General features: G+C 43.5%; 3 protein-coding genes and 1 non-coding gene across 5 annotated transcripts in view; 3 read left to right on the forward strand and 1 right to left on the reverse strand.

Annotated features, from left to right (window-relative positions):
* Positions 1–5,888, forward strand: part of scpp1 (secretory calcium-binding phosphoprotein 1) — a 7,658-nt gene extending 1,770 nt beyond the window's left edge. The window contains exons 6-9 of one of the 2 annotated variants that reach the window (XM_020496025.2): positions 1–34; positions 1,267–1,317; positions 1,455–1,523; positions 4,792–5,888. The exon at positions 1–34 is cut by the window's left edge and continues 8 nt beyond it. In XM_020496025.2, coding sequence (XP_020351614.1) covers positions 1–34; positions 1,267–1,317; positions 1,455–1,523; positions 4,792–5,412 — 775 coding nt within the window. In that variant the 3' untranslated portion in view covers positions 5,413–5,888. The remainder of the gene's footprint in view (positions 35–1,266; positions 1,318–1,454; positions 1,524–4,791) is intronic. The other variant, XM_020496026.2, reaches the window with a different exon arrangement.
* Positions 5,889–11,769: 5,881 nt separating this feature from the next.
* On the forward strand, positions 11,770–11,843 carry trnai-aau (transfer RNA isoleucine (anticodon AAU)). The gene has a single exon. It is a non-coding gene; the product is annotated as a tRNA-Ile (tRNA).
* A 409-nt stretch (positions 11,844–12,252) lies between these two features.
* LOC109901050 (TNFAIP3-interacting protein 2) lies at positions 12,253–20,152 on the forward strand. The gene is made up of 6 exons (XM_020497038.2): positions 12,253–13,048; positions 13,747–14,049; positions 15,758–15,847; positions 16,287–16,628; positions 16,866–16,988; positions 18,325–20,152. Exons 1-6 carry the CDS (start codon positions 12,686–12,688, stop codon positions 18,457–18,459), a joined length of 1,356 nt encoding a protein of 451 aa, XP_020352627.1. The 5' UTR covers positions 12,253–12,685; the 3' UTR covers positions 18,460–20,152.
* Positions 20,153–27,549: 7,397 nt separating this feature from the next.
* On the reverse strand, positions 27,550–57,739 carry fam193a (family with sequence similarity 193 member A). The gene is made up of 23 exons (XM_020497039.2): positions 57,319–57,739; positions 55,204–55,278; positions 54,564–54,818; positions 52,785–52,969; positions 49,343–49,510; positions 48,588–48,819; positions 46,570–46,694; positions 46,142–46,289; positions 45,847–45,921; positions 45,521–45,595; positions 45,292–45,404; positions 44,590–44,844; positions 43,639–43,792; positions 43,045–43,197; positions 42,485–42,769; positions 39,064–39,280; positions 37,579–37,911; positions 36,441–36,747; positions 31,067–31,253; positions 30,456–30,707; positions 29,242–30,124; positions 28,994–29,075; positions 27,550–28,557 (listed from the first exon to the last, which is right to left on the reverse strand). The coding sequence occupies exons 1-23, from the start codon at positions 57,544–57,546 to the stop codon at positions 28,464–28,466; spliced, it is 4,881 nt and encodes a 1,626-aa protein (XP_020352628.1). The 5' UTR covers positions 57,547–57,739; the 3' UTR covers positions 27,550–28,463.
* Between the last annotated feature and the right edge of the window lie 13,378 nt (positions 57,740–71,117).

The raw sequence follows: 71,117 nt of genomic DNA on the forward strand, positions 1-71,117 counted from the left end.
GTCTGAGTCCGAATCATTGGAATCCAATTCAGAGGTGAGTGACAACAACAGTATTCCTACTCCAGTATTATCCTTCCCACTTGAAAAAATACTATATTATTAACTGGGTGGTTCGAGCCCTGAATGCTGATTGGCTGACAGCCGTGGTATAGCAGAGTATGACAAAACATATATTTTTACTGCTCTAAATACATTGGTAACAAGTTTATAATAGGAATAAGACACCTCGGGGTTTATAGTACATGGCCATTATACCACGGCTAAGGGCTGTATCTAGCCACTCCGAGTCGCATCCTGCATAAGAACACCCCTTAGCCGTGTTATATTGGTCATAAACCACACCCCCCCGGGCCTTATTGCTTAAGTATACTATGGTATAAATACTATATTATTCACTGTAGTTTTTACTGTAGTATACTGTAGTATTCACAGTAAAATATATAGTACAAACACTGTAGTAAAAGAAAACTGTAGTATATACTATAGTAATTAATGTAGTGTTTTTGCAGATTGTAGTATACAGTACTGTAGTATTTACTATAGTGTTTTTGCGGACTGTAGTATACTGTAGTATTTACTGTTGTGTTTTTACGGATAGTAATATAGTATTTACTATAGTGTTTTAGTTTTATTATCTTTGACATAGAAGTGGAGGCTTTCTCCTTCAGGAAATCTACTGGAGAAATACTAAAAGAGCACATTTTCCATAACCTGTACGTAGGTAGGACTGGGGTCTGAACGGATAGTTCAGAGCTTCTGCTCTTTTCTATACCCTGTAGAGAACGCAATATATGTTCTAAACTTGGCATGTAGGTTTCTCACTTATGCGTGGCATAAATTGCTATATGGGGAGGGGAATGGGCAGACTAAATGCAAATGAAATACTGTAATATAAAAAGTGCAGTATTTTGCACACTGTGGTGTTTTTGTAGACATTACTGTAGTATTTACTACGGAGCTTTTTTTTGCAGATAATACTGTAGTATTTACTATAGTATTCTACAGTATACTACAATGTTGTATAGTAAGTACTAGAAATGATTGAGGGACACTATAGTGTGTAGTATAGTATTCTACAGTATCCTACAGTTTACTATAGAATTCTATAGTAAGTATTGTAGTATTCTACAGTAAACTGTAGTGTTGTATTTAATGTGAGTTGTTCTGGTTGTGCAAATACTAGGGCTGTTAGTCGATACAAAAAATAAATACATTGAAAAATACCTCCTTGGTCCATTTTGTTGCAATCTGTTCCCCTTCACACAGTCTTCCGAGAGCCATTCTTTGGAGAGTGCGAGCCAATCACTGGAGGACAGGGTAAAGATCCTCAGATTTACATCATTTCACAGAGTGCATATCAAGACAATAAAATGAGAAAGATGCAATCAATTTAGGAAAATGTCAGGAAAATGACGATGGTTGCATTTACTGTATCTTCTGTTGGTTTGTTTCAGCAGACTGACTCCAATGCTATTGGGGATACACGAGACAACAGCCAAGGCAGTGAAGAAAACGTTCGAAAGGTTCGTCTTGCACTTGTCATAGTATCCTGTGTCCTGTTATGTCATGTACTTATAATAAGAACGCATTTTTACACAATGCCTGTCAAAATCTTAGTTTGACATTTATATTTAGTCTGCACAGAGCACTTACTACATACAGTATGTGCTTACGAGTCATTCACAATCTACTAGCTCATCAGAGGAAGGCTCAAAAAATTGCCAAAGACTCCAGCCACTCAAGCCAGACTCTTCACCCTGCTACCGTCTGGCAAACGGTACCGGAGCATCGGTTCTGGGACCATCAGGCTTCAAGAAAGCTTCTACCCCCATGACATAAGACTGCTAAAATCACAGGAGGCTGCTTAGGGAAGTACAGCTCATAATAATGTATGGAACGAAGTGAACGGAATGGCATCAAACGCCTGGAATCCATGTGTTTGATGTATTTGATACCATTCCAATATTTCCACTCCAGCCATTGCCATGAGCCCGTGCTCCCCAATTAAGGAGCCACCAACCTCCTGTGTGTTAAATAGCCAGACTGCTAAAATAGCCAATGAATGGTACCCAAACAATCTGCACTGACTCTATCTTGCACTGACCCTACGCACACTCACTACACTATACATTGACACCATATACACACATTTAATCACACGCACTTCACTGTCACTCCTATACAAATCTCTCACACCTTCAAACATTAAAATGCATACACACGCACACACACACACACGCACACACACACACACACACACACACATAACACACACACGCATACCGACACAACACAAACATACATACACGCACGCACATTCACACGCACACTTTTACACTCATAATTTGCTGCTGCTACTCTGTTCTTTATTTTACTCTTATTATTATCTATCTGGATGCCTAGTCACTTTATCCTGCCTTCATGTACGTACAGTATCTACCTCAAGTACCTCGTAGCTGTGCACATTGATCTGGTACTAGTACTCCCAGTATATACCGTGCATTCTGAAAGTATTCAAACCCTTGACTTTTTCCACATTTTGTTACATTACAGCCTTACTCTAAAATGGATTAAATAAAACATTTTCCTCATCAATCTATACAAAATAACACAAGATGACAGAAATACCTTATTTACATAAATATTCAGACCCTTTGCTATGAGACTCGAAATTGAGCTCAGGTGCATCCTGTTTCCATTGGATCATCCTTGAGATGTGGTAAATTCAATTAATTGGACATGATTTTTTAAAGTCACACACCTGTCTATGTAAGGTCTCACAGTTGACAGTGCATGTCAGAGCAAAAACCAAGCCATGAGGTTGAAGGAATTGTCCGTAGAGCTCTGAGACAGGATTGTGTCGAGGCACAGATCTTGGGAAGGGTACCATAAAATTTCAGCAACAATGAAGGTTCCCAAGAACACAATGGCCTCCATCATTCTTAAATGAAAGAAGTTTGGAATCAACAAGATTCTTCCTAGAGCTGGCCGCCCGGCCAAACTGAGCAATCAGGGGAGAAGGGCCTTGGTCAGGGAGGTGTAAAAGAACCCGATGGTCACTCTGACAGAGCTCCAGAGTTCCTCTCTGGAGATGGGAGAACCTTCCAGGAGGACAACCATCTCTGCAGCACTCCACCAATCAGGCCATTATGGTAGAGTGGGCAGACGGAAGTCACACTTTTTATTTTCATTTTTTTAGTTGAACCTTTATTTAACTTGGCAAGTCAGATAAGAACAAATTCTTATTTACAACGATGGCCAAACCCTAACACGGGCGTCGCTGGGCCAATTGTGTGCTGCCCTATGGGACTCCCAATCACAGCCAGACGTGATACAGCTCAGGATCGAACCAGGGTCTGTAGTGACACCTCTAGCACTGAGAGGTAGTGCCTTAGACTGCTGCACCTTAGACAGCTGTGCCACTCCACAGTAAAAGGCACATGACAGCCCACTTGGAGTTTGCCAAAAGGCACCTGAAGGACTCTCAGACCATGAGAAATAATATTATCTGGTCTGATTAAACCAAGATTGAATTCTTTGGCCTGAATGCCAAGCGTCACACTAAGGATTGCCCGCTGGATACGAGATGCAGGCACAGGGAGTGAACATTTAAAAACCACAGACAGGAACAGAATACAGACAGCGTCTGGACAGTGGAAACGGAAACAACAATAATGCTGACATGGAGATGAAACAGAGAAAACCGACAGATATAGGGAATGCAATCAAAACGTGAAGGAGTTCAGGTGAGTCCAATGAGCGCTGATGCGCGTAATTATGGTGACAGGTGTACGTAATGAAAGGCAGCCTGGCACCCTCGAGCGCCAGAGAGGGTGAGCGGGAGCAGGCGTGACAGTCACATCTGGAGGAAACCTGGCACCATCCCTACAGTGAAGCATGGTGGTGGCAGCATCATGCTGTGGGGATGTTATTCAGCGGCAGGGACTGGGAGACTCGTCAGGATCGAGGGAAACATGAACAAAGCACAGTTCAGAGAAATCCTTGATGAAAACCTGCTTCAGGACCTCAGACTGGGGCGAAGGTTCACCTTCCAATAGGACAACAACCCTAAGTACACAGCCAAGACAACACAGGAGTGGCTTTGGGACAAGTCTCTGAATGTCCTTGAGTGACCCATCCAGAGCCCTGACTTTAATCAGATCTAGCATCTCTGGAGAGACCTGAAAATAGCTGTGCAGCAACGCTCCCATCCAACCTGACAGAGCTTGAGAGGATCTGCAGAGAAGAATGTGAGAAACTCCCCAAATACAGGTGTGCCAAGCTTGTAGCGTCATACTCAAAAAGACTCGAGGCTGTAATAGCTGCCAAAGATGCTTCAACAAAGTACTGAGTAAAGGGTCTGAAGACTTATGTAAATGTGATATTTCTGTTGTTGTTTTTTTAGAAATTTGCAAAAAAAATCGAAAAACCTGTATTTGCTTTGTCATTATGGGGTATTGTGTGTAGATTGATGAGAAAAAATTGGACTTAATAAATGTTATAATAACACTGTAATGTAACAAAATGTGGAAAAAGTCAAGGGGTCTGAATACTTTCCGAATGCACTGTAGCTCCATTCTTGTGTATTTTATTTTATTCCGCTTGTGTTAGTTGCTATTTTTGAAACTCTGCATCGTTGGGAAAGGTTTGGGAAGCAAGAATTTCACTGTACAGTCATATTCGGCACATGTTATCAGTTTGATTTGATTTAAAATGAAGGATTACCATTCTGTATGAACTGACGACAACCAACCTTTATTTCACCCATCTGTGTCTTGTCCACTTCTCTAGAATTGGATCCGAGTGTTTGCCGTCCGAGTCTTGAGTGCAGAGGACAACAGCAGCTCTGAGGTCAAAGGGCAGCTGGACCTACCCACTAATCAGGGAGCAGTGAAACAGAGCACACTCTCTCCCACCACTTTGACAACCAACCACAGCCAGCCTGGCGATACAGTTCAGAGCAATGCAGCCTTGGCATTGGTAGAGAGCTTCCTCAAAGCCTCTGGTTCTCTCAGTGAGACCAGTGTCAGCATTGATACCAGTGACGTCAGTGCTGTTACTGGTAATGTCAGTACTGTTACCAGTGACGTCAGTACTGTTAACTTTGACATAAGAGACACAAGTAACATCAAGGATACCAGCGATAGTAGCGAAAGCAGTGAAAGTAGCGAGAGCAGTGACACTAGTGAGACCAGTGATAGCAGCAATACCAGTGACAGTAAAGAGAGTGATACCAGTGAGAGTGAGGAGAGACACCAGAGCCAAGCTACAGACTGCCAGCAGGGTGTCCACAGCACTGCCTGTGACAGTGAGGAGTATTTCATCCAAGATATAGGTGACGATGGTCATTATCCAATGGATGATTTGCTCATGCCTGAAGAGGAGCATAGAGAGTTGAGTTTACGGAGATAATGCTAACATCCCCCATTTGACTGTATCAGGTTGGATGCATTTCAAATGAAGCAAGGGGAGGGAGTACAGTGTAGATCAAGTAATATAGTATGACATTGACTTCTATGATTTGTTTTGATGTTGGCATGAAATAAAAATGAAAATAACCTGTTCAGCCTACTGCTTAGAAATATAGGTTTAAGTGTTGTAGTAGATGGTTTGAAATCATCTAATATAAATATTCTTCCTATTCATTTGCTTTTTTCACTCATTTTCACAAAGAGTTTAATTCCAAAATGCTATATATCCATTTTCAGAAATGTTGGTAAATTATATTTTATTGTTTATAGAAACTATGATAGAGATGGATGTGTTTTTTCACTATCTAATTATGGCATGGGGTTGTTTGACTCTGATCTGGATTACTGACCTCTGCCTGCCCTTGACCTGTTGTTTTGCCTGCCCCCTGTTCTAGTAATAAAATTGTGTTACTTCGACACTGTCTGCATCTGGGTCTTCCCTAAAACATGATAAATGCTATATATTTGCCTCAATCTCAGATAAATAGGTAGTAGTGCTAGGTTTTACACAGTCAAATATAACACATATCTTTTTTTTTTATAAAGAACAGTACAAATATATATAAATATATACAGTACCAGTCAAAAAAAATGACACCTACTTATTCAAGGGTTTTTCTTTATTTGTACTATTTTCTACATTGTAGAATAATAGTGAAGACATCAAAACTATGAAATAACACATAAAATCATGTACAGTGCCTTGCGAAAGTATTCGGCCCCCTTGAACTTTGCGACCTTTTGCCACATTTCAGGCTTCAAACATAAAGATATAAAACTGTATTTTTTTGTGAAGAATCAACAACAAGTGGGACACAATCATGACATGGAATGACATTTATTGGATATTTCAAACTTTTTTAACAAATCAAAAACTGAAAAATTGGGCGTGCAAAATTATTCAGCCCCCTTAAGTTAATACTTTGTAGCGCCACCTTTTGCTGCGATTACAGCTGTAAGTCGCTTGGGGTATGTCTCTATCAGTTTTGCACATCGAGAGACTGACATTTTTTCCCATTCCTCCTTACAGCTCGAGCTCAGTGAGGTTGGATGGAGAGCATTTGTGAACAGCAGTTTTCAGTTCTTTCCACAGATTCTCGATTGGATTCAGGTCTGGACTTTGACTTGGCCATTCTAACACCTGGATATGTTTATTTTTGAACCATTCCATTGTAGATTTTGCTTTATGTTTTGGATCATTGTCTTGTTGGAAGACAAATCTCCGTCCCAGTCTCAGGTCTTTTGCAGACTCCATCAGGTTTTCTTCCAGAATGGTCCTGTATTTGGCTCCATCCATCTTCCCATCAATTTTAGCCATCTTCCCTGTCCCTGCTGAAGAAAAGCAGGCCCAAACCATGATGCTGCCACCACCATGTTTGACAGTGGGGATGGTGTGTTCAGGGTGATGAGCTGTGTTGCTTTTACGCCAAACATAATGTTTTGCATTGTTGCCAAAAAGTTCAATTTTGGTTTCATCTGACCAGAGCACCTTCTTCCACATGTTTGGTGTGTCTCCCAGGTGGCTTGTGGCAAACTTTAAACGACACTTTTTATGGATATCTTTAAGAAATGGCTTTCTTGCCACTCTTCCATAAAGGCCAGATTTGTGCAATATACGACTGATTGTTGTCCTATGGACAGAGTCTCCCACCTCAGCTGTAGATCTCTGCAGTTCATCCAGAGTGATCATGGGCCTCTTGGCTGCATCTCTGATCAGTCTTCTCCTTGTATGAGCTGAAAGTTTAGAGGGACGGCCAGGTCTTGGTAGATTTGCAGTGGTCTGATACTCCTTCCATTTCAATATTATCGCTTGTACAGTGCTCCTTGGGATGTTTAAAGCTTGGGGAATTTTTTTTTATCCAAATCCGGCTTTAAACTTCTTCACAACAGTATCTCGGACCTGCCTGGTGTGTTCCTTGTTCTTCATGATGCTCTCTGCGCTTTTAACAGACCTCTGAGACTATCACAGTGCAGGTGCATTTATACGGAGACTTGATTACACACAGGTGGATTGTATTTATCATCATTAGTCATTTAGGTCAACATTGGATCATTCAGAAATCCTCACTGAACTTCTGGAGAGAGTTTGCTGCACTGAAAGTAAAGGGGCTGAATAATTTTGCACGCCCAATTTTTCAGTTTTTGATTTGTTAAAAAAGTTTGAAATATCTAATAAATGTCGTTCCTCTTCATGATTGTGTCCCACTTGTTGTTGATTCTTCACAAAAAAATACAGTTTTATATCTTTATGTTTGAAGCCTGAAATGTGGCAAAAGGTCGCAAAGTTCAAGGGGGCCGAATACTTTCGCAAGGCACTGTAGTAACCAAAAAAGTGTTTAACAAATTAAATTATACTTTAGATTCTTCAAAGTACCCTACCTTGCCTTGATGACAGCGTTGCACACTCTTGGCATTCGCTCAACCAGCTGTGAGAACTCCTTCAAGACTGTTGCTTTTCTAGCAGTCTTGAAGGAGTTCCCACATATGCTGAGCACTTGTTGCTTTTCCTTCACTCCACTGTCAAACTCTTCCCAAACCATCTCAATTGGGTTGAGGTCGGGTGATTGTGGAGGCCAGGTCATCTGATGCAGCACTCCCTCACTCTCCTTCTTGGTGAAATAGCCCTTACACAGCCTGGAGGTGTGTTGGGTCATTGTCCTGTTGAAAAACAAATGATAGTCCCACTAAGTGAAAACCAGATTGGATGGTGTATTGCGGCAGAATGCTGTGGTAGCCATGCTGGTTAAGTATGCCTTGAATTCTAAATAAATCACAGACAGTGTCACCAGCAAAGCACCCCCACACCATCACACCTCCTCCTACATGTTTCACGGTGGGAACCACACATGGAGAGACCATCCATTCCCCTACTCTGCATCTCACAAAGACACAGCGGTTGGAACCAAATATCTCAAATTTGGACTCATCGGACCAAAGGACAGATTTTGACAGATCTAATGTCCATTGTTCGTGTTTCTTGGCCCAAGCAAGTCTCTTCTTATTATTGGTGTCCTTTGGTAGTGGTTTCTTTGCAGCAATTTGACCATGAAGGCCAGATTCACGCAGTCTCCTCCGAACAGTTGATGTTGAGATGTGTCTGTTACTTGAACTCTGTGAAGCATTTATTTCGTCTACAACTTCTGAGGCTGGTAACTCTTATGAATTTATCCTCTGCAGCAGAGGTAACTCTGGGTCTTCCTTTACTGTGGCGGTCCTAATGAGAGCCAGTTTCATCATAGTGCTTGATGGTTTTTGCAACTGCACTTGAAGAAACTTTCAAAGTTCTTGAAATGTTCTGTATTGACTGACATTCATGTCTTAAAGTAATGACGGACTGTCGTTTCTCTTTTCTTATTTGAGTTGTTTTTGCCATAATATGGACTTGGTCTTTTACCAATTAGGGCTATCTTCTGTATACCACCCCTACCTTGTTACAACATAACTGACTGGCACAAACGCATTAAGAAGGAAAACAATTCCACAAATGAACTTTTACCTAGGCACACCTGTTAATTTAAATGCATTCCAGGTGACTAACTCATGAAGCTGGTTGAGAGAATACCAAGAGTGTGCAAAGTTGTCATCAAGGCAAAGGGTGGTGTAACGTTTGTAGTTGGGAGAGAGAGAGGAGGACCAAGGTGCAGCGTGGTAAGTATTCATATTCTCTTAATGAAAACGAATACTCGAACAAAAACAACAAAACACGAGAACGAAACTAAAACAGTCCTGAACGGTGAATTACAAACACAGAACAGAAAATAAACACCCACGAAACACAAGTGGAAAAAGGCTACCTAAGTATGATTCTCAATCAGAGACAACTAACGAGACAACTAACGAAACCGCGGTGGCGGCTCTGGCGCGGGACGTGGACCCCACTCCACCATAGTCTTTGTCCGCCTCCTCAACCACCTCCGTGGCCTCTATCGAGCGGCGACCCTCGCCGCCGACCTCGGACTGGGACCCTAGCAATGGGTCCCGAATGGACAGGAGGTTCCGGCAGCACCAGAGTGACGGGCGATTCCGGCAGCTCCTGGCTGACGGATGGTTCTGGAAGCTCCTGGCTGACGGACGGCTCTGGCAGCTCCTGGCTGACGGACGGCTCTGGCAGCTCCGGACAGACGGGCGACTCTGGCAGCTCCGGACAGACGGGCGACTCTGGCAGCTCCAGACAGACGGGCGACTCTGGCAGCTCCGGACAGACGGGCGACTCTGGCAGCTCCGGACAGACGGGCGACTCTGGCAGCTCAGGACAGACGGGCGACTATGGCAGCTCAGGACAGACGGGAGACTCTGGCAGCACAGGACATATGGGAGACTCTGGCAGCTTAGGACAGACTGGGAGACTCTGCATAGCTCAGGACAGACGGGAGACTCTGGCAGCGCTGGGCATGAGGAAGACTCTGGCAGCACTGGACAGGCGGTAGCACCTGTAGGGAAGAGACAGCCTGGTGCGAGGGGCTGCCACCGGAGGGCTGGTGCGTGGAGGCGGCACCGGATAGACCGGACCGTGGAGGCACACTGCAGGTCTCGAGCACCGAGCCTGCCCAACCCTACCTGTCTGAATGCTCCCCGTAGCCAGGCGGCGACTATTATTATACAATGTAGAAAATATTTTTAAAAAGAAAGAAAGACGCTTGAATAAGTAGGTGTGTCCAAATTTGACTAGTACTGTATATATATATATATATATATATATATATATATATATAGTTGTATTTGTATTTTGTTGTATTTTCTGTATTTTACATGCAATTTTCGAATTGTTGTAACGGCTCTCTTCTATCTCCTCCTCTGACGAAGAGGTAGAACAAGGATCGGACCAAAATGCAGCGTGATGATGATTCATGATATATTTTAATGAAGGAAAACCTATACATACAGAAACTACAAAACTAACTAAATGAAATAATGAAAACCAAAACAGCCCTATCTGGTGCAAACACAAAGACAGGAACAATCACCCACAAAAACACTCACAGAATATGGCTGCCTAAATATGGTTCCCAATCAGAGACAACGATAATCACCTGACTCTGATTGAGAACCGCCTCAGGCAGCCATAGACTACGTAGACACCCCACAAAACCCCTAAGACAAAAACACACCATAATAACCCATGTCACACCCTGGCCTGACCAAATAATTAAAGAAAACACAAAATACTAAGACCAAGGCGTGACAATTGTATTGCACTGTAATGATATTATTGTGTAATTTATCTAATAATCACTGATTAAAAATACAAATAATTACCAATCCATCAGTTTTCTTGCATACATTTAACTGCATTAAAGAGCATTGGGATGCCATGATATCTCTCCACTTAGTGAGTTCTCAGTCATCTAACCTGATAAAATAATGGTCAATAAATAAATCTGTCTGTTGTCTGAACCAATGTTTTGACTCATTTTCGTGTTTATTTGAGTTCATGGCCTTGGGCAGTGGTGGAAAAAGTACTCAATTGTCATACTTAAAAGAAAAGGTAAAAATACCTTAATAGAAAATGACTCAAGTATAAGTGAAAGTCACCTAGTAAAATACTACTTAAGTAAAAGTCGAAAAGTATTTGGTTTTATGTATCAAAAGTAAATTGAATAGCTAAAATGTACTTAAGTATCAAAAGTTAAAGTCAAAGTATAAATCGTTTCAAATTCCTTTTATTAAGAAAACCAGACGGCACAATTTTTTTTATGTTTTATTGATGGATAGCCAGGGGCACACTTCAACACTCAGACATAATTTACAAACACAGCATTTGTGTTTGATGAGTCTGCCAGATCAGAAGCAGTAGATGACCAGGGATGTTCTCTTGATAAGTATTGGACAATTGGACCATTTTCCTGTCAAACTATAACGAGTACTTTTGGGTGTCAGGGAAAATGTATGGAGTAAAAAGTACATTGTTTTCTTTAGGAATGTAGTGAAGTACAAGTAAAAGTTGGCAAAAATAGAAATGGTAAAGTAAAGTACCCCAAAAAACTACTGAAGTAGTACTTTAAAGTCGTTTTACTTTAGTACTTTACAGCCACTGGCCTTCGGCAATAATTCTACCCATGGACCCCAGTGCCTAGAAAATTGTGATGAGCTGTTAACCACTCAGATCTTACTTTCTTTAGGGCAGTGGCCTACATCGACGCGGAAAATAAACGTGACATTGGTAACCGATTTTGTTACAATTGTATCATGATTTGTTACGCCTTGGTGCGACCTGCTGTTGTTACAATATATCATCACGAACTTGGCTTGAAGAGTGAACACATGTACTTTTTTATTTTCTCACTTTCTGGTTTCATCTGGCCGGTTAGCTCAGTTGGTTAGAGCGTCGTGCTAATAACGCGAAGGTCGCGGGTTCGATACCCGTACTGGCCATACATTTTGGGCTGAAATCCCAAAGTAGGCTCGATACATTTGAGGTTGAAAGTTCATTGCCTACGGGTAAACTCATTTATCACATCATGTTGAATACAACATCTGGTTTGTAAACAATTGAATTAAACACACTAGATTAGGGGTACATAAATTCATTTCATAAAATTTACCGGAATTGTCATTCATTCAGGAAAATAGAGCTACCGGCAACTCATTTACATTCCATCCGATAAAACAGAGTTGCTTCACGGATTTTTACCAAGGCGGATTACTCAAGCAAAGGCCGTTAGTTTAGAAACCGTCAAACCAGAATTGCATGATCTGTGGATTTACGCATGTCACAAGAGGGAGGTAACGTTAGCCTACTATGTTACCGGAAAAGTCGTACGCATGTGCAAATAGTTCAAGCAGCTGCGTTTTTTTATTTTGCTCCCGTCAAACTGTGTCAATTTAGTCCAGTGTCCTAAATGTTAGAACATTTATTAAGGAACGAAAGCATATCATTTAGATTGTTACTGGAATGGATGATTGATCAACTCGGAAAGGAGTTGTCAATTTACCCGACGTTGTTAAAAAGTAAAGTACAAGAAAAATCCACCTATTGTGTCGGGGAAGCCCCTCTTGGAAATCCCCTGTAATTGTCGGAATTATATATTTCCAAATTCAGATGAGGCACATCCTTTAGGCTACATAGTTGACATCCTCCTCAACCTAATCTTGAAGACATGTTGCATAACCTACGAACACAAACTCTGTCGAACTAATAAACAGAATCATTTCAGATGCTGATGGAATATTGAAGATTTTTCCCCATCCACATCTATCAGAAGCAACAGCGATAAATGACCTCTGGAATAAGGAACATGACTGGAATAAAGAACACGATGGATGTCGATTTGGATAATGATACGCTGAAATCAAAAATACGGAGCTGCCATACATTGACTACTTTCTACCACGAAACTCGGCTGGAGATTGACACATTAAGTAAGAAAATCAAGAAAAGGGACAATTTAATCGCAGATTTGAAGGCTAGGTTAGGCAAATACGAAAATACCTGTATCAATGTGGAAGGGTATGACCCTGTTGTCATAGCACCGGCCGAATCTTTGCTGGAAAGTTTATGCAAAGAAATCTGCAAGCTGAAGCTAAAATTGAAAGACACAGAAATGAATGCGGTTCAGCAAGCAGAGTTGAGACAACAAGTGAGTAGAATTTACTGTATGTTATGTGTGCTTAATGTGTATCATGTGCATTTAATGTTTAGGCTAACCCTGTGAAACATAGTTGTGCTCTTTAATATTAGGTTATAGTCCTACTTAATTTCAAGTCTGCTCTGCAAGTATTAAAACGATCATTGATGACATATATATATATATATATATATATATATATATATATATTATATATATATGTATTTTCTTTCTTTCATTTTCAATTTGCACATTATGAAAGCAGGGTAGTTTAGGCCTACTGTAAATGGTCTTCTCTGAAAATAGCCACTAGCCTACACCATTCCTATATGCACTGGGTCTATTGGGAAGACTATTAGTGTAGGCCTAACCTACCACCAAACTTACCAACCAGGCTTGATAAAAATGTCCCTGCTTCAAAACCACCTTGCAGTACAGAGAGGATGTTGCTATAGCAAAAACCTCTCTTTTTCCATTTCAATGTGTACAACTGCAGCGGTGCAGGTGTCAGTGTTGTTTCGCCCTAAACTTCATAAAACAAACACATCTGTGTCAGATACAAGTCATAATTCAATACAATAAAACATTCCAAAAAGCTATATTGTCCATCAATAATAATAATAATATATATTTTTTAAGTATCTTCTGCATTTGACACACATTTGACACTGAAGCCTATTCTATTATTTTCTATTCTTTTCTCCCTGAAGGAGATACAGAGGTTGCAACAGCTGCTGAGGGAGATGGAGCGAGAGCTGGAGAGTGTGATCCGTCAATCCGACCACGAGAAGGACCAGGATATCCAGAGGCTCCGCTCTGCCCTGGCCGAGAGGGACCGTGCCCAGGCCACCCGTGCCGTCCTGTGCACCTCGCTGGCTGGAGAGGCCGACCAGCTCCGGGGTCAACTGGGAGCCACAGTCAGAGTGTGTCAGGAGTTACTGGGCCGACTAGAGAGAGAGAAGGGAGGAGAGAGAGTGACGGAGGAGGTGAAAATGCAGCAGAAGGCAAAAGAGGTGTGTATGAAGGTTGTATAATTAAGCAATAAGGCCCGAGGAGATGTGGTATACGGCCAATATACCACGGCTAAGGGCAGTTCTGGACACAGCCCTTAGCCGTGGTATATTGGCCATATACCACAAACCCCCGAGGTGCCTTATTGCTATTGCTATCTGCATTCAGGGCTCGACTCACCCAGTTTATAATAAGTGTGTAATAGCATAGTTATCAAGCACTTTTATGCAAGGCAAATTATAGTTAACCCCTTACACTCGTGGGAATTGGCCTAAAGATAGGGCTAAGTTGAAATGTTTCTTACAGAAGAAATGTGGAAAGCACATGCATAAACAGGGTAGCAATCAAAGGGGGAACAGTTTGGAGATTATGGGAAAAATAAATATTAGACTAAAGGGTGAGGACAAAACAGTTAATCTGACACAAGACTGAATCCAAACATTACACTGTTGATTTTACGTGCGTTTTACATTTACTGTACTTTTTGCCGCCGTTGTTGAATACGAACTCTGAAAATGCTCTGGATACATTCAGTAACACGATAAGAACATTCACGGTAAATTTGGGGTAGGTGCAACATAAGACAAAGAAATGACAAGTGAGAGGTCTAGCTGGTGTCTCCATGTGGAAGCACACCTCTCCAAAGTGCGCACAGTTCCTACGTAATATCCTACGTAAAGCATTCAAAAATGGTCCATTCTAAATCGCAATCCGGTCAGGTGGGCATGATTTGAAAGCGTGTTCTATTGCTAGCTAACTTACGAAATACGACCTTACAGTGTTAGGCTTTCACAAGGCAATTCAGAGAAGCAAATACTAATTTTGGTGCGACAATAAAAGAATCACGAGTGCATTTAGATGCGTGTTCCCTGCCAAATTTCATCACAAAACGCCATGTCATCTTGTAACTAACTGTAATTCAAACATTGTGATCATAATCGTTGGCACTGTATATTACATGAGTTTTATGATATGGAATGGGGAAGTGCACATTTGAACTAAGGGGTGTTTGGCTTGCTTGTGTGACATCAAAGTGGTATTATAATCCTCAATGTCTCATCTTTCAAAATACATTGAGTCCTCTTTATTTATAGCATTTCCCTCACTCAGACAACATTTGCGGGAGAGATGGGGGTAACTTATTGTCACGCGTGGTGTTCAAGTTCAGTCAAAACCAGTACTGCGCTGGGAAGCAGAGACCTTGCATTTTGACTTCACATATAGCATATTACTGTACAGCCACTGTGTTCCAATTTAGGCATTTATCATCACCCATATCTGCTATTTTGAACCTGTAGACGGGTACGAGTGTAAATAGCTAACTCATATCCAAAAACTGTGTATATACTGAATGTTATATTCAGTATATGTGGCCTATGCGGGAATCGAACCCAAAAGCCCACAATCCTGGGGTTGCAAGCACTAAACTCCAACTGAGAGAGGAGAACAGCAGTAGCTACATCCGAGCTACAACCCCATCGGCAAATTACGTATTTTCAATGTCTTGTGCTCACTGGGAAGAGCTTATTCACTGTAACTATCTTTCAAACATAAAAATGAAAGCAATGAAAAAGAGGTGTGTGTACTAAAGCATTTAGTGCATTTATGTGCTTTTATGTGCTTTTCAGTCAAGTTATTTGTGTTTGTTTCTGTTGGATTTCTAAATGGATAGTATAATTTTGAGCTCTTGTTTCCCCTTTTCATGGTCAGATATTGGATTATACGGAAGCTGGTCGCGTTGACATTCGAGTCAGCAAACTCCAAGAAGAGAACCAAAAGCTAACTCAAAGAGTGGCATATGTAAGCAGGAACACACTGTAGAAACTCCATTCTACCCACATGAAAAAATACTATAGTATACTATGGTATTCACTGTTTTTGTAGACTTTACAGCACTATGCACAGCAGTGTTTTTGCAGACTTTAGTCTGCAAAAACACTACAGTGAATACTGTAGTATTGAATATACATGACTCTAGTATACTGTACTATTTACAGTTTATTAAAGTATAAATACTATAGTAAAGAAACTGTAGTACACATATACTGTAGTAATTACTGTTGTGTTTTTGCAGACTGTAGTTATCCAACATTGTCATAGCATATGGGCTATCAGAACCAAAGTTGAACAGCCTTCTGTGTGTGTGTTTGTGTGAAGCTGTGTGTGCGCAAGTGTGTGTACATGTTTTTGACTAATGTCTCCCTCTTCCCCTCCCTCCCTGCCTCCTTAATTTTCCCAGGTGGAAGGTCTAAACTCCAAATGGCAAAAGTATGACTCGAGCAGGGAACAGTATGTGAGGTACCTGTGTCAGAAGCTGAATGAGTCTAGTGCCCTGGCTGTTTCCTCCAGCCCTGCTCCAGGTATGGGGCATAAGTTAGGGCCCAGACCTACACAAGAGCCTGGGCCTGGCCTGGGCTTGTTCCCAGAGTTGTCCTCAGCCAAAGCTGGGTTGCTCCAGCAGGAGATAGCCAGGCTCAACGGCCTACTGGAGGAGAAGTTGGGGGACTGTGGGAGGTTGGGGAGAGAGCTGGATGAGAGCAGGAGACGATACAAGGACCGCATCCAGATGCTAGAGCAACAGGTTAGTGTGGTCTAGGATCGTCTGACTCCCCTCTCTTTCAATTTCTCTTTCTTTCTCTCTCTCACGTTCTCTATCTTTATTTTTCTCTTTCTATCTATCTGTTTGTTTGTCCCTCTGTCTCCCCACTCTTGCTCTCCCTCTTCCTTCTCTCTCTCTCTCTCTGACACGTACACATCAGAAACATATCCCTCTCTCTTTCTCACACACACCCTCACCCTTTCCCTCTCTTCTTCACAGGTTCTCATCTACACAGATGACTTTAAGTCAGAGCGGGCAGACAGGGAGAGAGCGCAGGGCAGGATCCAGGACCTGCAAGAGGAAGTATCTCGACTACAGGAGCAGCTACACACACATGCACAGGTAAGGCCACACACACACACAGTCATTACTAACATACATTACATTCAAACGTGTTACAGGAGTAAAATAAATAGCCATGAAAGGAAGCTTTTATGTCCCTCCCCTATTTGCCATGTATTGAGAATTGATGATACAATGACGTTTCGACAGAGATGTTCTTCATACAGTTCGCTAACGGCTAATAAGATACAGTATTTGTATTTATTAGGGATCCCCATTAGCTGTTGCCAAGGCAGCAGCTACTCTTCCTGGAGTCCAAACACATTAAGGCACTTACATTACATATAAAGCAAAGATAAAATAGTACATAATAAAACATTATTACACCACTACATATCTACAATACAAAATGTAGAATACAACAATATTACAATGTACGTGTGTGTAAAGTGGGTGTGCTAGCGCTTGTGTGCGTATGCGTGTGTCTGTACCTTCCGAGCTACTATGCCTGTTGTATCAATATATTTTGACAATAACAGTTTACAATCCTGGGTTACTCCAAGCAGTTTAGTCACCTCAACTTACTCAATTTCCACATTATTCATTACAAGATTTCGTTGAGGTTTAGGGTTTAGTGAATGACTTATCCCAATACAATGCTTTTAGTTGTAGAAATATTTAGGACTAACTTATTCCTTGCCACCCATTCTGAAACTCACTGCAGATTTTTGTTAAGTGTTGCAGTCATTTCAGTCGCTGTAGTAGCTAACGCGTATAGTGTTGAGTCATCCGCATACATATACACACTGGTTTTACATGTCATTAGTAAAGATTGTGAAAAGTAAGGGGCCTAGACAGCTGCCCTGGGGAATTCCTGATTCTACCTGGATTATGTTGGAGATCTGGATTATGTGTTCTGTTAGACAGGTACCTCTTTATCCACAATATAGCAGGGGTTGTAAAGCCATAACATATATGTTTTTCCAGCAGCAGACTATGATCGATAATGTCAAAAGCAGCACTGAAGTCTAACAAGACGGCCCTCACATTATTTTATCATCAATTTCTCTTAGACAATCATCAGTCATTTGTGTAAGTGCTGTGCTTGTTGAATGTCTATCCCTATAAGCGTGCTGAAAGTCTGTTGTCAATTTGTTTACTGTAAAATAGCATTGTATCGGGTCAAAAAAGTTTACTAAGGTTTGGTAACAGGCTGATTGGTCAGCTATCACATTAGGGAACAACAAAGAGCACTTCCCTAAAATAATAATAATGCTATAATGATCATTTTATTTATTTTGAGTGTTTCATACATTATCCTCAAAGTGCTACTATGCCTAGTTAGGCTATGGGAAGGAACACTTTTACTCATGATCATCATTAATTTATCTTCCAGAGCCCTACTAGAGATGCCAACTCCACGTGCCGAGTCCATAAAGGACACCGGATCTCCCCACGCATGAGCACGGACTCGGCCGAATCACTGCTGAGGAACAGCGCCAATCCACCTGTGACAAAAATCAAAAACTAAAAGTGGGCCTTCACCTGGGGCGGCGTCAGCGGTAATTAGCACCCAGTCCCACCTGGACAAAGTGCCAGAGTTCGTCAGAACTCCAATGCCCAAGATGACATATGATGACACACATGCGGTGGAGTACCTCAAACACTGCATTGAGTGTGTCAGGCGTGAAGTTTCCCCTAGGTACAGCTATAGGATAATTTTCCGTTCCCCAATCCAAACCATAAAGTGGGGAAAATGCAAAACTGACCCAACATCTAGGGGCAACTTTGCCCTACTCCCAAGCTATGAGAGTTACTGCCCCTCCCACCCCATGGGGGTGTTAAGACAAATATCGCTAATTGACGATAATTGAGCACTGAAAAAGAAGCACTACATGCACCCTAAGAAGGGTTGGGACCGGGGAGCTTAGAAAACTGACTAGTTCAACTGGGTTGTGTTCATTAGGCACTAAATGGAAGAAAATGGACTGAAACAGGGAGGTACTACCTGGACTTCAGACGCTACCATGCTTTTTGGTTGTTAAAAGACTGAATCGAATAGATTAGCAATGCAGAGTTGGAGTGTCAGTACTAGCTTGGTGGTCGTAGTGGGAGAAATAGTGCTAGCACTTTATTTTACAGTACATAAAAGACCAGGTATTTACCAGGATACTACATGGTAAAATGATAACACAGTAGTGACTTTGAATTATCTGTTTCTTTCGGATTCATAACAACAAACACCACTGGCCACCATTTGAATGGGTTGAGTTCCTTGAAGGAAATACCATAAAGTACCCATTGTTACCATATAATTTCAGAGTAAATACCTGATAAATACCAGTTAAAAAAGTAAGTAAGTGTAAAATATTTTTTTGTGAAATTCCTTTGGTTTGGCAAGATGAAGCGATTTCCAGTGCAAACCCACTCATGACTACATGATCCATATGAATTATCACATGATACTGCATGGTTGTGTTTCTGTGTGGAGATGGTTGATTGCGTGGTCTGTAGAAAATCTAGATGGGAAATTGGATGCTAATTACGATATTTGAATGTCACATACCTCAATTCAATATTCCGGCATCAAATTGTTAACCTGTTGCACTTTCCTAACCTGTTTACCAAAGTAGTCATTAATGCACATATTTATTTTTTTAGATTTATTGGATTTGAAATACATAAGCTTCTTTCCGGTTGAAGATACTGTAATAACGTTGTCTGTCGTTAGCATGGCGCTATTTGTTGTACTGTATATTTGGATGTTGTTCAGGTTTTGAGTAAGTCATCTATTTTCAATTTAACCTATAGATGTTGACCTATGATATTTGTGCCTGGAAATATGTATTCACAGTATTATATATGATTGAATATTTATTTTCTATTCGTGGGGCTTTTTCAAATGGGCAAATCTTTATAGTGCTGTGTCAAAATGAATATCACATAATATGTTTTGAGGTGTCGTCTGAATCCTGGTACACCTAAAGCAGAATGTTTCCCAAATCCTGGTAAGACAAGACAGTGTGGGAGACAAATTCTCCGCAACATGGCAACCTTAAAAAAAGTGAAATTTGAAACTACATTTGGAGAAATTACCTCCGAACTGACACAAGTTTTATTTTTCTAGAAGCCATTGATTTATAAACATCAAAATGTGATTATCTGTTTTAACCTGTTTAATTGAAAGGATATTTTTGTAATAAAAACATTTTTGTTTGACCAATCATGTGGAGTGTTTGTGATACAAACCAGACAACATCTCAGCTTCAGGAACTTTTGTTGGATTTTAGTTTGCTTGGTGGATAACTGCCAGTCAAGTTATAGTTTGGGATGCAGAGTCAGGAGGAGTGACAGTGTGAGACAGCGAGGGGCTCTGACCATAGAAACTCAAGTCCCACAGTATGTGTGTTTGTGTGTGTGCATTTGTGTGACTGTGTATGTTCCTTGTCTGACTGTGTGTGTTTGTACACACTTTGGAAAACCCCTTCCCAGAGTAGCCTGAATGGGCACTCTGTCCTGTGTGTCTGTTCCACATTCCCAGCTGTCCTGTGTGGCTGAAGTGAACACAGCAAGTGGACTAGAGACCAGTGAGACAGAGGCTCTAGTTACATCCTGGCCCTAACATCTGATTTGGGATCAGTTGTCTTCAGACTAGTTCTCAAATCATTTTTAGTTAAACAACACAACAAGTCCAGGACCAGTTGCTACAGGTATAATATGGCCTTAGGGAACTGGACATTCCCTGCCAGAGAGTAGTTATTTAAAGGGGAGGCAGATGAAGCACCAAACAAGGTGTGTGTGTGTGTGTGTGTGTGTGTGTGTGTGTGTGTGTGTGTGTGTGTGTGTGTGTGTGTGTGTGTGTGTGTGTGTGTGTGTGTGTGTGTGTGTGTGTGTGTGTGTGTGTGTGTGTGTGTGTGTGTGTGTGTGTGTGTGTGCGTGCGTCCGTGCGTGCGCGTGTGTGTGTGTTAGAGACACTAAAGTAGTAGATCGCTGGATCATTAAGCTCCATTGTTTTTAGTTTTTATTTAGTGGGTAGATCAGCTTTAATATTGCAGAGCTCCATTGTTATTGGAGTCCCAGTGTATAGCAATCTTGAAAGTGATCCATGTCACACTGTTCTGTGTTCTGGTATTATTTGAACACAATTGAATTATTTAGCAATTCAAAGAGGTATAGATGTTACTTTGTTTATTGTACCTTTGTTTTTTCTATATTTGTATTGACGATTTAGCCTAATGGCTGATATTGATATAGTGTATTATATTATGTTATTATGTATTATATCCTACAGAGGATTATAGTGTCACATACAGTATATACAATATGGTTTTAAGTCTGTAATAGGTATTATGTGGTGTGATATTGTACAATAACACAATAGAATTCTAAACTCTAAACTTCAAAACTCTAAAAAGTGTCCTGAACAGCCTTTAATGATTATATCCTATATCCTGCCTCCAGTATTTATGCTGCAGTAGTTTATGTCGGGGGGCTAGGGTCTGTCTGTTATATCTGGAGAATTTATCCTGTCTATCTGGTGTCCTGTGTGAATTGTAGTATGCTCTCTCTAATTCTCTCTCTCTTTTTCTCTCTCTCTTTCTCTCTCTTTCTTTTTTTCTCTCTCAGAGGACCTGCGCCCTAGGACCATGCATCAGGATTACCTGGCCTGATGACTCCTGGCTGTCCCCAGTCCACCTGGTCGTGCTGCTGCTCCAGTTTCAACTGTTCTGCCTGCGGCTATGGAACCCTGACCTGTTCACCGGACGTGCTACCCGTCCCGGACCTGCTGTTTTCAACTCTCAAGAGACAGCAGGAGCAGTAGAGATACTCTGAATGATAGGCTATGAAAAGCCAACTGACATTTACTCCTGAGGTGCTGACCTGTTGCACCCTCTACAACCACTGTGATCATTATTATTTGACCCTGCTGGTCATCTATGAACATTTGAATATCTTGGCCATGTTATAATCTCCACCCGGCACAGCCAGAAGAGGACTGGCTACCCCTCATAGCATGGTTCCTCTCTAGGTTTCTTCCTAGGTTCTGGCCTTTCTAGGGAGTTTTTCCTAGCCACCGTGCTTCTACACCTGCATTGCTTGCTGTTTGGGGTTTTAGGCTGGGTTTCTGTACAGCACTTTGTGACATCAGCTGATGTAAGAAGGGCTTTATAAATACATTTATAAACACTAGGTCACTGTTGCCGTACAGATGCAAATAGGGCCTCCTTTATAGGAATTGTGACCTCCGTCAAAAAAGGCCTCGCTAATTGTGTCAAGGGACTATAGCAGCCGAAAGAGTTAGAAACTCCATCAGAGGATTCAAAGTCCTCCGAAGAGCCAAGTCACAGACTGTGTTCCAAATGGCACTCTATTCCCTATATAGTGCACTATTCCCTCAAAAATAATACACTAAATAGGGAATAGGGTGTCATTTGAGACTTAGCCACAGTCTCGAGATGACATAGCACGCCGGATGCTCACCCACTCATATGCAGTCTGGGGAAGATGGATGCGATTGGGCCAGTTCTTATCATTCTCACACTTTTACATCTATTCAGTGAAAAGAGGGTGATTCTATGAGAAGTTTAATTCAATAATTAAATTAGTTGTGTTTCAGATTGTAGCTTTGTAAAGCAATCCTTATTTTACTGTTGCATAGAACACACACACACACACATAGTGTCACACACACAGCCCACAGATATAAGCCATGGTTGGGGTTGAGAGGAATTTCCTCCCCAAACACCTACACAACTGCACGGTTGGTCTATATGTGAACACACACACACAAAGCCCACCTTTATGGAGTGGAAAAATGTGGTGTCTCGGCGACCTTTTGATAGAAACTATGTCTGACTACATACATTTACAAATCCATTCATTTCAAGTCAGATGACGTGGCAAAACAGTTCCTGGCGCCACTAGGTTTCCATTAACCGGGTGTCTACGAGATCAGTCCCTGTCTAGCACTTTATCAGCAATGGGAATACTTAGCCTGACACTTATCTAGACAGACTACAGAATGGATAGATGTGGCCTTTAATCTCATGTGTATCCAAAAATAATGGGAAATTCCCATAAAGGGAATTCCCAACACACACTGTATGCAAGCGTGGCAGCTCTATACTTGGTAGCTGTCGATCACTGTTAGTTATAGGGGGGTGGAGGTAGTTGGTATTATTGTCAATTTCCTTTGTTTGTTTATTTTATAAGAAAGGCCAGTTCATTCGCTTAGAGTGGTTCTCCACTTGCTGGTACAAAAGACCATTGTGAAGTATAATATGTGGGAAAGACTGGGGTTCCCCCCCCCCCCTCCCAATGTAAGTAGATGGTGGGTGTGTTTCTTCAATGCTTCAGGCACTCCACAATGAAAAAATCCCCCCCCTACTGATTACAAGCTACAGGCCGCCATCTGAAAGTTCTGATCCCCTCTTATAACCCTATTGCCTCTCGCCCCTGTCATACTTAGAGCCCTGCCATGTGTACTGAAGACTCAGTGGCACAATGATATTTTTTAACCCCAGCCATCACTGGCTTGGGATAGAGGCCAAAGCAGAGGCCAAAGCCAAGGACTGTCAGATTTCTTCAAAGTAATAGTGATCCAGATAGGGTTTTAAAAATCATTTGCGGGTTTTTTATATAGAAAACGTAGAATCAGAGTAATATCATACATGTACCCAAACTTGTGGTCCAGTATGGCTCAGTTGTTAGAGCATGGCAATTGTACCGCCAGGGTTGTGGCTTCGATTCCTGGGGCCACCCATATGTAATGTATGCATGCATGACTGTAAGTTACTTTGGGATAAAAGCGTCTGCTAAGTGGCATATATGATGATTCAAACATGGTCATTTTCATGAGCTGAGGGATTCCTAAAAAAAAAGGAAATAAATAATACTTTCATCAATGTATTAATGCATAATTTACAGTCATTTAAATGATGTTTCACAAATACCAGAGCAAATGTTAATGTGCTTGTCTGGTTCAGGTAGTATTTTCTTGCACATCCTCACTTACTCAAAAGCAGATGTCCATTTGTACATCATTGATGGCTGATAGCGAACACACTGTACAGGCATTTCTTTTATTTAACCGTTATTTAACTAGGCAAGTCAGTTAAGAACAAATTGTTATTGATAATGACGGCCCACCAAAAGGCCTCCTGCGGTAGGCTGGGATTAAAAATCAAATTCAAATAAAATATATAAATATAGGACAAAACACACATCACGACAAGAGAGACAACACTACATAAAGAGAGACCTAAGACAACAGCATAGCATGGCAGCAACACGTGAGAACACAGCATGGTAGCAACACAACATGACAACAACATGGTAGCAACACAACATGGTAGCAGCACAAAACATAGTACAAACATTATTGGGCACAGACAACAGCACAAAGGGCAAGAAGGTAGAGACAACAACACATCACGCAAAGCAGCCAGAACTGTCAGTAAGGCAGACAGTCTGTCAGTAAAGCAGACAGTCAATTGGTCAGCTATTCATTACAGAAATAAACAATGACTCATTTCAGCTGGGCTGTCTCTTCAATCCATGCTGTTTTTACTTCTCTGTGTGATTAACATTTCCCGCATTTCTTTCATCCGATAAATGTGTATGAATAGTTACTATTCATTGTGAAACCCATCTGTGATAAGAACAGTTGATTCTTGAAAAATATGAGGAAGCAAGCAATAAGGGAGAATGTCCTACTGTGGATGTCATTGTTACTCAATTCCTCTTCAGCGTGAAATGTTTGATTAAGTCACTCCGACTTGTTTTCCATTTATATTTTAGTAATTTAGCAGACGCTCTTATACAGAGCGACTTTACATTAGTGCATTAATCTTAAGATAGCTAGGTGAGACAACAACATATGACAATTGTAGCAAGTACATTTTCCCTCAACAAAGTAGTTATCATCAATGTAGGAAAAGACAAGTGCTGTGGGATTTATTTAAGATACTCTTTAAAGAGGTAGGTAGTTTTAAGAGTTAAGTTTATGGGTTAAAATAACTGTATTTGATGAGTATATAATGTCATGAGAACACTTTACTTACAATGCATTATAATGCAGTCATAATGCATTGTAAGACTTGTCATAAGCATGTATGGTCCATTAGTTATTTAAGGCAGTTGAACATTTGCTACAAAGATTGACATAACATATTTTTTATCATTATAATACATCAAAAAGGCTCATACTATATTATAACAAGTTATAAAGCCTTATACCTGTCAGTTTTAAGTAGGTGCTACCAAACTGAACTGTAGCAGACACAAGTCTGCCTCACAGGAAGTACATTCTGGTTATTGTGTCACTGTGACCTCATTCCTGTTTGAACCCTTAGTGTAAATGTGCAGTCACTCATACAGTAAACAGTGAGCTTATCTACCTAATAAGTAGTTTGTCTATCTATTCATATGGAAATGAGCTCAGATGATCAAGCAAAGTTGAATTAGTCTCGCTTGGTGTCATGTGACATCGAGGTTGCTTGCTCAACCGCGCACTGTGGCGCTTGGCAGGATGCGTAACAAAAGACAAAGGAAGTTCAGAAGATGACAGATAGCCTCAAAAAGTTCCCTTTTTGTAGGTGTCATTTGAAAGGGAAAAGAAAATGAATGGGGGTTGCCATTGGGGGTTTAAAATCATGTGGTTTATCATTTAAAGAGCACATCCTCCTGAGCCCCCTATGAATGTGCACTACTTTTATTTTAGGTATGTTAACTGGACATATAGTGCCTTCAGAAAGTACTCATACCCATTGACTTATTCCCCATTTTGTTGTGTGACAGCTTTAATTGAAAATTGATTAAATTGTTTTTTCTTACCCATTTACACACAATACCCCATAATGACAAGGTGAAAACATGTTCTTATACATTACAGCTGTGAGTCTTTCTGGATAAATCTCCAAGAGCTTTGCACACCTGGATTGTACATTATTTTCCCATTATTTTTTTCAAAATTCTTCAAGCTCTGTCAAATTGGTTGTTGATCATTGCTAGGCAACCATTTTCAAGCAGATTTAACTCAGGAACATTCACTGTCTTCTTGGTAAGCAACTCCAGTGTAGATGTGGGTTTGTGTTTTAGGTTATTGTCCTCCTGAAAAGTGAATTCATCTCCCAGTGTCTGGTGGAAAGCAGACTGAACCAGGTTTTCCTCTAGGATTTAGCCTAGCACCATTCTGTTTCTTTTTTTATCCTGAAAAACTCCCCAGTCCTTAACAATTACAAGAATGCCCATAACATGATGCAGCCACCACTGTGCTTGAAAATATGGAGTGGTACTCAGTAATGTGTTTATGGTATCACCCCACACACTATTAACGAAAAGTGAATTGCTTTGCCACATTTTTTGCAGTATTACTTTAGTGCCTTTTTGAAAACTGGATGCATGTTTTGTAATATGTGCTATTCTGTACAGGCTTCCTTTTTTTCACTCTGTCAATTAGGTTAGTATTGTAGAGTAATTGCAATGTTGTTGATCCATCCTCAGTCTTCTTTTACAGCAATTAAACTCTCTGTTTAAGGGCATTTTTACTCCTGTACTTTAGGCTTTCTATAAAAAAGGGGTTGAATACCTAACTCAAGACATTTCAGCTTTTAATTTTTTATCCATTTGTAATAAAATTCTGAAAACTATTCCACTTTGTCATTATGGGATATTGTGTGTAGGCCAGTGACAAAAACAAATCTAAACTTAATCCATTTTAAATTCAGGATGAAACAACTAAATGTGGAAAAAGTCAGGGGTGTGAATACTTTAAGGCATGTTCCCACAGAAAACTACATTTAGAGTAAATATAGTAAGAGGCTCAGACAATGCCAACAGTCTCATACATTAGTTTGGTATGTAGGCATCTAGGACTTTCATTTCTACCAGACTACCACATTATTCCACAAACACACATCACCCATTATACCCTCCAAAGGAAAACCTTCATCAATCACATTTTCCCCAGGGTTCTGTGAGCATCGAGGAGTCAGAGCAACTTATGTAGAGGACTGAGGGCAAATAACCCGCACTCACATTTCACCACTGACTGACATGACAGTCAAGTCCCTTACCTTTTCAGCCACAGCTACGAGAACGTGGGGTCCCACAGGACTGTCATAGCTCCACTACCAATTGATCATGTGACTGACTGATTACAATCAGTGGTGGATAACTCGGAAAGCACCCGGTCCTCCAGGTGACTCACTGTCCCATCATCTAGTGTGGCTGCACACCCCAAATGGAGAAGCATGAGTGATGTTCTTTATAGGCCAAACATTCCCTGAAAGCACAACCAGTAAATATTACTCACCTTGGGGTAGAAGGTAATGGTGAACAGTTAAAAGTCACTTAGTATCGAGGGGATGATAGTGCTACAGCATCTTCTTACTTAACCAATAAGCCTACAAGTCTCTAGAATGTATTTCAGTGTATAATGAGCAGATGGATATGATTTACAATCCAGGTACAACGGGGAGAATGGACCTCTATAAATTTGGGGAAAATGTTAAATTACAAAAATACTCTAAATGGAACTATACTAAATACACCCCCCCCATCCACTGCATTAAAGATGCACCACCAATGAAATAAGCACAGACACAAGACACACACATCCTGCCATACTACTGTATTCCATCTTTCAAAAAAGAAAGATAAGATTTTAATATTACTTAACAATATGTTAAAAGGTAGCCAGTTTGGCTTCAATGTTAATACAATATACACTCTATAACAGTTTGATAGTGTGCATTGTTCTTTTCTTCAATTTCATTCTGAAAGTATTGTGATACAAGCTGGATACAAGTCAAAAATAGGAAAGAAAACAAAATAAAAACTAACTGGTACACTTACTTATCGGTTGTGTTAAATGAAATTGAAAAAATAAAAAAAGAAGGTTGTCAAGTATTAAGCCAAGTTCCTCTCAGTCAAGTGAGAGTTGTTGGGGCAGGGGAGAGTATGGCAGACCATGCCCATTCATTCCCTTGTCAGTTATCTGAATGAGATGCCGTGCTAGGAATCGTGGGTAACAAGGGGATAGTAAGCCACAGTAACTGAATGAAAGGCTTTAATTCATCAGATCTTTTTTTTTCCAGAATTTTTTCCATGTGTGTGTCTGTTTTCACAAGGCATACATAGTAAGGATCTTTTGACTACAAGTCAGGCAAAAAAAAAAGAGAAAATTAATTTCAGAACATGGCTTTTTAAGTCAAGAGAAATGCCCCTCAGACTAAAAACACACAAACGAGCAATAAAAACAAAACCAGGTAGAAAGTAGCATTTTGTGATTATTCTTGTGTGTCATTTAATGTCATTTTTTTTTCTCTCAGAGTTCTGCTTGAGGATCAGACCGGAGGATGGGTTCATGGTAGAACCGCACAGCAACAAAGAACAAGGCGAAGGCAGCGTGAGTGTGCGCCATTTGGGCACAGCAGGGCTACAGGATCGGTGGTAGCAGTTTGAGTGGGGGGTGGGGGTGTGCCGATTGCTTCCTGCCACAGTCTCTTTTTCTTTGTCTTACGCGAGGCCCCATCAGTGGGCGGCGAACGTTGCTTTCTTCAAGCTAAAGTTGGACCAGTTGATGGACAGCCGTTGTCGGGTCTGCCTGGCGGAATCCAGGCAGAACCTGGGGAGGGAGGGAGAGAAATGGGGAGTTAAAGATCCACTTCATGCAACGCTTTTCACTAGGGGCATCTGGAGGAGGGAAGTACGCTCAAGCTAAGTACCAATTATCTTTCCTTCCTCCCAAAGTTTGCATTTGTTCTCTTCCCTTCACGGATTTGAAAGGACTCCACCAATGCAGTAGTAGTGAACAAGTGCACACTTCAGGGGAAAATAGATATAATTGGAGGTACACCCGTAGTCCTCTTCACACCCATAATCATAAGCTTAAGAAAACAAGTAATTTTTTAAAATAATTTAATGACAAATTGATTCACATAATAGATTCTTCAAGCTAGATTCAATTTAAACACTTTGCAACTACGCTTCCAGGACAGATCTTTTAAGCAATTTTTTCTTTAAAAAAAATGAGTGTTATGTAGTCAATGCACTGCCAGTACCTTTTGAAATACTCCACCTCCCTCTCAGTCTCGTCCATGTCAGTACTGTCCAGATCAATGTCTTTGGGCAAGAAAACGTCATCTGCAATAAGAGAACACTCGGTCACAAAATGCCAACTTAACAAATGTAAATGTCCCAGTCTCAATATTATCTCTGTATGTGCCAGAAACACTTCTGCAGCCCTGAAACTAACCATCCTACAGGGATAAATGAAACTGCACAGCATAACCTAGCATAGCATGCTGACCTATTGAGTTGTTTGTCTTGTCGGCCTTCTTCTTCTTGTTCTTCTTGGCCTTGGCCTTGGGCTGGGGGGATTCTGCGCTGAGGGGTTTGCCGTTCTGCTGGGGCTGCTCCGTCTGCGAGGCAGGGGAGGGCTCCAACAAGGGTCCTCTCCTCTCATCTTTCACCTGGCTCACCGACTGCTGATGGTGCTGCCTTTTCCCGTTGTTCCTCTCCTCCTTCCTGGGTCCCGGTGCCAGAGCGATGACCGGGTCTTCAGCGGGAAGCCTGGGACGGGTCACTTTGACATCTGGTGGTAGTTGTTGTGTACTGTTAGTGGTGGTCACCTCTGGGGCTTTCTTGACCATCGTTGTCCCGCTGGCGGTTGGCCTGATTGGCTGCTGCTGTTTTGGCTTGGCTTTGCCATTGGCCTCCGTCGGTTGGGGTGCAACGGAGGTGCCGTTGAGAAGGAAGGGGGCTGGGGAGTTGGGGGCATTTGGGGTGAAGGGGGCCGGAGTAGGGGCTTTCTCCCTGCTGTTCTTTGGACTGTGCTGTGAGGGGGGAGGCCGGGGCTGGGGTCGGTGCTCCACTCTGGGATCCTTGTGGCCAGGGAGGCGCATGAGGCTGTGCAGGAGCTGGCTCTTGCCGTTGCGGAGGTTCTCTAGGACGTTCTGGGCCGTCTGTTTGAGGGGCTGGGGGTTGTTCTGAGGTACGGGGGCGGCGAGCTCCTTGGCTTTCTCCTTTTTCTTCTTGACGGAGCGGAGGTGCTGCAGCTCTTGCAGGCGGAGGAGTTCCCGTTGGAGGGCCTCCTCCTCCTCCCGCCGCCGTTGCTCCTCCTCCAGGAGCTGCTGCACCTGCTCTACCTCCCGCTCGCGAGCCTCCGCCTCCAGACGCACCTTCTCCTCCATCTGAGACACACACAGTTCACACACACAGTTCATATCCGGTAGGTCCTTTGCTTCATTTAGTAACAAAAAAATACAACTCTGGTTTGACCCAACTCCCTATTTGAAGTCCTTAGCACCAATGTTAACATTACACCTTGAAGGGTTATAGTTCAGCCCAAAATCAAATACTGAAACATATCATTTCTGGATTATCAGTGCAACTATCGACCACTTGAGGTCTGCTGGGGTGAACTATTACTTTCAAAGTGACATTTTAAATCACAACACTGTCGTCGAAACAAAAAGGGGTAACACTTCAAACAGAATGTTGTAAAACACTTTAAACCACTACCTTCTTCTGTTTGTGGCGGGCCCGCTTTGCAGCCTTGGAGCTGGAGGCAGGCTTGTTGTCACTGGCGCTGTTGATGAACTGCAGCAGGTCCTCCACCCGCCGGTGGTCCTCTATGCCATCGGCGCCACTGTCACGCTCCACCACGGCCGGCTGCTCCTCCCTCTTGGGCTGCTCCTCCTTCCGCTTGGTCAGCCTTAGGCGCAGCTTCTCGCGCATTTCCGCGTAGTTGCGGCTGGTGGGCGCCGCCGGGGGCTAGGGGAGGAAACAAGGAAATAGGGTTTAGATTATTCTGGTAGTTTGAGTTGAATTGTGTGTTGAAGATCATCAGAGCACCCAATACTATCTGGGGTGAGTTTCCGCTATACAATGTAAAATGTGTTGGGGACCTAATCAGAGGTGCTATTTAAAGTGCCATCTCTCCAGACTAGGCTCGTTCAGCTGCTGGCTAGATAGTGTCCAACAGGACGTTCTAGTAAAGATGTAGACTCTGTATTCCACAAAATGTCAGACTACATCATAAAACACTTTTACAGACTTATGTTGCTCACTTTTCCACAAGTTGATACATAGTAATATACTCATATTAGTATATGCATGTGTGCATGTCTTACCCCGCCGTGGCCGAAGAACTCGCAGTAGCAGCAGTCGCAGTATTTCCCTTCCTTCTGGTTGGTGGAGGTGGAGGTGGAAGAGCTGTGCTCCGAGCAGCTATCCTCGTCCTGGCTCTCCTCGCCGTCGTAGCCCTGGTGGTCGTACGCCCCGTTTCCCTCGCAACGGTGGCCCTCACACTCGGGGTCACTAGAAGGAGTCAAAAAGCCAAGGTCAAAATGTCAATGTCATGCCAATATGTAGTAGTTGAAATACCGGTAGGTGAAGTTCAACCAATAAATATTTGGAACTTTCTGTACTGACAAATAAACTGGTTCCAATTGTGGCAAGTCGGTAAGATAGATGTATAGTAAACATATAAACAACGTTCACACATGACTGATACAAATGCTTACAAGGCAAGATAAATGTAAGGCACAAACATCAATTTCATTAAAGAGCCGTGCTAAACAAGATAAACATACTGCAAGTCACACAAATACATTTTTCACTGAAAAGCAGTACTGATACAAAACTGTTAGTAGTGCTCTTGGCTTTAAGAGGTAAAGAGTCTGTTCCCTGATGGCAGTACTGCATATTGGCTGTCCAGTGGACGTGTAAGATCCAAAATTATTTCTTTACCCCGCTTACGTGTGCGCTCTTTGTAAACGCCGGAGAGCCTTTTACCTTCTTCCTACAATCTTACCACTGACCTGCACAACTCTCTAGGGTAATCTGACTTGCCTATGTGAGGGAGTCAAACCAGGCAACAACACTAAATGTTAAGACGGGCTCAATAAAACAAGAATCAGAAGTGCCAAGATTAGCCGTGTCATCTGAGTATTTTATGTACCGTATGTTCTCAGGGCAGGTGCTCCTACAGTCATCTGTATAGCGTAAACAGGACAGGAGAGCTGATTGAGCCCTGTCCTGCACTCACCAATGAATCCCACCCATGGTGGTCTATTTGACAGAAAATATAAAATCCACAGAATGAGTTTTGGACTTAGGTTCATAGTCAAAAGTTTGACCCATTAGATATGGCTGTATACTGCTAAAAGTAGAGGTTGACAGATTAATCGTAATGGCCGAATAATTTGGGCCGATTTCAAGTTTTCATAACAATCGGTAATCGGTATTTTTGGACACCGATTTGCCTATTTATTAAATTTTTTACACCTTTATTTAACTCAGCAAGTCAGTTAAGAACACATTCTTATTTTCAATGACGGCCTAGGAACGGTGGGTTAACTGCCTTGTTCAGGTGCAGAATGACAGATTTTTACCTTGTCAGCTCGGGGATTCGTTTTTGCAACCTTCCGGTTACTAGTTCAGTGCTCTAACCACCTGCCTTACATTGCACTCCATGAGGAGCCTGTGTGGCAGGCTGACTACCTGTTACGCGAGGGCAGCAAGGATGAGGTGCCACGATGCGGTGCCTGTTAATTTCTCATCGAATCACAGCCTACTTTGACAAACGGGTGATGATTTAACAAGCACATTTCCGGAAAAAAGGCACTGTCGTTGCACCAATGTACCTAACCATAAACATCAATGCCTTTCTTTAAAATCAATACATAAGTATATATTTTTAAACCTGCATATTTAGATAGCAGGCAATATTAACATGAATTTCTTTTAACTAGGGAAATTGTGTCACCTCTCTCGCGTTCCGTGCAAGCAGTACATGCAGCCGTTCGGGCCACCTGGCTCATTGCGAACTGTGTGAAGTGCATTTATTCCTAACAAAGGCCGTAATTAATTTCCAGAATTGTACATAATGACATTACATTGAAGGTTGTGCAATGTAACAGCAATATTTAGACTTCGGGTTGCCACCTGTTAGATAAAATACGGAACGGTTCCGTATTTCACGGAAAGAATAAACGTTTTGTTTTTGAAATTATAGTTTCCGGATTCGAGCATATTAATGACCAAAGGCTCGTATTTCTGTGGGTTATTATGTTATAATTAAGTCTATGATTTGATATTTGATAGAGCAGTCTGACTGAGCGATGGTAGGCAGCAGCAGGCTCGTAAGCATTCATTCAAACAGCACTTTTGTGCGTTTGCCAGCAGCACTTCGCAATTCTTCAAGCATTGCGCTGTTTATGACTTCAAGTGAAATGGCTAGCTAGTTAGCGGGGTGCACGCTAATAGCGTTTCAAACATCACTCGCTCTGAGACTTGGAGTGGTTGTTCCCCCTGCTCTGCATGGGTAATGCTGCTTCGAGGATGGCTGTTGTCGATGTGTTACTGGTTCGAGTGCAGGTAGGAGCGAGGAGAGGAACGGAAGCTATACTGTTACACTGGCAATACTAAAGTGCCTATAAGAACATCCAATAGTCAAAGGTTAATGAAATACAAATCGTATAGAGAGAAATAGTTATGTAATTCCTATAATAACTACAACCTAAAACTTCTTACCTGGGAATATTGAAGACTCATGTTAAAAGGAACCACCAGCTTTCATATGTTCTCATGTTCTGAGCAAGGAACTTAAACATTAGCTTTCTTACATGGCACATATTGTACTTTTACTTTCTTCTCCAACACTTTGTTTTTGCATTATTTAAACCATATTCAACATGTTTCATTATTTATTGAGGCTAAATTGATATTATTAATGTATTATATTAAGTTAAAAGTGTTCATTCAGTACTGTTGTAATTGTCATTATTGCAAATAAATAAATACATTAAAAAAATATAAAAAAATTGGCCGATTAATCGGTATCGGCTTTTTTTGGTCCTCCAATAATCAGTATCGGTGTTGAAAAATCATAAATTGGTCGACCTCTAGCTAAAAGCACTGGAAAAGGCCAAGAACACCATCTAGGAATTGGACTTGGCAATGTGTAGTACAGTAGGACAATGTTCTTGTTCCACTCCGTTGCTTGTAGGCAAATTGAAGGGGGTCTACAATGCCTCAAACATCATTTTGTATGTGGGAGAGAACCAAACACTCAAAACTTTTCATTATGACAGGCGTTAATGCAATAAGGGCTCCCGAGTGGCGCAGCCGTCTAAGTCACTGCAATCCCTGGTTCGAATCCAGGCTGCATCACATCCGGTCGTGATTGGGAGTCCCAAAGGGCGGCCCGCAATCGGCCCAGCATCTTTCGGGTTTGGCCGGGGTAGGCCGTCATTTTAAATAAGAATGTTCTTAACTGACTTGCCAAGTTAAATAAAAGGTTCAATAAAAACAAATTTAAAAAACTAAGGTGGAAATTGCTGATGACAGCAGAGCGGATCTTCTTGGGTACTGGGCATACGATGGATGATTTCTACAGAGCTGGTACGGTATGCTCCCTCAGTGAGCGTTTGAACAGCTCACAGAACACACCTGACAATTCCTTGTGAAAGGATTTAAGTTGGAGATGTTATCTGGGGCATATTAGATGTAATATCCTATCAACATCTACTTCCTCTATAACCAAATCAGCTTCCCTTTGTGCTCAAGATAACATTTCACAACAGCGCATCCTCAGTACTAAAGTCCAGACTACCAAACCTAGAATAAAAATAGCTCAAACTCAATAGAATGTTCTTTTGAAAGGACATTGAGCTCAGTGTGGTTAGTTGGTAGTCTAGAGGGGTTTTAGACCCTTCCAAGTATCCCTCATCTTTCCATCCTGGAATAGTCCTTCACCCTTCTCTTTGTAACCCTTTTTGCTTATTTAGAAGGGACCACTTTATCTTCACAAAAATGTATGTAATCAGACAAAGCCTCGACAGTTTCATCCAGTGTGGCATTTTCTGAGAACACAGTCCAATCGGTACTGTCAAAGCAGTCTTGCAGCACTGCACTGGATGTGTCATTCCACTGTTTTGACTGATTTAAAGACTACTCCCTCTCTTTGTAGTTTATTTCAGTAGGCTGGAATGAGGTGGACTGCATTAAGATCCTAGGTGCTACCCCTTGTTGCACATGAAACATATTGCTGATAAGAAGGAAGAGTCTTTTTGAGAGTAAACCTGTTGAAAACCACCCAGTATAAAATCAAATCAGAGTGAGGTGATTTTGACTATGCGCTGCACGTATGACACGATTACATCTGCTGTGCAAGTAATATTGGTTGTGGGTAGTACATTAACAAGAATGATAAAGAACTGACCGAATTCACGGTGCTGGTACTTTGGTGTGAAGGAGAGGGATAGTAGCACCACATCTGATGAGCAGTGCGATTTCAGAGTGGTACAATATACGACGATGGAAGGTAGATCTACTCAGGCTTTTATAAAGCTAGCCAACTTCAGTTAGCCTCACATTCCAGCTGAGACTTCAGTCATACTACGATAGTGGATATTGCGCTCGTCTGCCTGCTGCTAACTCTAGGCTTGTAACAGTGCATGCATGTCGCACACCGAACTCTTGATTGAGACAATGCTGAAAAATCTAAATCGATGGGAGAGTCAAGTTCTTGCAAATTCAGCAGGCTCTAGTGTGAAATTGGCCGCTAGAAGTGCTGTCGGTCTTTTATTACGTATTGTAACGACGATTTAATGTCGTCTTTGGTGTGCTTATCAATGTTAACATTACTATATTTTTTAACACAAAAAAACCCACTGATTAATACAATATTTACTTAGTGTGGAAGGACCACCAGAGGGCAGGCTGGGCTCATGGATAGTAGCCCAAAAAGGCATGGGAGACAAGGTAACCAGAGGCAATTAAGCACAGCTGACGGTACTAATGACATACTCTCCTTCCCCTATAAGAGAGAGAATGGAACCAGCAGAAAGGAGGGAAAACTATCTCTGGAAGATGGCCACCGAGAGAGAGGAGCTATCCAGGAAGAACCACTAAGACGGTGACAATCCCGTGACTTTTTTTTGTAGTTTAAAGATAAGCCTAATGTGTTCCGGTTTCATCCGGAGAAGAAGATGTCTAATGGGGGCGGCAGGGTAGCCTAGTGGTTAGAGCGTTGGACTAGTAACCCAAAGGTTGCAAGTTCGAATCCCAGAGCTGACAAGGTACAAATCTGTCGTTCTGCCCCTGAACAGGCAGTTAACCCACTGTTCCTAGGCCGTCATTAAAAATAAGAATTTGTTCTTAACTGACTTGCCTAGTAAAATAATAATAATAAATTCCCGCACAGCATTCAGCCTAGCTGACACAAAGCTATTTTCCAAATTCTTGACCACCTTTTTTTCATCTGGCCTGCATTGATTTAGTCGCCCAAATGTCTTCCCTTTCTTCACACAGATTATGATAGAGACATAATGTTTGGCCCATTGTTTTTCTTAGAGGATTATCTACACAATGTGTTTTTGATTGGACACACTATACAGGCCTTGATATTTTCTCATCGATCTACTGGTCAATGTTAGTATCAGGAGTAGTTTAATCTGATTTTAGATAGGTGATAAAAGAAAACTTAAACAAGGGACTGACCTGCACACGCTGGGCGGGGCGCTAATGGCCCCGTCGGCTGGGGCGGCGTCAGGTGGCTCGGCTGGGGACAAGCACATGCCCTGGTGATGGGCCTCCATGAAGCCTGGGGCCGTGGTGGGAGTCGTTGGGAAGGGCTGCGAGCCCATGCTGGGGTAGTGGTGCTGGGCGGTGGGGCCAGGGGCAGGAGGCAGGGCTGGGCCAGACGAGAGCTGAGGGAGGGAGGCCAGGCCTGTGGGGCTATTCCTAGGGGCGATGGGGCCAGGTTGTTGCCTATGGTCCTCTTTGCCTATATTGTGAAATACATCACCTGGCAGACATAAGAAAAAAACAAATGCATATGAAATTATGCACAGTCAGCAGCTGGTCAGTGAAGATCGGAGACAATTCACAACAAGTCATCTTAAATGCCTCAATGAAGGAAATACATTTACAATCTATTTACACTAAGTCAGACCCATGTTTTTGGGTCATCAGGTATATTCTGACCTCTGCTTGTCTGTTCTGTATTTGGAACATGTTAAACTACAATCATTGCTTCAAACACAACACTTTCCCAGGCAGCTTTCCTGTCACATCAGTACAGATCAAGGAGAAGAAGCTAATTCAGGCCATTGAGAGACGCAGCCTTGCAGCTAGTGACTGCTAGCTGGAAGCCCCCCCCCCCCCCCCCCCCATTTTATCACATAATTACAAAACTAAGTCGGTAGCCGAAGTCTACACCCCTTTGTTTGTGATTGGTCAACAGTAGGAATTCTTCAAAAGTCTTTGCTGTCCTTCTACGACATACGTTTCATTGTGTAATATTCCACCAAACATCTTAGTTAAATGTACAATTGCGCAACTAAGACCTTCTCTGCAAAAATATCCAAATTAATGACAATTTTTTTGAGTTCGATTAATTCTGACTACTGTGTATCAAAAAGGACAAACCGTACGTACTACGGCTGCATAAATTTATGTTCAAGCGAAGGTCTTTTCAAGGAGCACACAAGCACACTAGTTTGGTTATGAAGCATGCTGACACCTTTAGAATGAACCAAGTGTATCAGGCTTGTGGTGGTGTGCTAGTATGGATATTGGAGCATAGCAGTGTTCCATCAGGCTAGCCCTAAGCTGCGCTCCTCCTCCTCAGTTTTACCTAAGGAGTTGGGTCTTTTAGATGAAACGTGGATGTGATTATCACTTGACTGGACAGTGGTTGCCGTGCAGGAGACTGAGGCGGTGGAGGCAGAGGTGGCCATCACCACTTTGTTGGCCTCCAGGAAGGCATCTTGGAAATTGTAGAGACACTTCTTCTTGGCGCCGTTCTTCCTCTCCCTGGGCAGGGGCTGTTGCTGCTCCGACGGCGAGGGTGGGAGGAGGTGAAGGGGGGTGGGTTCGGCCGAGGCGGTGTGGGCGTGGTCACCAAAGCTGGAGGAGCAGGGCGGGGGGAGGGGCACGTCAGGGTGGTGGGGTGATCCCAGCATGTCCCCTGGAGATGAAGACAACCATTTTATTTGTATTTATTTAGCCTTTATTTAACCAGGCAAGTCAATTAAGAACAAATTCTTATTTACAAGGACGGACTGGCGAAAAACATTTGATGAACAGGAGTTAGCTGCATGTGTAAGAGCTGCATATGTAAGATCCTGTGTAAGTCTAAAGATTTAGATGGGTGAGAAGGAACATCGGACACAAACAATAAGGATGGCTCTCACTGTATACAGAGTTCAAGTGTACATTGAATTCTATGGCACGAGGGAGGAACAATTCTACTTCATAGAGCCAAAACACACAACACTGAACCTTGTTCGGACCCATCCTTGTATAAACTACAGAGACCAAGTCACACCACACCCCTCGGACAAAGACACTGATCCGACAGAAGGAGGAGGAGCTGGGGGAAGGAGGCTGAAATGGGAGTGGAATGGGGCCTCTTACTACAAGAGCAGACATGTACATATTACCATAGCTACCTACATGTACATATTACCTCAATTAACCGGTGCCCCAGCCCATTGACTCTGTACCGGTAACCCCTGTATATAGCCTCGCTTGTTATTTTACTTCTGTTTAATTATTCATTAATTTCACTTCTCATTTAATATTTATCTAATTTAAAGCATTGTTGGTTAAGGGCTTGTAAATTAAGCATTTCACTGTAAGGTTTACACCTGTTGTATTTGGCGCATTTGACAAATACAATTTAATTTGGTTTGATGCAGTTGCAGGCAATGGAGCTGAAATAAAATGAGCAGCTCCTCCTTTAGCCTACAATAGGGATGGATGAATCATCTTCCTCTTGGAGAACTACTTGGTATGAAGGCTTTTGCTCCAGCCCCGTTGTACCACACCTGATTTAGCTAATTAAGATGACTTATTCTTTGTGAGCAGCTGATTAGTAGAATCAGGTGGGCTACATCCGGTTTTGTAGTGAAAGTCTGCAGTATGATAGCTAGCTCCGTGGTGAAGTTCCCTCACAGATCTAGGATCAGCTTCCCTTCCTCCAATCTTAACTGTAACCATTTGTGTGGAAAATACAAAACGGACTCAGTACCAGCGTCAAGGGGCAATTTCACCCTACACCAGCTCTCCAGGAGGAAGGATGGTCATCCATGGGCTAGATGAAGAGATATGTTCTCACCTGGCAGGGGCTCCTGCAGCAGCACTGATGGGTTCCAATTCTTCATCATGGCAGCGTCGCAGATGTTCTCGAACTTGAGCGAGAGGCACTGCAGCGAGCTGTTCCAGTCACCAGCGCCGCCACCAAAGCAGTTCTGGTAGACGTGGTCCGGCAGGGAGGGGCTGAAGGCCTGCTGCTTGGGCCCTGTGTGGCTCGACGTGGGGGCAAGGGGAATAGGCTAGGAACAGAATAAAAGAGTTATGTTTGATCTGACAATCTTGATGGTCGTACAGTCGTCTCAAATACAACTGAAGGACCTCGGCGTTACTCTGGATCCTGACTTCTCTTATGAAGAACATGTCAAGAATATTTCAAGGGCAGCTTTTTTTCCATCTTCCTAACATAGCAAAAATCTGAAACTTTGTCCAAAAATGAAACAGAAACGCAAATTTGTCACTTCTAGATTAGACTACTGCAATGCTCTACTCTCAGGCTAACCGGATAAAGCACTAAATAAACTTCAGTTAGTGTCAAACACGGCTGCTAGAATCTTGGCTAGAGAAACATTTGATCATATTACTCCAGTGCTAGCCTCTCTACACTGGCTTCCTGTTAAGGCTGTTAAGGGCTGATTTCAAGGTTTTACTGCTAACCTACAAAGCACTACATGGGCTCCTACCGTACGCTACAGTCACAAGACGCAGGCCTCCTTATTGTACATACAATTTCTAAGCAAACAATTGGAGGCAGGGCTTCCTCCTATAGAGTCTTTACTGAAGACTCATCTCTTCAGAAGGTCCTATGAATAAGTGTAGCATGGCTCAGGGATGCGAAGGTGAATGGCAAGACACTGGAGTGACGAACCGCCCTTGCAGTCTCCGGACAAAAAACCCCACCTATGTGAGAATGCTGTTCATTGACTACAGCGCAGAGTTCAACACCATAGTACCCACGAAGCTCATCACAAAGCTAAGGACCCTGGGACTAAACACCTCCCTCTGCAACTGGTTCCTGGACTACAAGATGGGCCGCCGCAGGTGGTAATGGTAGGCAACAACACCTCTGCTACACTGACCCTCAACACTGGGGCCACTCAAGGGTGTGTACTTAGTCCCCTCCTGTACACCCACAACTGCGTAGCCTAACGACACAACAGTGGTAGGCCTGATCACAGACAACGATGAGACAGTATACAGGAAGGAGGTTAGGGAACTGGCAGTGTGGTGCCAGGACAACAACCTCTCCCTCAATGTGAGCAAGACAAAAGGAGTTGATCGTGGACTACAGGAAAAGGCGGACCGAACAGGCCCCCATTAACATCAACGGGGCTGTAGTGGAGCGGGTCGAGAGTTTCAAGTTCCTTGGTGTCCACATCACCAACGAACTACCATGGTCCAAACACATCAAGACTGTGAAGAAGGCACGACAAAACCTTTTCCCCCTCAGGAGACTGAAAAGATTTGGCATGGGTCCCCAAATCCTCAAAAGGTTCTACAACAGCACCATCGAGAGCATCCTGACCAGTTGCTTCACCGCCTGGTATGGCAATTGCTCGGCATCTGACCGTTAGGCGCTACAGAAGGTAGTGCGTATGGCCCAGTACATCACTAAGGCTAACCTTCCTGCCATCCAGGACCTATATAATAGGCGGTGTCAAAGGAAAGACCATAAAATTGTCAGAGACTCCAGTCACCCAAGTCATAGAATGTTCTCTCTGCTACCACACGGCAAGAGGTACTGGAGCGCCAAGTCTAGGTCCACAATACTTTTTAACAGCTTCTACCTCTAAGCCATAAGACTGCTGAACAATTCATCAAAATGGCCACCGGACTAATTACATTGACCCCCCCCCCCCCCATTTGTTTTGCACACTGCTGCTACTCGCTTTTTATTATCTATGCAGAGTCACGTCACCCCTACCTACATGTACAAATTACTTCAACTAACCTGTACCCACGCACACTGACTCAGTACCGGTACCCCCTGTATATAGCCTCATTATTGTTATTTTATTGTGTTACTTTTTACTTTAGTTTATTTGGTAAATATTTTCATAACTCTTCTTGAACTGCACTGTTGGTTAAGGGCTTGTAAGTAAGCATTTCACAGTAAGGTCTACACTTGTGGTATTCGGCGCTGTGACAAAGTTTGATTTGATTGTGTCTGGCCAGCTCCCTTCACTGGGATTCTCTGCCTCTGACCCTATTGGACTCCTAGTCTCTCAACATATTTTCAATAGTGACAGCTTTTTACAACACCCGTGCTTCTACACCTGCATTGCTTGCTGTTTGGGGTTTTAGGCTGGGTTTCTGTACAGCACTGTGACATCAGCTGATGTAAGAAGGGATTTATAAATAAATTTGATTGATTGGCATAACCAAGCTGCAATCCATCATAGTAGATATGAGCTCATTTGAAACAGTGCGACCTCGTGTGGTATATCCATGTAATTACAGAGAAATAATCAACCAGAAAGGAATAACAGAGTTGAATCACTTCCTTGTGACGTTGGTGTAAATCCCCTGAAGGGAATGTATCAATGGGCAAATTCGATTTGTTGGGTGATTTTAAGATTTCACTTAAGGACCAATGGAATGGTCTAAAATGCAAAAACTCCACCTACCCAGGGTACCGGGCCATGCAAAATTAACTCCATCAATGAAAAATTACCAGTTAAGAGGGAGCCACTCAAATCATATCCTGAAACTTAAATCATGTAAATCCCCATCAATTGCATAGACAAAGTATAGCCAATACAGTGTAACAAGGGCTGTGACAATTATTGCATTTTGGTTAATTGTCATGCAAATGACCACGGTTACTCATAATTGTAATTCTGTTTAAAAATATTTTGAGCTTATAATGCATATTTGAAAGATTTCTACAACATACCTAATGAATATAACACAGCTTTGGTGACACAGCCATCTAAAAAAACAAATAGTTTTGACTGCTTGGAACATTCGTAAATGCAGCTTCTCCTCCAGACTGCTTGTAAAATGATGACCAACTTTACCCACTTCATGTAAAAATGCCATTGGGTAAACTATATATAGTTCATTCTCCTAAAATGAATGTACTAATACGATTATAATTTTTGTAGGTCATTGTCCATAACTCAGTTGCATGATCATACGATAACCGTGCCGGCCCTATCTGTAAGTGACTATGGCTGTATCCCAATACCCATAAATTACTTCCATTTGTTGTCTCCTCTCCCTCAAGACTGTTGAAATGGCTTTCACCTATCAACCTCCTTACAGAGCAGTGGTAAGATCAGTAAGGGACGCAAGGAAGCCTTTCAAGACTTTTGGGGCACAGCCTGTATCTGTCAAGCATTCAGGAGGAGTAAATAGAAGCTGCCCTTAACCACTGACACAGGGTCAGATTTCATCTACCTCAAGCTAGTACAGTTGTTAGTGGTATGTGTGTGTTAACTCACCGTGCTGTGTGAAAGGGGGGGGCTGGGGTAGAGTGTGGGGTGCAGCAGGGGCCGGGGCAAGTGGGTGAGGTTATGCAGGGGCAGGTGGCCGTGGATGTGGGGGTAGAGGTGGAGGGCCGGGTGGCTGGGGGTCTGGTTGTCACCCCCAGTGAAGAACTGGTGGTGGTGGCCAGAGGGGGGTGTGTGGATCCGGCTGGGGGAGAGGGGGGGGGCTGGGCCCAGGGGGGCAAGGGAGGAGGACAGGTCCTGGTTGCACACGTGGCACTCGCAGGCGTGCTGTTCCACCTAGAATGAGAGAGGAACAAGATGGCTACCGTGAGTTGTCCTTCATGTCTACCAGTGTTGCTTGTCTTTTTTTCTCCTCCTTTCAGCATTAAGACAACTGTGCAAGCATTTTGAGCTAGATGGTGACATACATAACCGGCTGTGTGCAGTCTGTGTGCCCCATGCATTGGAATCCATTCAAACTGAACAGAATCTTTCTCTAGGTATTCTATATCTCAGTAGGTTAACCGGATGCAAATTCTACCTCAAGCCCTAGTTGTGTAGTGTGGTTGTACCTGTTGCTGTGGGTAGTAGGGCGGAGGGCTGTTGTTGCTCTTCCCTGGCGAAAGCTCCCCCCGCTGGCCCGGAGGCTCCCCGCCGCTCTCCTCGTCAGCCTCCTCCTCGTCACCCTCTGACGAACTACTGCTGCTGCTGCTCCCTCCAGGAGACTGGACAGAGAGAGAGAAGGGGGAGAGAGCAAAAAATCAGAGGAAGAGGGGAGAGTGAGGAGAATGGAAAGAGAGAGAGAGAGGGGAGGAGGGGGGCAGAGGATGAGAGGGAGAGAAAACAGAGGGAGAGAGGAGAGTGAGGAGGATAGAGATGGGAGAGAGAAGAGAAATTCAACAGGAATGAGTCAGAGTCAAAGTACATTTCCACAATCAAATCTGTCCCAGTCCAGAAACTTCGCACAGAGAAATTCAGCAGAGAAACATGCCAAACTTGCATCAAGGGCACTGTCACACACAGTGTAGGGTGAAGTTGCCCCAGATGCTGATCTTGGGCCAGTTTAGCATTTTCCCCACTAATGGCTAAGGTTAGGATTGGGGAAGCTGATCCTAGATCCGTAACTAGGGTAAACGTCACCCCGCAGCCGTCAACCACCCACACACCTCATCTTTGAGCGCCATGTTCTCCCCGCCACCGTTGAGCTCGCTGTGCAGGCCGTTCATCCTGGCCACCACCCCTGGGTCCTCGTAGCCCCCCATGGGATAGATGTCCGCAAACTTGCCCAACAGCGGAGGCACTTCGTCCTCGTCGCTACCACTACGAGGAGAGGAGGAAGAAGAGAGGGAAAGAGAAAATAATGAAGGTGAATACCAAAACAGGAGTGGCCATGTTTTCATGATAAAAATCATTATAGGAAATTACATTACATGATTGGAGAGCACATACCTGATAAAAGAGTTAACTACATATACCACAAGAGTAACCATAACCACAACAAACAACCATACCCACATCAACTAGATATTGGGATAAATCCTACTGGTAGCATGAACTAGTCCCGGGCGATCTGGACAAAAAAAAATCCACATCACGATAAATTGGATGAATCACAAGAATGATAAATTGAACAATACATTTACAACATTAATGTGTAACAGTTATTTTTTTTGTAATATTACCCTTAAAACTACTACTGTGAATGTTGTAGCTATCAATTGTCCCATTAACAATTACCCGTATTAGCAAACTTATTTCATACTTCACATTTCTCTAGGAGGGCACTATAGGTTATTTATAGTAATGATCGATATCAGCAAAATGTTCACGATAAGTGGTCAGTGTTGATCATTTCGGTTGATCATCCCAGCTCTAGCATGAACTCAAAGCCATTATTTGTGCATTTTAGTCATGTATATCTTTGATAGATATAAATATTTAAAAAATAACAATACATTATTGTAATGTATTGCTTTTTTTGTATGTTTCTTCTATGATATTTTATTGCTTTACATTATATACTCAGGTCTTGTTTGGAAGGTACATTTGCTATGATCTCCTGAATAAATAAATAAATATTTTTACAACAAAGAACATGCCACCCCTGGTGGACTTACAAGGTGGTGGCGACCCCTTCTGGCAGGATGAGGCGCGAGTGCTGCTGTATGGTGATGGGCGAGCTGGAGGCCGAAGCAGAGGCTGAGCTGCCCCCGGAGGACAGACTGGGGGGGTGCACCTCGGCCAGGTAGTCCCGGTGCTGTGGGGGCTCCGTGGCCTGAAGCGGCAGCTTGATGTGGAGGTCCTCGGCAATGGGCGAGTCCACGATGCCGCACGTCAGGATGTGGGAGAGGCTGCAGTCGTCGCAGGTGCATCTGGAGGAGGAGGGATGGTTGTTAATTTAAAAATGTGGTTTTGCAAAGGTTGGGTTGCAGGTGGCCAGTGGTGGTGTTCCAGGTCTTCGTTTTTGTGGTTGAGCTGAAAATCTCAGACGGCTGATATATTATATTGATGTGGTTCATGATATGCTAAACACTTGTATACCGCATTTCCTTTCGGGTCACTGAATAACACTGGGTACTGGCTAGAAACATGGGTTTGTTTTACTTTGGGATGATAAATGAGGATTAAAAACATACCCGCACACGAAGCTTGAATATCTCATTGGACTTGTCATATAATATCCACATAGGTATAAAAAAAATAATAATAATAATAATAAAAAATAAAAATAAAAATAGGAAGTATTTTATTTAGACACGCTGCAAATAAACAAACACACCATCTGTAAATTGCAAGCAAAATTAATCCTCCAAACTCACCGTCTTCGATAATTGCAATTTGGACAGTCTGGAATGCTGAGACGAGAGGAGAGCATTCTCATCGTGTCTGTAAAGTTACTGTCACCAGCTAAAGATTTCTTACTGTTGGTTAACTGCAAAGACAAAATCTAATTAATGTACAGCAGATTAAAAGGGTACACCGTCAAAATATGTCTGACCAGTTTCACAAATAAATCAACTATTTCTGTAGACTATTTGTCCATCATACCTGTTCTTCTATAAACCTCCTCTGTTTAAAGAATTCCCAGTCTTCCTTCAGCATCCGTTGTTTTGTTTTCAAAGTCTGTAAATAGGTAGACTTCAATTATGAGCTTTGACAGATTGAGGTCGAAACATGTCAGCTTTTTAATAAATAACAGTACCTAAACGTACCTAAAAGTAGTACCTAAATCACCTTTTCTCTGTTGGGACTATAGAAATAATATGACATAAATAATAGGGGTAAGTGTTACGGAATGAAAAGCTAGACAATGCTGATAACTACAGTAATAGTGTTATACTACTTGAAATTTTGTTGCGTGATAAACCACTTACATTTTTGCTAATTAAAGACTTATGTGGTTCTGTCCGTTGATTTGTGAGATTCTGGCCCTCCACCTTAAAAAGCAGCTGCCAGAAAGAGAAAAAACAATTGCTAATAAGCATCAGAGAGACCAAGAGAAAACCATTCAAAGGAGATGCATTTGTTAAAAACCTTCAGGACATCACAATATGTTATTGACATTTATTTAAGTTCCATTGTCACACACAAGGAACAGTCGGTGGAGTGTAGCAAAGACAGGGATATTGTGTGTGTATGTGAGGTGTTTCTCTCGGTCTGTGTGTGTACCTGTTCGTCGACGTAGTCGTCAATCCTCTTCTCACACTCCTGCCACTCGGCCGCCACGGCGGCCATCTCCTGCTCCAGCTGCTGGTAGCTCTCCAGCAGGGTCCTGTACATGTCCTCGCTGTACGAGTCGTGGGAGGCCGTGCCGTGCCTAATCAGAAATTGTATTATTTTTTAAAGAAAACATTGGAAACACACAGCTAGACCAGTTTATCATACCAATGGCCTATTTAGGCTTGAGGATAGACCAGGTTTAATGATGTTGCTATACTTAGACAAACAAAAAGGGATTATATAGGGAGACTATAAAAAAAAAATATATATATATATATATATATAATCCTCAAAGAAGCATACACCTCAATAACGTCAATAGCATCATGGAGAAATCCTCTTCTTAATGGCTGTTTTGTCATTCGACTCAGTCTTACCTCAGCTGTGCAACCAGTGCAGGTAAACTGCTGTGCAGGATGGGCTCGGAGAACACCAGGTTCTCAAAAAGGTGCTTGTTGTGCAGCTCCCACGTCACCTGGAACTTCTGCAGGTGTTCGTTCTCCTGTGGAACCCAGACAAGAAGAGAGTTAGAAACAAAGTTTATGCGGCCTGGCCGGTCTAGCGGTAATACCGCAGCCTCCGGCACACGTCCACTGTGTTTACATAGGGTGGAATCCGGCCGTTTGACATAACCTCTCTGTCTTTCCCCACTATCATCCTCTATCACTATCTGTGAACTAAATAAATACAAAACTGAAAATCCTTTGACAGTGCGGTCCAAAATTATTGACACCCTTGATAAAGATAAGAAAGAATAACTATAAAATAATTCAAATACTCTGCTATATTGTATGCTCAAACACACAAAGAAATGCTTAGTTGGGCACAAAATCTACATTTTGCAAATGGCCATCTCAGTCTCCGGACTTGAAACACATTGAAAACCTGTGGTTTGAATTGAAAAGGACAGTCCATAAGCACAGAAAGGATATCAAGGATCTGGAAAGATTCTATATGGAGGAATGGTCTAGCATCCCTCACAATGTGTTCGCCAACTCATGAATGTAAAAATCAAAAACTCAGTGCAGTTATCCACAAAAGGTGAAGTATTGAAACATTAATAATTTTGACCCCTACCTTTTGAGAGAATGAGAAGAGAAATGATATTACTTGATAAACAAAATCGCTTTCTCTGAACAGCCCAGTACATCACTGGGGCCAAGCTTCCTGCCATCCAGGACCTATATAATAGGCGGTGTCAGAGGAAAGCCCATAAAATTGTCAGAGACTCCAGTCACCCAAGTTAGAGGGTTTTCTCTGCTACCGCAAGGCAAGCGGTTCCGGAGCACCAAGTCTAGGACCAAAAGGCTCCTCAACAGCTTCTACCCCCAAGGCATTAGACTGCTGAACAATTCATAAAAATCACCACCTGACAATTTACATTTCCCCCCTACTTGAACACTGCTGCTACTTGCTGTTTGTTCGTTTGTTACCTATGCATAGTCACTTCGACCCCACCTACATGTACAGATTACCTCAACTAGCCTGTACCCCTGCACACTGACTCGGTACCGGTGCCCCCTGTATATAGCCTCGTTATTGTTATTGTGTTACTTTTTATTATACATTTTTATTTTAGCCTACTTGGTAAATATTTCCTTCTTCTTGAACTGCACTGTTGGTTAAGGGCTTGTAAGTAAGCATTTCACGGTGAAGTCTACACTTGTTGTATTCGGCGCATGTGGCAAATAAAGTTTGATTTGTATTGGTATAAAATATAATTTAACAAATTTCTTTAAGCATAAAATGTAGCTCAGTATGTAAATTATTTATTTGTATAGTCATTTCTGCACATCTTTAACAAGGGTGTCAATAATCTGGACCCCACTGTTTGTGTGTGTGTGTGTATAGTCACAGCAGTGGCAGCTGTCTAGGCTGATGACTATTGTCCCGAAGCTAAGGTGACAACTTTCAGACAAACCTCTGTACTGCTTCCAAAAAGTATGAGCCATTCTGTGACACCGTCCGTGGCTTGTCCCTGTGTTCTGGGGAAATTCTAAAGCCTATGTTAATCCTGTGCGAGTTACTGAGGCAACAATACTTTTTAGCCTTCATGTATTGGGGGCAAGTCTGGTTTAACTCACGTTGTCGCCAAAACTCAGGCTAAACCTCTAAAATAGACACTGAGCAGCACTAAGCATTGTCCCTCTGTGCTAGTCTGATGCCAACAAAATGGCTAACACAAAGGGAACCGTAAAGGTAACCACAAAGGCTAACGCAAAAGGCTAACACAAAGCATAATGGAAAGGCCAACAGTAAGGCTAACAGTAAGGCTAGCGCAAATGCCAACCCTGAAAGTTATTGCGCAAGACTGTTTGTTAGCCACTGGTCTAAGACTAAGCTAATGCTAACATGAGGCAATCTTCAATGCTATCGCTAACAGAGGAAGACTGACCAGGGTGAGGAGGAAGCTGCTGATGGTGCGCGCAGCCTGGCAGAGGGCGCTGTACTCCTCCAGGAGCAGCGAGATGAACTGGTGGGCCTGTGGGGGGCCCTGGGCGGCGGCCGCCGCAGCCTTGGAGCCGGTCGACAGGTGCTTGAGCAGGCGCACCTTCATTTCTAGGACGTACTCGCGGGCCTGCTGCTCCAGCCTCTGGTAGAGCTGGTACGGGTCCTTCTCGCACAGCCTGAACAGGAGGTGGGCAAGATGGACGTCATAAGACCCAGTGTACAATAGGCTAATACAATAGCAAAATATGCTAATACTTGTAGGGATTATCTATGGTGGTCAGTCCTGGGTCAAATGCATCTCAAACACTTTCAAATAACTAAATCAAACTCAGGTTTTCCTGGTACAATGTAACAGATGGCCTAGCCCCAAGTAGTAGCACAGAGGAAGTTTTAACCTCCGAAATGGCTAACCATTTTCTGAAGGTAATCTCTTATCTAGCAAAATTGGACAAGGGAAAGTGAGATAACCATTCAATGATTACTCTGGTACTCTTGTCAGATAACTGATCACCTTGAAGATGGAAGTGAAAAGAGGATGGTAGGGATGGGAGAGAGCATGGAGGGCAAAAGGAAAGAAAGGAATGAGACAGGAAGCAGTGAGAGATGGAGGGTAGGAAGAGGGTGTATAGGAAAAATAGAAGGAGAAAGGACTAGAAAGAGGGTGGAAGACAAGCTGCCTTTTCTCAAGCTGGGTCTTACCTGTCCACCAGCTCCTTCATGCCCTCCTTGTCGCGGTCAAGGGGCTGGTCGTGGTCGTCGGCCAGCGGCGTGCCTGTCTGGCGGTAGATGCACCGCACTAGGTAGCGAACCTCCGACCAGTGGTTCTGCAGCAGCTGGGACTCACGCTCTGACTCGGCCGAAATCTCCCTGGAGGGGGTGAAGGCCAAAAGAGGTAATTGTGATGCATCAGTGAGAGGACACTGGGTGCGCTGATACAAGGGACGCAGGGTCATGTTCATTAGGGCAAGCAACAGAAAACACTTTAAAACATTGACACAAAAAAACAAAATGAGCATTTCCTACTTCATTTACTATATGAATACAACCCAGATAGTAGAAGTATTAGTGCGTCTGTGCATCCATGTTCCTCTTTTAAAGGGCTGATATCGAGTCCCTCCAGGATTCCAAAATTCTGCGATCGCATAATTCAAAACAAAATCAACGAATCCACAAATTTATGGAAGAGCTCGCAATTTTGACCAATCACTGCACAAGTGTCCAATCAAAAGAGGGTTAGCAATTTTGATCACTGTTACCATGGAAAACAGCCCAATAAAACATCAACAACCCCCTCCCCCCCCCCGTCAGCGTGTGAAGTCTATGGTTGATTACTGACTGATTACGACTGACAGGCAGAACAATGAACAGGAATCCATCTCATTTACCAACAAAAATCATAGTCAGACAGTGCAAAATGATTTCCAAATGTTTTACATGAAAATGGGGGCAAATTGTTTTGCACAAGAGCCAGCAAAGTATGTGAAAAGAAGGTCAGAATCAGATCATGTGAGCGGAGATAATGGAGGAAAAAAAAAAAAAAGAACAATTCGCTCTATTAATTCAAATCACAATTTAACCAACATCCATCTATTTTTGTGACTACCTGGACCTACCTATTGGTTTTTAAGCATTAAAACCAAATCATATGGATATGAATGCAAAGTATTTTAATAAACATGAAAAGATTAATGTAATAAGCCAAAATAATTTTAAATAGGTTCATGTCATATTAAAACAGCAAATAGGTCAGTAGCCAGACAGGGAGCCTAAAATGAACTATTCAGGCTATATTATTCCAATTATTTCAAGGCTATAGCCTACAAAGAAATACATTGTGAAGCATTTGCAACACAATAGGCTGGTAGGGACATAAAGCGCTCAGCATTTAGTTGTATTAAATCATTAGTATATAAAATGTGACATACTGGTACTTAGAATGAAATACAAATTAAACAAGGATGGTTTAAGAGATCAGATTTTTTGTTTATAAATACTTTGCTACAATGACACACTTAGTTATCTACCCAACTCGTTCATTTCTTTTAGCATGTACACACAGAGGTGTAAAATACTTAAGTAAAAATACATTAAAGTACTACTTCAGTAGTTTTTTGGTGTATCTGTACTTTACAATTTATATTTTTGACAACTTTTACTTCACTACATTCCTAAAGAAAATGTACTTTTTTTTTTTTTACTCCATACATTTTCCCTGATACCAAAAAGACCTCAATACATTCTGAATGCTTAGCAGGACAGGAAATTGGTTCAATTCACACACTTATCAGGAGAACATCCCGGGTCATCCCTACATAATTTACAAACGAAACACACATGCTTCGTTTGTACATTTTGTCTGAGTGTTGGGAGTATGCCCCTGGTTAAAAAAAACAAGAAAATGGTGCAGTCTGGTGTGCCTTATGTAAGGAATGATTTATAATTTTACTTTTGATGCTTAAGTATATTTTAGAAATTACATTTACTTTTGATACTTAAGAATATTTAAAACCAAATACTTTCACTTTTACTCAAGTAGTATTTTACTGGGTGACTTTCACATGAGTCATTTTCTATTAAGGTATCATTACTTTTACTAAAGTATGACAATTGGGTACTTTTTCCACCACTGTGTACAGGTAGTAAGTACACCATCATGCTTTTGTGTTTCCATAAAGATTCTTTAGTTGTGGACACTACATCACCGTACTCCCTCTCGGTCCGCATCTTTGTAAGTCACCTTGATTTATCAGTTTCTTTATGAAAATATTTAATGAACTCCATCACAGTAGCTAAAGCGGCACACAAGTAGACTACAAATGAATCCTGGGCCGGCATGCCCTGAGCTGGTGAAGTGAGCGCTACTGGAGCGAAATTGGAGCTGGTGAGAAGGCCGACGCTCCAGCCTTTGGGAATCTCGCACCAGTCAAATTGGGTACGCTCCGCACCAGCTCTGCTCACATACTCTGGTCCGAACAGCCACCACAGCAGACGCAGATCACCATGACCAAAGCAAGAGCAAGGAAATCTGTGGTAGTGATGTGCAGATCGCAAACGAGTCGTTCTTTTTAAATGACTTGACTGATTTGAGAATCATTATTATTTTTGATTGAACTGCTGGCTGGAGTAAAATAAATTAATTGCAGTGAAGGATTGAGACACGCTCCTCTGTCTCATAGACGTGTTCAGACCAACAACTGTTTATCATATGTGTGCACAAGAAAATAGATCATGCTGCAGGCTGAGCACATATGGCTTTTTATTGCTTCATATTAAATGAACATGACAAACAAAACTCTTCGCCAAATTTCATTGAAAGCCTCTGAAAAAAATCAAGAATTGTTGGCCACAGATAAAAATACTTCGCAGATCTTGGAGGGACTGGATATCAGTCATTGGTTAAAGTGGAAATGTGTAACTTTTTGGGCAACCCAACCAAATTCACACAGAAATCAGAGTTATAGATCTACCATTCATTGACTTTCGGTTTTGTACACCAGCTTCAAACAGCTAAAACAACATGTTTTGATTATGGAAGATATATTTCACAGTGGTTTAGATGGTACAATGAATCTCTACACTATACTAGCTTATTTTGTCGCATAAACTGAAATTAGGTGAACTATTCGAGTTTCAGCAAACAGGAAATGGCGGAGCGATTTCTGCATTGTGCAACTTTAAAATAGTATTTGCATTCATTGAAATGTTGAGCATTTCATTGAGCCTGCCTGGAGTGCTAGATGGGCAGTGTTTGCACTTTTGAGACTATCCCATTGGTTCCATATCCCCAGGCAAGCTCAATCTAGTGTAGTTAAAGTATTTGAAAGAAAAAGAAAACAAGATGCTGATGGACAGAGATCAGCCAATAAAACCAGTGGTTGTTAAGTCCATCGATTTACAGTCAAGTCCCGTTCTGAGGCGCTGTGAAACCAGACTGTTAGAGAAAGATAGAGCTGGCTGGTGGATGTGATTAGTTATTATCTGACAATGCTAAAAAGGATGGTAGCACAGGTGGCGGCTTCTAGAAACTTCCTGAACACATAGTTGATATACTAGGCTAGCTCAATATGTCAAACGATAGACACTTTCGTCCTTTCTAGCGTGGTCGTTTAGTGACCACCATAAATGCGCCCATCCAGCTCACCGTCTCTCGTTGCAGGCCTCACAACTGCACACGGTGTCAGCGGTCATAGGGGTGGTGAGGTCTGGGACGGGGAGAGTGGGGAGGGTTGGGGGTGTGCCACCATTGGTCAGTCTGCCCCCTGCAGCGGGCAGCTCCTGGCCCAAGCCTCCGTTACCCACAGGCATGTGCAACAGGAAGTCTTGGCTCTGGGGGAATAAGAAATGACAGGGCATCAGAACATGCAAAAAAGCAATGATAATGCAACCAAGAGCGACCATAAAGGTGACTTAACGTTACCAACTGTTGCCTTAGGTCTGTACTCTGAAGTATTTCATTGCAGCAAAGTGCACAGAGATCGATGCTCATTATACTAGACTAGAGACAAAATTCCAGAACAGGAGAGAAATTAGAGAACGTAATCAAGCAAAATAGCAGAAAAAGGGAAAGGAAAAACAAGCGCATTCCAGGCCAGAGGGACACTCCAGGAATTGTCAGGCTCTTCCCAACTTTCAAATTCAATTAGCCTAGCAATTAGCTGCTAGACGTCGCCAACACAGAGTGGCTCATAGGAGTGAGGCAAGGCAGTGTATGCGGAACAGCCACTAACATGTCATCAGCAAGAGAGACGTCTAAACACTGGTGTGGCTTTCTGTCTGAGGTTATTATCTCCCGCTGATAGCAAAGGAGGAGCCAAAGCCTCTATAATGCTGAGTCATCTGACAGAGGGAAACTAATGTTTTACAATGTGTGTGTTTGGTCAGGACTCAGGTGTTTCTGCTCCTTGTTACAGTCCACCTGTAGCTTGCCTGTTTCCTCCGCTTTCTCTCTGTGTGGTATGCGTCTTTGTGGTATGGGTCGGTCGGTCTCTCTTTGGCCGTGTTCAAGAGCATCAAATCGGTGATGCATTGTGATAAATGGTGACTGACTAATCTACAAATAATGAGGAGTTATTTATGACACTAGGTCATTTGTAGATCAGTCAGTGGGCAGTCACAAGCCCTCAACCTCTTTATTCCTTGTTGTAATCTACCTTTAGTACACCTGTCGCCATCTCTCTCTTTTGCGCCGACTCTATGGATGTGTTTGAGCAGTAACGCTAACAAAGTCGACTGTAGAAGAAAGTTGGCAAGGCTCAGATCAACATGGAAGTGTCAACATAGCTGCTATTGTTCATAAAAAAATGTTCTTTATAAAATGTCAAAATAAAAATGTCTATACCCTCATATCACACTCACAAACTGAAAACATAACTTGTGTAAAATGTATTGATTACAAGAGGTCTCAAATATCACTTTTGTTTGGATCTCCTGTTTCTTTACAATCGCAGTAAAGTTGGTTCCTGTTTCAGTCACATCTTTGGTCACATTCGCGTGGTTCAACCAAAAACACCCTAATGATTGGTTGACAAATGGTGCCTCCCACAACACAGGTGATGAATGCATGGTGCAGTTGGTGAGAAGCAACTACAGCGACTTGAATGTGACTTCATAAAAAAACTGCATGACCTTTGATCACATGGTTTTGTGAAGTTCATGCAGTCAAACTGGAGGTGCAAGTCAGAAAATGTTTATCCTCATAATGCAACACACATTGAAAGGCCTAGACTAAATGTTTCTGTTACTTGATATAATCCACCAATGCCTGCCTGCATCTATCTAGGGCTTGGTTATCCACTAACTGTACACAAACATCCACTTAAACAGCCATTGTCATTCAGTTCATTGGTCCAGCATCACCTTTTCACCACCATACTTCTCCCTCCCTCCACCCATACCCCTCCACCAGCCTGTGGTGACTCACCACCAGCGACTGCTCCAGGGAGGCGTGGCGGTCCTCCTTCTCCACCGTGCGCCGGCAGTCGGGGCACACCCACAGGGGCAGCTGCAGAGCGCTGGGGGACTTGGGGGGCTGTGCCATACCGTTCGGTCCCGCCCCGGGGAGCATTGCGTCAGGATGGAGGGTGCTGTCTGGCTTGCGCTCACTCCGGCACAGGAGGCAGCGGTCGCCGGTGGTAGAATATGGGGCCCTCTGGCTCAGGCCAAATGTGAATGGGGTCTGGTGGTTGGAGACGGAGTGGATGTCAAGTTAGAAGAGTGTGTGTAGCACTACTGTAGTGGCAGTAAGCAGTAGCTACTAACTAGTGCTCCAATATGTAGCCTACCCAGGCAGGTTTTAAAGTTAAGACAGGGTCACGGGCAGTAAGCACAAACAGGTGGAAAAAAATTGAAAATTGGAAACCGATTGGTAAAGTTATTATTGGTCATAACGTTTAGGATGGGCCTTTCCCATTTCAAAACTTTTTCATACATTTTGTGCCTACTGAATGCCACCTGGGGCTTTTCAGTCCACCCAGTGATACTCACAACAGATAAGCTGATGCTGATCTATGTTACCGTAGGCCTAACAGGAGTATCTGCAGAGACAGTGAGTGATGCATTACCTGAAGGACTCCAGAGAAGTCGGAATTCACCGGCCCCTCCGAAAACTGTGGTGTAACGTTACCGTTCATAGAGACCTGGAGGACACAAAGGGCCCGACATAAACCAACACCTCCGGAGTCACCCCTCTCATTAGCACCGATGCCAAGCGTCTATTACAAGGCTATCTGAAGCATGTTAGCGCTTGACCTGGCTGGGGGCTACTTGGCCACACACAATTAAGATTTGTCTCCGAATTGTGTTATTTGAACATGAAATAAAACACAAAGCAGTTGATGATATGTCCTGGCGATATTGCAAAGAACATATGCAGATATTACTTTTCATATTAATGCTCGGCGCAGCAGTATATTGATGGGGCCAGCAAGTTCACCTGCTGTTTCTGTCTTCAACAGACAATCTTTACATAAGCAGAGTGTAGTCTTGATTTGTATGCACTTTGCAAAGATTTTGTAAACATCTGAAGAATGAATCAAAACACACTGATTAGTTAAACAAAAGGTTATGTGAATATTATATTACTTCTTAGATGGAAATAATAGCCCTGACTAGTGTAAATGCTGATCTAGGCAAATTCCTTCCACAATAAGTAGCTTGGTCTAGGCAATAAGTTAAGCTCATCTTGAGCTTTCAAAGAAACAAACATTAAGACCACTATCACAACTCTGATGTTGGTAGGCCTATATTCTGGGGCTTACATCCGTTCTATAGATGGATCATAGCAATTTGTAAGAATCACGATCAAGGGTTCACAAAGTAAAACTTTGCCACAATATGTGTTCTTCTCCTGATTTATTTTCTGCAACCTTTGCCTAAATCCCAAATGATGGGGAAACTGTCTGGCATATAGGCTAGCTAGGCTAATGAAACTGAGTGAGTGCAATACAATGCATTGCATTTAGCTCAAATCAGACTTTCCTTGGATTTGCTTAGACAGTGACTAAGTATTAACAAGTCTGCATTATGGACTTTTTTGGGACAATTGGCTCATCATATGAGGAAGTCCTTCAGCCCTAAAGATGATAAACCTAGTCGCGGCCAATGTGACATACACATGATAGGCCTAGTCTTTGGTGATTAGTGGATGTTGTTTCCCTGGCTACTGTTGTGATATAGAAAAGACTGACAAGGCATAGCTGCAATATATGGAGACAAGACAAGAAACCATGAGTAAAGCAAGACACTCAATATACCATTTGACAGCCAAGTATGTAATGTTGCAATACCATTGGTATATTGTAGGATCATGGTTGTGGAAGTCATTTGGCTCACTTGGCTGTGTGACAGTAGTCTTGCAGTTGTCTTACACATGTGTCTGTAAACACCGTGGACGACCTAACTAGTAATGACCTTCCTATTAAATAATTGGTATGAGTAAACAAACTATAGGCCTACTGTTACTTAGCAGGCTAATCCGATGACACTGCCAGACTCGACTGAGACTTCATGTTTGTAAACAGTAACGTTAGTCTGGTGAGCTACTACTCCTGCTAAAATTGTGAATATGAAAACATCAGACAAGAAATTAAAGGCCAACTGGCTGTCCAAATTGTTGCGCATTGTTAACAAGCTACATACTGTACCTAGATGCTAGTCAGGAACAAGAGACAATTCAGTTTAAGGACACAGTGCAGTGGCGATGGGCAGGTTGGTCATAGTTAACGTTAGTTTACACGCTAACGTTAGTATCCATCTAGCAAGTAACAAACATCCACTCCCACAACGTCGCGAACAGTTAGATAATAAGATAACGACTGTCGTGTAAGCAAAATCGGCTATTTTCGGTCTGTCAACATTGTGGTTGTCGAGTAACGTTAGCTAGAACAAGATAGCTAGAAACGTCAGCCGGTCTAGTTTATTTTCAAATTGAGCAAGTAGCTAACGTTATAACTAACGCGTTACCGTATATAGAAAGCTTACTAACGTAGTTAGTCAGCTAAACTAACTTGTTGGCTGTTGTCGACGTCAGGTTCCCATTTCCCGAGTTAACGTTAGCTAGCTAGCTTCCTCGGTAGCTGGGCTAGCTACTGAAGAATGTCAGGCCTCAAATGTCTGTCGATTATGTGTAATCAAAATCTCTGACGTTAGTGTTCAACACGTCAACTGTATATTCTCACCTCTCCGTTCAGGCCTGTTATTGAGCCCATGTTCCCATTTCCAGAGCTCCCTGATGTCAGAAAGCCCATGGTAGACACGGGTGTTGCCGTGGCTTGAAGACTCAGGTCCGTGGCTGAAACCCCGGCCTTGCCACTGGTACTGCAGACAGTACTACTGCAGCTACTGCTGCCACCGCCCCGCTTGTTCTTCCTGCGTTTAGCACCTCGTTTAGCATCGGTTGGACTCATTATCCCACAAAAGTCAGAGACAACTTGCCGTCCAGTACAGGCAGAGTCTCAGGTGGAATGTCTGGCTCAAATCCCTCTGGTATAAATAGACGATATTTTAAAGACTTCCAGTTAGACAACCACCCAGTACCTTCAGAGTACTTAGACTTGAGATTTCAATATGGCCACTGGACAGGAATTGGCTGCTCGAGCTTGCGCTGCAACAGTACGTCCCCCTTCTCTCTTAAAGGATTCATGGGAAATGATGTTTTTCTCATTAGTGCTGGTGAGGTCATAGGTGAGATGGATGATGACAAACTGGTTTTCTGACTCTATCCCCAAAATTGTGAAGAACACCAGAAGTGACCATTCATGATCTCATTCATAACCATTCCTGTTCATCAATGCAAGTGGCCATTTGTAGGCTATTGGTATGTGCAATGACGTGTCCTCGAGGGGGAGTGGGCAAGTATTTCAGGAGTTTTATGGCTTGGGGGTAGAAGCTGTTAAGAAGCCTTTTGGACCTAGACTTGAAGCTCCGGTACCGCTTGTTGTGCGGTAGCAGAGAATAGTCTATGATTAGGGTGGCTGGAGTCTTTGACAATTTTTAGGGCCTTCCTCTGACACCGCCTGGTATAGAGGTCCTGGATGGCAGGAAGCTTGGCCCCAGTGATGTACTGGGCCATACGCACTACCCTCTGTAGGGACTTGCGGTCGGAGGCCGCGCAGTTGCCATACCAGGCAGTGATGCAACCAGTGGTGCTGTAGACCTTTTTGAGAATCTGAGGACCCATGCCAAATAGCATTCTCACGTGAAAGTGGCAGCTCTACCTACGTGAAAGCGGCAGCTCCTTGAAAGCGGCAGCTCTACCCTTTACCTCAGTGCGGATGTTGCCTGTAATCAATGGCTTCTGGTTGGGATATGTGTGTACAGTCACTGTGGGGATGACGTCATGACTGATGTGGTGTACTCTTCAATGCCATCGGAAGAATCCCGGAACATATTCCAGTCTATGCTCGCAAAACAGTCTTGTAGCTTAACATCTGTGTCATCTGAACACTTCTTTATTGATGGAGTCACTGACGCTTCCTGCTTTAGTTTTTGATTGTAAGTGGGAAATCAGGATATAATTATGGTCAGATTTGCCAAATAGATGGCGAGGTAGAGCTTTGTACGCATCTCTGTGTGTGGAGTAAAGGTGGTCAAGAGTTTTTTTCCCTCTGGTTGCACATTTAACATGCTGGTAGAAATACGGTAAAACGGATTTAAGTTTCCCTGCAGTAAAGTCCCCAGACACAAGGAGCGACACCACTGGATGAGCGTTTTCCTGTTTGAGTATGGCCTTATACAGCTCATTGAGTGTGGTCGTAGTGTCAGCATCAGTTTGTGGTGGTAAATAGACAGATACAAAAAATATAGATGAAAACTCTCTTGATAAATAGTGTGGTCTACAGCTTATCATGAGATACTTTACCTCAGGTGAGCAAAACCTTGAGACTTCCTTAATATTAGATTTCGTGCACCAGCGTAAACCCCGCCAGCTGCATGTTATCCGTGTCGTCGTTCAACCACAACTCGGTGAAACATAAGATATTACCATTTTTAATATCCCATTGGTAGGATATTCGTGATCGTAGCTTGTCTATTTTGTCATCCAATGATTGTACGTTGGCTAATAGGACAGATTACCCATTCGCCGTTGGATCCTTACAAGGCATCCCGACCTACGTCCCAGATATCTCCGTCTCTTTCTCATGTGATTGACGGGGATTTGGGCCTTGTCGGGTGTCTGAAGTAAATCCTTGGCATCCGACTCCTTAAAGAAAAATCTTCATCCAGTATGAGGTGAGTAATCGCAGTCTGTCACGAATCCCGCCGAAGATGGTGCCTTTTCCTATTCGGGCGGTGCTCGGCGGTCGTCATCGCCGGCCTAATAGCTGCCATCGATTCCCTTTCCTTTTGTTTCTGTTAATTGGGTCTAATTGGTTACACCTGTTTTGAGTTAGTTTTGTTTGTAGGCTATTTAAGGGCACTAGGCCCGCTGAGTATTGTGCGGGCTTGTTCTCTGTTTATTTATCTCTATTTTTCCGGACAGTTTTAGTCCTGTATATTTTGTTTCATGCGCCCTTGTGTTTTGCATGTCCGTGTCTCCGCTGTCTTTGGAATAAAAAGATCCACGTACGGAATTACCTGCTCTCTGCGCTTGACTCCTCCACTCACCATTCATAGAAGTCATAACACAGTCCTGATATCCAGAAGCTCTTTTTGGTCATAAAAGACGGTGGCAGAAACATTATGTACAAAATAAGTTACAAATAATGTGGGAAAAATAACACAATAGCACAATTGGTTAGGAGTCCGTAAAACGGAAGCCATCTCCTCCGGCGCCGTTCATTTCAATCCAGTGAGCTGTACTAGGTAATGACAGATTCTTAATTTCCTTAACTAGGCTTCACTCTTTAGATCCTCGTTCATCTTCTGTGTGAATAATTTCCTGGAGGGTAGCTTTCTCCGTCTCTGCCCTTGCATTCTCAGTCTTGGTATGCTTGGAGGCGCGTTTAAGATCTTCTGCATCCTGAAGCTCTTACCCACATCTCAGCTTTCTCTTTCTAAACTTTCTCATGAGTATCCTGGATATCTCTGGTGGTGAGCACTGAGCAGCAGATCTTCCTCACCATCTCTCCCTGCTCCCTCTTCCAGAGCCTCTCCTTCTGGGCCCACTGGTCTGACAACCTGGCCTTGTGCTGATTCCAGTCCAGCTCTAAGGATTTGTTCTGCTCCCATTTCACATTCCTGCTCAAACACCAGAATATTGGTTATTAGGTCCTCGTGCTTAGGTCTTCATGCTCCTTTCTCCTCTCCTTTCCTCGTCCATTGCAGTACCTTCGGAAAGTATTTAGACCCCTTTACTTTGTCCACATTTTGGTACGTTACAGCCTTAATCTACAATTGATTAAATAAAACAAATCCTCAGCAAACTACACACTTCCCCATAATTTATACTAAATAAACACAGAAATACCTTTTTTACATAAGTATTCAGACCCTTTGTATGAGACTCGAAATTGAGCATGCAGGTGCATCCATCATTGAGATGAGTCCTTAACTGGCAGTCCTCAACTGGCCCCAATGCACAACTGAGCAAGAGGACATGTACATTAGAGTGTCTAGTTTGAGAAACAGACGCCTCACAAGTCCTCAACTGGCAACTTCATTAAATAGTACCCGCAAAACACCAGTCTCAACGTCAACAGTGAAGAGGTGACTCCGGGATGCTGGCCTTCTAGGCAGAGTTGCAAAGAAAAATCCATATCTCAGACTGGCCAATAAAAATAAAATATTAAGATGGGCAAAAGAATACAGACACTGGACATTAGGAACTCTGCCTTGAAGGCCAGCATCACGGAGTCACCTCTTCACTGTTGACGTTGAGACTGGTGTTTTGCGGGTACTATTTAATGAAGCTGCCAGTTGAGGACTTGTGAGGCGTCTGTTTCTCAAACTAGACACTCTAATGTACTTGTCCTCTTGCTCAGTTGTGCATCAGGGCCCCCACTCCTCTTTCCAATCTGGTTAGAGACAGTTTGCGCTGTTCTGTGCATGGAGTAATACACAGCGCTGTACGAGATCTTCAGTTTCTTGGCAATTTGTCGCATGGAATAGCCTTCATTTCTCAGAACAAGAATAGACTGACGAGTTTCAGAAGAAAGTCCTTTGTTTCTGGTCATTGTGAGCCTGTAATTGAACCCACAAATGCTGATGCTTCAGATCACAACTAGTTTAAAGAAGGTTTTATTGCTTCTTTAATTAGCACAACAGTTTTCAGCTGTGTTTCAACTTTTTCTCAACTAGCCTACCTGGTTAAATAAAGGTGAAATAAATTTTTAAAAACAAATTATATACAGTTGAAAGTTTTATTTGTCATATGTCCAGTGAAATGCTGGAAATAAATAAGGATTTCTGTTTTATTTTTATAAATTGGGAAACATTTCTAAAAACCTGTTTTTGCTTTGCCTTTATGTAATCCATATTATGTCATCCATTTTAGAATAAGGCTGTAACGTAACAAAATGTGGAAAAAGTCAAGGGGTCTGAATACTTTCCGAATGTGTTGGCAGGGATTAGGAGAAAGTGACTGGTAGCAGGATTAATAATAATAGTAAACAGTTTGGCAGCAGCATAAGTGTTGGTGAGTGTGTGTTTGTAAGTTTGTGTATGTGCAAGAGTGTCAGTGTAGGCGTGATAAACAGATATACATGTAAACAGGAGTAATGGTGACCAGTAGCAGGATAAATAGATAAATACTAATGGTAATGGTAATGGAAATCAGCAATCCTTGAACAGCAGCATAGCGGTAGTAATAAATCAAATCAATAATAATTTTAGCACGAGTGTAGGTGTGAGGGAGTGTGCGATTGTGGGTATCTGGGTGTGCGTGTGAGTAAGAATGACAGTAAAGGTGTGTGTGACTGAGTGGGTAGAGACCTGTGGATGGGCATAGAGTCAGTGTGGATAGTTTGTGGGAGAGGGAGAGCAGTAGTTGTTAGCCATTTCAGGGGGGATAGAAGCTGTTTAGGATTCTGTTGGTCTGAGCCTTGAAGCACTGGTACCGCCTGCCACACAGGACCTTGCAGAACGGTTCGTAGCTCAGGAGGATAGAGTCTTCATCAATTATTCAGGCCTTTCTCAGACACTGCCTGGCATGTACGTCCTGGATGTCTGGGAGCTTACCCCCAGTGATGCACTGGGCCATCCTCACAACCCTCTGTTGGGCCCTCCGGTCAAGGGCCCTAGATAATCCATTTATGTACCCTAGTTACTCTGGATAAGAGCCAAATCTCACTTAGGGCCCCTGAACCTATCTATATGGTCTTTGGAAAATATAATCAATTAGCTAAGAAAATTGTATATTGGCAACAAAATTATTTTACTGTATCAGCAGGGTGTGTTCTGCAATCCAACAGTAGGAGGAGCCATGCACAAGTGTAGAGCATGCATGCATGCTCAGTAGTATCCAGATGCAGCCTGTGAATAAAACTAGCCTGTCACCAAAACCAATACTATCGCCGTCTACTTGGCTGTGGTTAATCCCTACCACATACATGTGAACTCTTCCTTTATTTCCTATATTCCTTTCCTCGCTCTCTTTCCTTTCCTCCTACCCTAGCTTCATTTTCTTTGCTCCTTTCCTAACTTCCTTTTCTTCTTCCTTTCCTTTCCTCTCTACTGGCTGTGGTTATTCCCTACCACATATATTTTCTCTCCTACATTATTTTTCTCCTTTCCTCTCTCCCTTTCTTTTCCTCCTTTTCTAGCTTCCTTTCCTTCCCTACCTCAATTTATCCTATTTCACTATCTACCTTTCCTTATCTTCTTAACTTTCCTAGCTACCTTTTCCTAACTTACTTCCCTTCTTCCTTTCATTTCCTACTTTTCTTCCATCCCTATCACCCTTTCCCTAACCCCTTTTCTTTCCTAGCTTTCACCTCCCTTTCCTTGCTTCCTTTCCTAACTCCCTTTCTATTATTGGCTTCCTTTCCTAACTTCCTTTCCTCACCTCCTTCCCTAGCTGCTTTCCTTTCTCCCTTTTCCTATGGAAGGGAGCTAAGAGATAGAGAAGGTGGAGCGGAAAGGGAGGAAAATTAGCTAAGAAAGGAGGAAAGGAAAGGGAGCAAGGAAAGGAATCTAGGGAATAAAATGTGTAAAGGAAAGGAAGAAGGAAAGGAAGCTAGGGAAGTGAGCTGGGAAAGGCAGAAAAGAGGTGAGGGTAGGAGGAGAGGAAAGGGAGGTATGAAAGGAAATGAAGATCTGTATCTCCTAGCCCCATTCTCTAGCTAGTAAAGGAGGAAAGGAAGCTAGGGTAGTAAGTTTGGTTAGTAAGTTAGTGGTAGTAAGTAGTAAATTAGGGGTAAGTTAGTAGTCTGTTGTTATCCCTTTGGTGGTGTGCTGGCTGTGCTTTGGCGAAGTGGTTTGGGTTATATCCTGCCTGGTTGGCCCTATCCAGTGGTAACAAAGTGTCCTTTTCTGGATCTGGTTTGAGCTCAAACAGGGTTTCCACTAGCTTCTTTAGCCACAAAGTCAAAAAACCCGCCCATCTTCTTAAAATGTGATTTTAACCCTAATAATAACCACAACCTTAACCACACTGCTAACCTTAAGCCTTAACCTTAAATTAAGACCAAAAAGCACATTTTTGTAGCCAATTGTGATATTGTGACTGTGGAATCTGACTTTGTGGCTATATAAAAGCTACTTTAGAAACCCTGAAGCAGGGTTGACACCTGTGTGAAACTAGTAGTGATGGGTCGTTCGCGAACGAGTCGGCTCTAAGAGCCGGCTCTTGTAGGTGAACGTTGGGAGCCGGTTCGCATAAGAAGAGCTGAATCTACTTATAAAAATAAATACAAAAATTAAGATCAAGCGCACACACTACACAAAAATCAAGCGCACACACTACACATTTGTTCTGACTGTCTGCTCAGACTTAACATCCTCACCTGTTCCTGTCAATCAGACACGCATTGTCAACCAATGAACCAAAGATGCGTGAGGGAGGGCCGAGCCAGCTCACTCACAGTCACACACTTAGCAGCTGAGGAGAGAGAGGAAGGACAGCTGTGAAAACAACAGCTGGAAAATATGTCGGAAGCACAGTAGCATTTGGATGCATTTTAATAATGTTAACATAAATACCACCCTGCACACCACTGCTGGCTTGCTTCTGAAGCTAAGCAGGGTTGGTCTTGGTCAGTTCCTGGATGGGAGACCAGATGCTGCTGCAAGTGGTGTTGGAGGGCCAGTAGGAGGCACTCTTTCATCTGGTCTAAAAAAAAGTGCTGTCTTCTGGATGGGACATTAAACGGGTGTCCTGACTCTCTGAGGTCATTAAAGATCCCATGGCACTTATTGGAAGAGTAGGGGTGTTAACCCCGGTGTCCTGGTTAAACTCCCAATCTGGCCCTCAAACCATCACGGTCACCTAATAATCCCCAGTTTACAATTGGCTCATTCATCCCTGTAACTATTCCCCAGGTCGTTGCTGCAAATGAGACCGTGTTCTCAGTCAACTTACCTGGTAAAATAATGGATCAATTTTAAAAAACTATGTTAGAGCACAGTGTAGAATTTGCCAAAACAAAATCTCATATAAAGCCGGTTCTATGAACAACCTACACCGGCATATGCGAACTGTGCACCCAACTGTGAAGCTAGCTGTAGCTGAGCTTCGAGAAACTAGCGGGCCTGCGTGGAGATGTAACCACACAGTTTAAGTAGGCCTACTCTGCGACCTACAGCAACGCTGTCTTCTATGGACCAGTTTATGCCAAAGTCTATGTAGCAAAACAAGGACAAATTGATATTGCATTGGTTAAAAGGATTGCCACCAAATTCCAGGCATTTTCGATCGTGGAGGACAGAGGTTTTAGAAATGATAGCAATAGTCTAAATCCAATGTACACTATTCCAAGCAGGACAACCCTTTCAAAATCACTTATTCTACAACTGTATGAGAGCACACAGGCTTCAGTGCAGGAAAGAATCCAAAAAGCTACAGCAGTTTGCCTTACCACTGACTGCTGAACATCAGGGGTAACCACTTCTTACATGTCGGTTACATGTCACTTCATTGAAGATTTTTAGATGTCTAGCTGTCTTCTGGACTGCTTTGACTTCAGCGACAGACACACCTCAGAGAACTTGGCAGAGGAACTGGCCAGAGAATGGCAAGTAGATGGAAAAGTGGTCTGTTGTGTTAGCGACAATGCAGCTAACATTACCAAAGCCATGAAAATGTTTAAATGGATGTCACGCCCTGACCATAGAGATCCTTTTTATGTCTCTATTTTGGTTTGGTCAGGGCGTGAGTTGGGGTGGGTTGTCTATGTTCGTATTTCTATAATTTGGGATTTCTGTGTTCGGCCTAGTATGGTTCTCAATCAGAGGCAGCTGTCAATCGTTGTCCCTGACTGAGAATCATACTTTGTTTGCCTGGTTTCACTTTTGAGTTGTGGGTGTTTGTCTTCCGTGTCAGTGCTTGTTGCCACATGGGACTGTTTCGTTTATTCACGTTTATTGTTGTTCCAGTGTTCTGTTGTGCTTTGATTAAACATTATGGACACTTACCACTCTGCGCAATGGTCCTCCGATCCTTCTCGCTACTCCTCCTCAGAAAAGGAGGACGAGATCCATTACAGTGTATGTGTGTTACGGTTTTCTTCCGTCGAGGACAAAAAACACGAACTATACAAAAACAATACACATAACGTGAAAACCGAAACAGCCTATCTTGTGCAAACAAACACAGAGACATGAACAATCACCCACGAAACACTCAAAGAATATGGCTGCCTAAATATGGTTCCCAATCAGAGACAACGAGAATCACGTGCCTCTGATTGAGAACCGCCTCAGGCAACCATAGACTTTGCTAGAACACCCCACTAAGCCACAATCCCAAAACCTACGAAAACCCCCCATACATAAACACAACATAAAATAAACCCATGTCACACCCTGGCCTGACCAAATAAATATAGAAAACACAAAATACTAAGACCAGGGCGTGACAGAATCCCCCCCCCCAAGCTGTGGACTCCCGGCCGCACACCTAAACCCATAGGGGAGGGTCCGGGTGGGCGTCTGTCCACGGTGGCGGCTCCGGCTCGGGGCGTGGACCCCACTCCAACCATGTCTTAGTCCCCCTGTAACGCGTCCTTTGATTGGCGACCCTCGCCGCCGACCTTGGCCTAATAACCCTCACTGGACTGAGGTAGTGAGGGTTGGGGGGAAGCTCGGGACTGAGGGGTAGCTCGGGACTGAGGGGTAGCTCGGGACTGAGGGGTAGCTCGGCACTGAGGGGAAGCTCGGCACTGAGGGGAAGCTCGGCACTGAGGGGAAGCTCAGCACTGAGGGGATGCCTAGTACCGAGAGGAAGCCCAGTACTGAGAGGAAGCCCAGCACTGAGAGGAAACTCAGGCAGGTAGTAGGCTCTGGCAGATCCTGGCTAGCTGGTGGTTCTGGCAGATCTTGGCTGACTGGCGGATCCTGGCTAGCTGGTGGTTCTGGCAGATCCTGGCTGAGTGGCAGATCCTGGCTGAGTGGCGGATCTGGAAGATCATGGCTGACTGGCGGATCTGGCTGCTCCATGCAGACTGGCAGCTCTGGCTGCTCCATGCAGACTGGCTGCTCCATGCAGACTGGCTGCTCCATGCAGACTGGCTGCTCCATGCAGACTGGCAGCTCTGGCTGCTCCATGCAGACTGGCAGCTCTGGCTGCTCCATGCAGACTGGCAGCTCTGGCTGCTCCATGCAGACTGGAAGCTCTGGCTGCTCCATGTAGACTGGAAGCTCTGGCTTCTCCATGCAGACTGGCAGCTCTGGCTTCTCCATGTAGATTAGCAGCTCTGGCTGCGCTGAACAGGCAGGAGTCTCCGGCAGCGCTGGAGAGAAGGAAGGCTCTGGCAGCGCTAAACAGGCGGGAGACTCCGGCAGCGCTGGAGAGGAGGAAGGCTCTGATAGCGCTAGACAGGCGGGAGACTCCGGCAGCGCTGGAGAGGAGGAAGGCTCTGGCAGCGCTAAACAGGCAGGAGACTCCGACAGCACTGGAGAGGAGAAAGGCTCTGGCAGCGCTGAACAAGCGAGGCGCACTGAAGGCCTGGTGCGTGGTGCTGGCACTGGTGGTACTGGGCCGAGGACACGCACAGGAAGCCTGGTGCGGGGAGCTGCCACCGGAGGACTGGTGTGTGAAGGTGGCACAGGATGGACCGGACCGTGAAGGCGTACTGGAGAGCCTGAGAGCAGGACTGGCACAGGACGTGCAAGGCTAGGGAGGTGCACAGGAGGCCTGGTGCGTGAGGCTGGCACAATCTTCACCAGCCGACTAACACGCACCTCAGGACGAGTATGGAGCGCTGACCCAGGTGCCATCAAATCCCCAACACGCTCCGTCGGGCGAATATCTTGCATACTACACCAAATCAACTGCTCTCTCTCTTCACTCTCCTCCAATTCTATTAACACCTCCTCGAGTGTCTCCTCATCTCCCATCCGTGCACTCTCCTCCATTCTGTCCAATAATTCCTCGACCCTCTCAGACTCAGCCCTCAGCTTCGCCGATAGCTCCGATAACATCCATGGCTCCTTACGGTAAACAGGGGGAGTTGGCTCAGGTCTGAACCCTGACTCTGCCACACTCTGCCACACTCTCCCTGAGCCCCACCCCCAAGAAATCTTTGGGGCTGACTCTCGGGCTTCCTTCTGCGCCGCCGTGCTTTTCTCTTCAACTCCATTCTCCTATAGTCCTCCTCGCACTGCTCCAGCGAATCCCAGGCGGGCTCCGGCACTCTCTCTGGATCGACCGCCCACCTGTCTATTTCCTCCCAAGTCGTATATTCCAACCTTGGTTTCTCCTGCTGCCGCTGCCTGTCACCACGCTGCTTGGTCCTGGTGTGGTGGGTGATTCTGTTACGGTTTTCTTCCGTCGAAGGAGAGTCGGACCAAAATGCAGCGTGGTTAGTTCGATACACCTTTAATGAAGACAAAAAACACGAACTATACAAAAACAATAAATGTAACGTGCAAACGTTACATACATACTCCAACAATGGTATTTTAATTTAACTAATTTAACTAAACAAAAACCCCCATACAAAACCTCAGGGGAGCATCTTCCCTCCCCGTCACCCTACAAACTACCTTTCCCTATCTCCCCGTCCCTAATCTATCCCCTTACAAATCTAAATGACACCCAGCCCTAAACCCCCCTTCCACCTCTTCCGAGCAGCATGCTGCCCCCACTTCCTCTCCTCCCTCTTCATCCTCCCCCTCAAATCTCCTTCCACCCTCCTCACTATCCCTTCAACCCCCCAGTCTCTCCCTGTCTTCACCATGTTCTGCCTGGCTTCCCACAGCCCCCGTTTAAAGAGACTCATGAGAAGCCAGAGCAGAAACCTGTCCCTATCCGTCCCTCTCGCTCTCCCTACACCTCTCTCTAACCTGGCCCACGTCAATACAAAATCCCCCCTTACCAAACCTAACAACACCCGTGCCCTAGCCCATACTACTCCGGCAAAGGCACAGTCCCAAAAGACATGGCGCACAGTCGCCACAAGAGGATCTTGGACAGGTGGGGGATTGCACCAAACTATCCCGGTACATGATGGAACGTACCGGCAAGCACTTATGGAGGCTCAACCAATTCAGGTCCTTGAGCCTGTTGTCCAGACCCCGCACCAGACTCCCTGCCTTTCTGACCTCCTCGTACAGGTGCCTGTGATCTAAACCTACTCGGGCAACTTCAACCTCAGGGTGTGCACGCAGCCACTTGGCCGCATGACCAAAGTGCCACGGCAGCTGTTCCGCCCGAGGACCCGTGTTAGACCACACCATTACACTTCTCGCCTGATACGAGAAGAACACCCGCAGGAGGTAACCGGACGGGTGTATCACTGGATGAGCAAGCTCCGTTAACAAGAAAGAAACAAAAATTGCGTCCAGTATGAGGGGGAAATGTGGTACCCCCCTACCTCCCTCCCCGATGGGACAGAGCATGCTTGCCCTGGCGACCCACTCGCACCTGCCACTCCACATGAACTGAAACACAAGCCTCACTAGAGGCCTCCTCAGACAAGCCGGCAATGGGTAGATGTACGCCAAATACAAAAGAGACGGCAACACATCCACCTTTAGGATCAGGACTTTGCCCATAAAAGACAAATACCTAGCCTTCCACATTGCTAGCTTCCTCTGTACCACTGCGATACACATGTTCCAGTTTAGCGTCGCTGAGCCGGAGGTCTCAAAATGGACCCCGAGAATCCTCAGGGCCCCCTCACAGAGAGATAACCCCCCGGGCACATCCGTTCTACCGCGCCATCTACCGAAAAACTTGACGGAAGACTTTGCATGGTTCAGAACCGCTCCCGACGCTCGGGTGAATGGCAGCCCCCAGAGGCTCCATGTACAGAACGAAGAGGAGAGCCGAGAGTGGGCACCCCTGCCTGACCCCAGACGAGAGGTCAAAAACGTCACCCAAGTGACTATTTACACTAACTCGGCACCCCGCTCCGACATATAATGTACGAATCCATCCTATGAACTTCTCCCCAAATCCTAATCGACCTAACACTCTGAATAAAAAGGATCTATTCACGCGATCAAAGGCTTTCGTCTGATCTAGCGCTGCCACCATTAAAGGCAGTCCTCTATCTTCAACCCAAGCGATGGAGTCCCTGATTAACTGTAGGTTCCATCTAATAGAGCGGCCCTCTACCCCGCACGTCTGATCCTCATGAACGACGTAGGGAAGGGCTGTGCGCAACCGGTCTGCTAAAACCTTTGCAAGTAGCTTGTAATCTACGCACAGCATGGTCAATGGCCGCCAGTTGCCAAGGTCTGTTACTTCCCCCTTCTTATATAAAAGTGACAGCACACCAACAGCCATTGATCCCCCCGGGACCCCCGTCTCAAGGATGGCCTTCAAGACTTCGAGGACCACTGGTCCAAGTATACCCCAAAACTTGAGATAAAACTCAGCCGGCAGCCCATCCATCCCAGGCACCTTCCCTTTTCCCATCCTCCTAAGAGCGCTCTCAACCTCTTCTAGTGAAATCTGGGCCTCCATCACTTCTCTAATGTCCTCCGGCAACCGCCTGGACAAGTGTTCTAAAAACACATTTCCCTGCTCTACATCTATTTCCCTTTCCTTAAATAAACCTTGGAAATGATCAGTTGTCACCCTGACCATATCCTCTGGTTCTCTAACTATACTACCATTTTCTTCCCTAATGCCATGCATTACCTTCCTACTCTGTCTGGCCCTAACCGACTTAAAGAACATAGCGGAACAAGTCTCATTGTGTTCTAGAAAGCCACTATGCGCACGTTCCAGGAAAGCTTGAGCCTTCCGCTCCTGCAACTCCCTGAGCTGCGCCTTTAGGGTAGCGGATCTCTCCCAGTCAAACGACCTGCCGAGGTTGCCTGCCTCGTACTCGAGTTCAATTAACCTTTGGATACGATCCACCTCCCTCCTCTCCTCCCTTTTTTTCCTCTTGCAATACCCTATTATAAAAGCCCTAATCCTCACCTTAACTAATTCCCACCACTCTAACACCCCCTCGCACATGGACCAGAGGCCTTCAAGCCTCCAAAAGAAACCATAAAACCCGTCAACAAAAGCCTGCTCCTCCATCACATCCCGATCTAACTTCCAGTACCCCCTACCAAAGAGGCAGACTGGCGACCCCACCTGCAGGAGCACCCCGTCGTGAACCGAAAAGAAAACAGGCAACAGCCGCCCAAACAACTTACCCAAAGACCTGGGTACAAAAATATAGTCGAGCCTCCGCTCAACCCCCCTGGAGTTGCGCCATGTAGGACCGGCCATTTCCGGAGTAGTGTGCAGACCACCATCAACCAGACCATGGCAAGCCATTAGCCTGGTAATGGCGCCTGCACTGCTATCCCCCCTATTCCTAAATCTGTATTAAAATCCCCCCCTATCACTAATTTCCTATTTGTGACACACAGGGGCGCAGACAGTCCACCATCTCCCTCCTGTCTGCCACCACCTGTGGCCCATACACCACCACTA

The sequence above is a fragment of the Oncorhynchus kisutch genome, linkage group LG12 (assembly GCF_002021735.2).
Source record: "Oncorhynchus kisutch isolate 150728-3 linkage group LG12, Okis_V2, whole genome shotgun sequence".
Classification (NCBI taxonomy): Eukaryota; Metazoa; Chordata; class Actinopteri; order Salmoniformes; family Salmonidae; genus Oncorhynchus; species Oncorhynchus kisutch.

Coding starts and splice junctions, on each gene's coding strand:
- fam193a (XM_020497039.2), bottom strand. CDS start 57,546: ATGAGTCCAACCGATGCTAAACGAGGTGCTAAACGCAGGAAGAACAAG. Junction 52,970..54,563: donor CCCTGGAGCAGTCGCTGGTG/GTGAGTCACCAC, acceptor TTATTCCCCCAG/AGCCAAGACTTCCTGTTGCA. Junction 28,558..28,993: donor GAGGTGGAGTATTTCAAAAG/GTACTGGCAGTG, acceptor CTCCCTCCCCAG/GTTCTGCCTGGATTCCGCCA.
- LOC109901050 (XM_020497038.2), top strand. CDS start 12,686: ATGACCTCTGGAATAAGGAACATGACTGGAATAAAGAACACGATGGAT. Junction 14,050..15,757: donor TGCAGCAGAAGGCAAAAGAG/GTGTGTATGAAG, acceptor TTTCATGGTCAG/ATATTGGATTATACGGAAGC. Junction 15,848..16,286: donor TAACTCAAAGAGTGGCATAT/GTAAGCAGGAAC, acceptor TAATTTTCCCAG/GTGGAAGGTCTAAACTCCAA.